This window comes from Rutidosis leptorrhynchoides, chromosome 1 (genome assembly GCF_046630445.1).
Source record: "Rutidosis leptorrhynchoides isolate AG116_Rl617_1_P2 chromosome 1, CSIRO_AGI_Rlap_v1, whole genome shotgun sequence".
Classification (NCBI taxonomy): Eukaryota; Viridiplantae; Streptophyta; class Magnoliopsida; order Asterales; family Asteraceae; genus Rutidosis; species Rutidosis leptorrhynchoides.
Window position 1 is genome coordinate 81,697,955 of NC_092333.1, and position 72,089 is coordinate 81,770,043.

General features: G+C 34.1%; 6 protein-coding genes across 6 annotated transcripts; 3 read left to right on the forward strand and 3 right to left on the reverse strand.

The window, feature by feature from the left end:
* Positions 1–5,112: 5,112 nt before the first annotated feature.
* LOC139862070 (hydroxyproline O-galactosyltransferase GALT3) lies at positions 5,113–8,984 on the reverse strand. The gene is made up of 7 exons (XM_071850623.1): positions 8,125–8,984; positions 7,263–7,504; positions 6,900–7,184; positions 6,517–6,645; positions 6,056–6,232; positions 5,805–5,912; positions 5,113–5,397 (listed from the first exon to the last, which is right to left on the reverse strand). Exons 1-7 carry the CDS (start codon positions 8,888–8,890, stop codon positions 5,191–5,193), a joined length of 1,914 nt encoding a protein of 637 aa, XP_071706724.1. The 5' UTR covers positions 8,891–8,984; the 3' UTR covers positions 5,113–5,190.
* A 9,601-nt stretch (positions 8,985–18,585) lies between these two features.
* On the forward strand, positions 18,586–21,057 carry LOC139862079 (ADP-ribosylation factor). The gene is made up of 7 exons (XM_071850629.1): positions 18,586–18,690; positions 19,238–19,393; positions 19,685–19,755; positions 20,161–20,280; positions 20,422–20,540; positions 20,634–20,715; positions 20,847–21,057. Exons 2-7 carry the CDS (start codon positions 19,246–19,248, stop codon positions 20,850–20,852), a joined length of 546 nt encoding a protein of 181 aa, XP_071706730.1. The 5' UTR covers positions 18,586–18,690; positions 19,238–19,245; the 3' UTR covers positions 20,853–21,057.
* Positions 21,058–23,189: 2,132 nt separating this feature from the next.
* Positions 23,190–25,438, forward strand: LOC139862086 (transcription termination factor MTEF18, mitochondrial). Its single transcript, XM_071850638.1, has 2 exons — positions 23,190–23,251; positions 23,678–25,438. Exon 2 carries the CDS (start codon positions 23,762–23,764, stop codon positions 25,436–25,438), a length of 1,677 nt encoding a protein of 558 aa, XP_071706739.1. The 5' UTR covers positions 23,190–23,251; positions 23,678–23,761.
* Positions 25,439–33,706: 8,268 nt separating this feature from the next.
* Positions 33,707–35,774, forward strand: LOC139862092 (ADP-ribosylation factor 1-like). The gene is made up of 5 exons (XM_071850645.1): positions 33,707–33,854; positions 34,348–34,418; positions 35,122–35,241; positions 35,338–35,456; positions 35,681–35,774. The coding sequence occupies exons 1-5, from the start codon at positions 33,707–33,709 to the stop codon at positions 35,772–35,774; spliced, it is 552 nt and encodes a 183-aa protein (XP_071706746.1).
* An 862-nt stretch (positions 35,775–36,636) lies between these two features.
* Positions 36,637–39,259, reverse strand: LOC139886076 (cysteine-rich receptor-like protein kinase 2). The gene is made up of 8 exons (XM_071869822.1): positions 38,870–39,259; positions 38,331–38,731; positions 38,127–38,246; positions 37,889–38,004; positions 37,550–37,760; positions 37,246–37,477; positions 37,006–37,159; positions 36,637–36,918 (listed from the first exon to the last, which is right to left on the reverse strand). Exons 1-8 carry the CDS (start codon positions 39,205–39,207, stop codon positions 36,637–36,639), a joined length of 1,854 nt encoding a protein of 617 aa, XP_071725923.1. The 5' UTR covers positions 39,208–39,259.
* An 801-nt stretch (positions 39,260–40,060) lies between these two features.
* Positions 40,061–49,082, reverse strand: LOC139862101 (importin beta SMX1). The gene is made up of 20 exons (XM_071850655.1): positions 48,843–49,082; positions 48,112–48,284; positions 47,877–48,047; positions 47,495–47,680; positions 46,927–47,114; positions 46,786–46,846; positions 46,551–46,625; positions 46,390–46,467; positions 46,200–46,262; positions 46,042–46,125; positions 45,811–45,971; positions 45,308–45,347; positions 45,019–45,162; positions 44,581–44,700; positions 44,287–44,502; positions 43,741–43,914; positions 42,256–42,913; positions 41,551–41,753; positions 40,705–40,840; positions 40,061–40,400 (listed from the first exon to the last, which is right to left on the reverse strand). Exons 1-20 carry the CDS (start codon positions 48,982–48,984, stop codon positions 40,225–40,227), a joined length of 3,249 nt encoding a protein of 1,082 aa, XP_071706756.1. The 5' UTR covers positions 48,985–49,082; the 3' UTR covers positions 40,061–40,224.
* Between the last annotated feature and the right edge of the window lie 23,007 nt (positions 49,083–72,089).

Genomic DNA, 72,089 nt, shown 5'->3' on the forward strand with positions numbered 1-72,089 from the left:
TGTTATGTACTCACCTATTAGTTATGATGGTATGTATGTTTGTATGTATTAATGTGTTGTTCTTTATGTGCAGTTTTCATGTATCATCTTACATTGTGTTTATCTATAATTATATGTATTTTTCTTTATTTATTAAGAATGTCTCCGTGTTATCGTGCTTTGGGAGGTTGCGACCAATCGGCCATGTTTTTGTTCAATGTAATGCTCATTTTTGGTTTGAAGAGAAGTGTTATTCCTGTCGATTATCCACATTTAACACATGATGATCGTGTTGACAGTGTTCCAACATTTCAACAAAAAAAGAATCAACCTTTTGGGTACGTAAAAACAGGTACTTTTATGAGTAAATATTCTTTTTAATTTATGTTTTTACATACACTTGGTGGTAATGTTTAGTTTATATACTTTATTATATGTAATGCATAATTTCAACTAACACTGACCTACACTTCTAATGATCCTTCTTTTGTGTTTTACTTATGTAATTTGAATGTTGTTTCAGTATTTTAAAGTTTGTGAGTACCTAACTGCTTCATATGTTGTTCAGTAATAAGTTAAAATAGTGAGGTTTTAATACATTTGTTATGGAAAACCCAGAATTTATCTTCTTACGACACTCCCCACTAGCTACAACAACTGAAACGAAACCTAAAGAGCAACTAACAAACTGGACAAGTAAACAAAACAGAGAAAGTACACAAAAACAAAACAGATAAAGACACCAACACATACCAGAAAATTCAACTTTATGTTTAACCGACAAAACCCGCCACATTGCGCGGGCCGAATCGAGACTTGTTATTAACAAAATAGTTTAGTATCTCTGTGTTATTTTATGTTTGTGGATGGGAAAAGCGGCTGCCTCATTTTTTAGTTTGGTTGTAGAACCATAAATGGAAGAAAGCACAACTTTCAAACCAAAACCAACGATAAACAGAGGTATTGTTATTGATGATTAGTAAAACCATATTCTTGCAAGTATAACTTGGAGAACTGAATAAAACCAATTTGGGTAACTTTCAAAATCATTTTGACTAGGTACCCAATCAATCTAATAAAATGGAATCATTGAAATATAAGAAATGATAAGGTTTCATTCAATCTAATAAAATGGAATCATTGACAAAAGAACTAATAAGGGCCTATTCAGCCGTCTATTTTTTCAATGGCATTTCAACAAATCAGTAGTTCTTAAGAACAATTTAAATTGATAATATCGTATTCAAATTAATAATTAGAGGTGAAAATGCTTGGTCAGAGATCAAGAAGATACTCACCACAAGACAACAAGATATGACATTATTCACAACTAATGACCAGCAAACTACACTGAAGAATTGAGAAAAACATCAGAAGTTACTTTATCGACGCCTGCAATGGTTATACGACGGACCTATTAGCAGATACAAAGTGTTGATTACTACTATTTTCGAATATAAGTCCGTTACTTTATTTTGAACCAGATTTTTTATTTATATATTTTTAAAAATTTTACCATCAACCATAATTTTTTATTTTTTTGGTTTTATAATTGTAGATTGCATTTATAATATATCAAAGTGGGGGAAGCCTCTACAAAAAGGGTATGCTTCAGGATAATCTCATTGTTGCTTTAGTTGTCTAGATATGCTATGATAATGTTGCAAATTTGTCACGTCTAAGCTCGGACTACTATTTAGGTTTTCGATTCAATCAATCGGTACAAAAAAATTGCGTTCGATAAGGTCATTTTGATGAATATGAGTAGAGTATTTCTACGCTGATTGATATCTTGGTGATGATAACCTCAAGTCAATAAGGAATCACTCCACTTAGGTTTGTCATGAATCCTATTTATTTCTTACAATTGCTTTTATTTCTTTAATAATTAAGAAAGTGTTATACTGGAATTCTCAGATGTGTGAGTGTAATTGTCGATAATGGATTTAGTAAGGTCATCATACTGTAAAAGATATGCTTTTACATGTAGTATTAATTTGGTTCCAGAGATTTTACATGCATTCAAGGATTACGTTAAAATTCTCATTATAGGTGTCAATATGGACGACTTTTATAATTAGTCAGGTGGGTAATATATTATGTTAAGATTCTTATTATATGTGTTAATATGGGTGATTTTTTTATTTATATTTTTAAACATTTGAAATGTTATATTATTTATTTGTGTTATCATTGAAAGTAATTTATTACATATATCCTGTAATACATATATTTACCATCTACAAGCAATTTTATAAAAGTATTGGTTTTGTTTACCCTTACTACAACTTTAATGTCAAGTAATTTGTGTTATTAACCTATTAGAAATTGATAACAAAATACCAGTGCAACGCACTGTTGGTGATTTGTGTCACCAATATGATTTAAGTGTAATGAGATTAATTTGTTAACCAAAATAATCTTGATAAATATCGAACAAGTTTGGGAAAGTGTGGAGTGCACACTTGTTTGAACTTATCTTGATTATGACGGGGGTTCGGGGCGGGTCCAAGGGGTGGCAACCCCTGGCGGGGTCCAAGGGGCAGAGCCCCTGGCTGGGCAGCTTGGAAATTTTTTATTTGGGCTAACATTGCTTTATTAAAAGTGTCTTAAAATTTTATTTTGACCCGTTTTGACCCAAAATAAAAGCCCGGTTTTTGAGCCTCTTTTTGCAGTTATGAAACTGCATCGGCAGTTGGAGATGGAACTGCCATTCGACAGTTATAAACCCCACCCCGTTTTTGGTTATTTAATTCATTGGTACGTTTAATTAATTCATACACAAAAACATATTCTCTGTTCTATATTTTCTGAGTTTTATCCGATTGAAGATTTCGATTGTACCATCGAAATACTTTGATCTGAAAGTGATTACACGACTCTCAGAAATCCGAAATCGAAACCCTGATTTATAACACGCACGACCCATCAATAATATTTTGTAAATTTCGTAGTAGTACAGTATGTTGATAAAAGTATTTGTTGTTGGTAAAAGTATTTGTTGCCACTTACTGTATGCATGTACCTGGTATGCAAGACGTCACATGACACCCAAACAAAAGATATGTTTGAAGTGTATCATATTCTTTTTCATGTATATCGCATATCATACACTCCGAAATCAAAGAAAAGATACGAGTACATGAAACCTTATATTTTACTTTATGACAACAATTTTTTTAACCAATCCCGCGAATTCGCATGTCTTTTCCTGGCGAAATGGATGTTAGCCTTTTTTACAGTGTTAGACTTTCAATTTTATTTTATATGTATTGTTTTTAGGTTCAAAAAACCTACATTGATTATAAGTCGGGTAACACTAATATTGCAACTGAATCAATTTATTATAAACCTAATAAATACTATACAGGATATAGTGATTCATACAAGTCAATGGTGATTCAACCCTCAAAAATCTACGCGAATTTATGGGTCTATATAATGGGTCAATTCTTGTGATGCTCATGCTAATGAAATAGTTGTATATGTATCTATTTATTATTTCCATTCATGATAAAAAAAAATCGTTTAATTTCAGCTTTGTATGTACTTTTACTCATAAGCATTTCTTATTACAACCCTTTGCTGGTTAGATATGTGCAATGTATTTTGAGGTCTATTTATGTTATTGAATATATCACAATCCTTTGTGGTTTATCTAATATTGTTTGTTTTTTAATCAACCTAACAAATACTCTATCAAATTCTATCATTTCATAAAACCCGCGAAATCGCGGGTCTTTAACTAGTTCATATTCAATTTTTAATTTTCAATTTTCAATTTTCAATTTACAATATAAAGTATAAAACAGATATTAAGAATAGTTTAATAATGTCAATGGGAACTTTGCTTCATCATCAATCACGGTTGAATGATGACGAAAGCCATATCCATTATTAAATTATACATCTCACAATAACTATGCTTTTGACTCGAAGATGATACGGAGTATAAATTATATACATAATAATTACACGGATCATCTACAAGGTTTGCTTAAATTGCGCAGATTGTCCCTAAAATTCTTTTAGCTTTGTTAGTCCTTTGAATTGTATTTTTTAACGTGAATCGTCCCGCTGGCTAATGATCGTTAAAAAGTTTGTTAAATCAGTTACGCGAGTTGTGCTTCAGAGATAAATGGTCTTTTTACGTTTATTCTTACTTATCCTCTTTCTCCATCTCTGTTTATTCTCCAAACCCTTCTTTCAAAAACCCTAACATATCTAAACTTTAAAGGGAAATGCTAATGACAATCTTAAGTGATGTCTTTAACAAATAAAATCATGCAAAGTTTGATTGTACATTTGAAATAACCAATAACTCCCTGCAAATAACTACCCATAACTTACAAAAAGTACCAAAATTTTCAACACAAATCATTTGTTAAAGACAACCCTAAAGACTGTCATTAGCATTTTCCAACTTTAAATTAACGCGAAACTAACCACCAAGCCACACCATGAATAAATCCTAATTATACTTCATAAAATATTTTGAAACTTGAAATAGAGGATATTACAGGAAAAAAAAATCTCAATTAATTGATTACAATCACAATCACATCTTAAACCATTTGTGAAGCCGATTACAGAATCTAACGAAATTATTTAACGTCTATTAAGGATAGTTTTGAAATCAAAAATCAAAATTGAAATAGATTTTATGGTTATGTTTATTAAATTATGAGTTTTTTAGTTTTTCAGTTTTAACATATAGTGAATCTAATTCGAAATCCGTCTTTCATTTGTTTTCTTTTTTGAAATTTGAACTCGGTCATAGTCGGTTTTCACTTTAGCTTAGAAAAGTGTCAAAACCGAACCGAATGAACTGTCCTGTAAACCGAATAAATAAATACATATTTTTATATATACTAATTATAATTATATCGTAAGAGATCAAGATTGTAATTGAAGCTTTTGGCGATGAGGTGGCACTATTAAAACTAAACATTACCTTCATACATTTAAAAACTCTTGATTAATCATCACTGGATAAACCGGTGGTTGGACCCCTAGTTACTTGTATAAGGTCTCATGTTCGAATTATGTTTGGGACGAATATTTAGTGGTAGTCAGAGATGGGTTGGATAAACCAATGGTTGGACCCCGAGTTCCTTTTATAGTTTTCATCAATTTTAATAAATCCACCATATCTATCATGTAATACTGAAATGCTACAACAAAATTGTACACAGGGAGTTGTTAAAAATCTCAATCACAACAATGAGGCTTATGTTCATTCTGCAGTTTCTCCCACAAACACAAAACCATTCTCGGGTTTTGGTAATGGGCAAGTATGTAATTTGGCTCACACCCCGCATTGTAAAACCGTTCATCGTTGATGTATTGGACTTCTCGAACATGTTTCTTAAACTGTTCGATCCAAATGCCCATAGCAACGTCTTCTAGTTTAAAAAGCTGAAGACGAAAGAATAGTTAAAGTCTTGCAGATATTTTCAATTAATTTCCAGGCAGGATTTAAAATCCATGGAAATTTGATTCTACCATTTTCATGACGTCTATTATTATTTTTGTTTTAGTAATTTTTTTTTTAAACTTTTTCCTACTTAAAGGCCGGAGGTCCTCTCGGAAGCAATCTCTTTATCCGTTGAATAAAGAGAGGGATGACTTTCTCTACTTTTGAGAGTGTTTCACTCTGGGTGGAGAAATGACTTGTCTTTATTCTCGGATAGGGGAATGATTGTCTACATATCACCTCCCCCATACACCACTCATGTGGTATTGGGTTTTGTTGTTGTTGTTGTTTGCAGATATTTTCAAATTACAATACTCTGTCAGAATTCAATGAAACTGGAAAATCTCACCTTTAGGTTTCGTTGTTGGTGGCCATGGACGATGAATTTTGCTATATCTCTGGAAATAACGTAGCCTGGACCGTGGGCCCATGGTGGGTATGAATCATGTGGCCATTCCTGCCCAAAGAAAAATCAAACTGTACTCACTCATACGGACGCGCAAGCTTCAATTAAGGAATTGTACCAAAAAAAAAAAAAAAAAATTATTAAAAAAACGAAAACTATACAAAAACGAAAATCTTTTATCTAAGAGCTAATACCTCAGTACTAATATACCACTTGTTATCTTTATCCCTTTGCGGTTTAGATTCAAGAGATACCATACCGTACAAGAGGCCATCAGGAGTTTTGGTCTTGAGACTTGCAAGAATTTCGTCGACTCTTACAAAAGCATCGTCGTCTGTTTTCATTATATATTTTGCAGGCAAAATTTTCGTCTGAAAAGTTACCAGAAAAAGGGTGTCAGAATTTGTTCAACTGATGCAGTACACAATAACAATATTATTGTTTTTTTGACACGAAGAAAGCAATAATATTTTCTTCAGGGTATGCACGTGCATATCCAGCCGAACCACATTGGTCAACTCGTTGAGTCACCAAAACAGTCAATGACTCCATACTATTAGTATAATAACATCATAAATATAAGCATTTAGTCTTTTACCAACACAGTAAAGTTCAATGAACGGATATTGTGCAATTTGCATATGAAGTTACGTACCCCCATAATGCAAATAGCAATCGTTTTTAAAGTTAGCAGGCTGTAATAATCAACAAAAGGCATCAACTGAACATCTTGATAGGCTTGAGCTTCTTTCCACAGCTCAAGATTAACTTGTCCGTTCTTGTGCTGCAGTAAAAAAAAAAAAAAAAATTCAATGAGTAATGGTTGAGAACAAGCGAAAAATAACCCGTAGTTAAACGCTAATTATATATCAAAAAACTAGATAGGAAGTGTTTACTTGACTCGTTTGGACCAGTAAAATGGACCATTTTGACCAATTACCTACCCAACCCATTTTGCCACCTCTAACATCTTATGAATTCTTGATATTATATTTATAATTTATTTATTTAATAAAAGGTGTATAATGTATGACTTACAAGACCGATAAAAAAACGAACAGCAACCACCCCAGAACGAACAGCTTCATATTTCATCCAAGATCTCCTTAATGCCATACGACGCTCAAAATTATTTCCAGAAGAGAAAACACCAATCAGTAGTACAAGCCTCTTGCTTTTGTTAGATATGAATGGCGCTTTCAAATCTTCGAGATCCATTGCCATGTCAGCATCTTCAGACACCGGCAAGCCTTTAGCCAACGCAGATATAATACGCAAACCACCTTTCACTCTAACCCCACTCACTAACCATGGTTCAAGTTTCTGCAACAATAATGATACTTATGGTTAATCCAATATAAAAACATTCTATAATTAGAATTAGAAAGGTTAAGGTCGTACCTCTCTATATGCAAAAGATGTTTCATGCCTTCCGTTTACTGTGGTATGAAAGCCCTCTTCACCTGCCCATATTGTGGCAGTAAACAAACTTCCATCCAAAAATGGAAAGTTTGAACCCGCGTGATTATGGTCATTTACGTCTAAAGCATTGGTTGATTTGTTAACGCTGAGATGTTTAGAACTCGAGTTCTCTTCCATCGAGCTTCCAGTAAGTTGCTCGTTACACTTCACAAGCCCATCAACTGAGATACAGGGAAGGATTTTACTACAGTTCTATAATGATGAAATTAAACTACAAAATGCAGATGTATAGAACATTTCAAGAAAAGATCAAAAAACGACATCACACTAGTTTTCACGTCGTATTGAAGAAGTAAAAGTGGCAGATTCAATCCAGTTACTTATGAATGGGTGAACTCTAACAGTATGAAAAACTATAAAGGGAGCATGTGTCAAAAGCCGCCCAAAAAAGCTCGGGAATGTATGAATCAACCTGACCCATTTTTTACTTTTTTTTTTAACAGCAGACGCGCACACCCTTTTGTCCACAACGGGACGAGCACTTACAACCTCAAGGTTGACGAGTTCCTTCGATACCGCTAGGCCAGAAGGCCTTCAGTTCAACCTGACCCATTTTAGTATGCACAAAAATTACCCGTTACACAACTTTTCCAACCCGTCCATTTTGCCACCCTTAACCAAAACTAGTAGCATAGTTGGTGGTACTCTTGACGATGACCAGGATAATTTCACTCCAAAATGGTTTTTGAGAAGTAAAGCGGTAAATGTCGTGATTTTCACAGGCAAAAAAGACGGAAAAAAATCCCCAATAATAATTTCGAGTACATGATAATAAAAGTACCTTTTGCAGTGTTTGGAGAACCATGATTAGGACATTTTTCCTCCCTACCCCATCCAAATTCATTGGTCCACGAATTTTGAACGATAACTGGCTCCTTTGTGAAGTTATCTCCCGGTAAAACAACGTTGTAATGCAAAATCACCGGTGGGTTTGGGTCATCTTTCCCTTCGGGCCCCACAAATTCAATTCCAAACCCATCTTGATTCCCATCAGGAATAGCAATAACCGTAATGGAAGAATCCTCAATAAGCCCACATGGTATTCCAAGAATAATTGAGCCGTTATTAGATAACGAAGTACTACTATTTACTGAACTAACCGAATAACTACAATTTCTCTCATCCTTGTTATGAACCAACTTAGATGCTTGATTTTCATCAATTTTAGATTTTAATTCTTTCAATGCCACAGCAGCTTCTTTAATACCTTGTGCTGTTTCGGGTAAAGAATCTGATCTAGAAAGCAAATCATGCATTTTACCCCATGCCAAAAATGGTGTTGCTTTCTCTTGTTTAGGCATGTAAGTCAAGTTAAATAGATAATCAAGTCCAGCAACGGTAACGAGGTGTGGTCTTCTAACTGATGTTTGTATTGTTCCATCTTTTGCTTGTACAGTATTACTTATAGTTATATTGAGGATTTTTTCATTTGGATGAAAGAATTCATATGAAGATTGCTTTTGTGGTTGTTTTTCGATAAAGCTATAGCTAACTAGCAATATACAAGCAAGGCCTATAATTAATACACCCCCTGTCCACTTCTTCATTCCCTAATTTCTTCAAATGTAGCATAAATCACATCAAATTTCTAAATAAAACATCATTTTTGAAGTTATCTTGAATTTATAACACGAGCAGCTGCGCACCATGCAACAAAGAGGCCTAAATCTTGAAACTTTTAAGAGCAGATAGTAAATAGCAAATAGCAGATATAGTATAGCTCTAACAAGGGATGTTAATATTATATATTTTTATATATATACTAAATCAGAGTAAAACCATAGATAAACAGCTTATATAACTTGAATCTTTTGGCAAAAATGATGAAACTTGATGGAGATGTCATGACTTGTTGTAAAATGTACAAAATAGCACCAATTAAAACTAAAGATTATGATTGTTGCAGACCTAAATTGCATACAATCATACCTCAGTGTCAATAACAACTTAACAAAGTATCTGCTTAAATAGCTAGTTAAACAGAATCACACAGTAGGTTACAGTTAGCTGAAAAGATCTATAAAGAAACAAATGCTGCAATTAACATAATTACACACACGAATCAATTCAAGTTGTAAGCTGAACATGATTGTATATAATGTGGGGATTCAACATGAGATACAAACACACAAGAAACATCAAGATGCAAACTTTATGAAATTTCCAGCTTCTTATGAACAAAATGGGAACAAAATTATAGGGTTTTCTTAAGAGAAGAAAAGGTACCCTGGAATCTTGGATCTGGGTTAGGTTTCAAATGAATCTTTGAAGTTGAAAGGAGGATTTCAGGTTCTTTTCAGCTGAACTTGCTACCTGTTTACTTACTTCTACTCTTTTGTGTCTGAACTCTGAAGAGGATCGCGCGGCCCCTTTGGCTTTGAGATAGTTACACTTCCAACCTCTTCACTTTTGCATGAATTGACTTAATTGGCTATTATGACGTCACAACCTTAAAGTGGATGATTAGTATTTTTATTTTATTTTTATAAGCTTGTATCTTGCACGACAATTATATAAATTAGTATTGATAGTATTGATACTTATTACATGTATAATACAATTAGAATAAAAAACACTTTTTTTATTAATGATAGCATTTGTATTGAATGCATTAAGTTTCAATTTAATGCATAGATTCTGAATCCGTCCGTTAAAATTATTTTAACTTGAATTAACAGATAATTGATAAAATACCAATCACAACTCGTAAAAAAGTTTTTAAACTGTGTGTATTTGGTGTGAAGGCAATAGATTTGAAACGGTTGGAGTAATAATTAGTAAATATTTTAATAGATAAGACGTTTATCAATTTATACTCTATATTTATTATGAGGGTTCGTAGGCATAAAAGCTAAATATAAAAATCATTTTCCTATTTAATTATACATAATTCGGATCTAGATGATGAGACTTTGTAGGGATTAAAAAAATAACTTTTAACTAAATTTTAGCAATTCGAACAATAGACACCTATTTGAAGTAAGTATACAACAACAAAAACCAATCTCACATGTGTGGTCAAGGTTGCAAAATTCGCTATTCGGGGATTAATCGGTTGGGATTTTGGAAGGGTTAATCGGCAATTCGAGGATTAATCGGATTGTACTGTATACATTTAAATATTAAATTTTAAATATTATATGCGTAACTATAGAAAAAAATCATAAATATAAAGATAATTTTTAACATAATTGTCTAAAATTGTTCATTTTGCTTCAAACTATAAAATTCTAGTTTAAATTCATGTTAAAATGTTAATCATATTTGACTTTGACTGACTTTGATTACCAAATTCGATTTTGATCCATCAATTGACGTTGACCGTTTAATTAAACGGATTTTTAGAAATCGTAACGGATTGCTCATAAAAATGATTAATCGGGGATTAATCGGCAAGTAATCGGGTTTTTTACAACACTGTGTATGGTTATAAGGAGGTGAGATGTAAACAATTTTTCCTCTATCCGAGAATAAAGATAAGTTATTTACCCACCCGAAGTGAAACACTACTAAAAGTAGAGAAAGTCGTCTCTATAAGTAACTAACAGGGTGTGAATAGTTACTTAGTCGATTTTCTAAAAATTTCTTTACGTTTTCTTGAACTTGAACTTGATATAGTGTGACTTGAAATATTTGTTCTCAAACAATACGTATAAAATATATATATATGTATATGTAATCAAAGAGATAAAGGAAGAGAGAACAAACACAACTATATATAGTGGTTCGGGAAGATGTTAACTAATCTTCCTTAATCTACTCCTCAATTCTTCACTATGATACTCCAAACTCGGTGGAGTGTTCGGATACAACACTAGTACTTCGATAAGCTGCAACTTGTGAACCCTTACGTCCCTTTGAAGATTTCACAAACACCTAAAGCTCTTACCACAAGATTCTAATGCACTATCCTAGTGAAAACACAACTACCTTCTAGATCCCTTTAAGAAGATAGTTTACAAGTAAACTTACAACTTAAGCTTACAAGTACTTTTGCTAGAATCACTCCAAAAGATTACAATGAATTATAAGAATGATATCAGAAAGTATAAGAAAATGTAAATGCAAGAGGTGAGTCTTCAAATGCTTCAAGGCTTGGCTTTTATATGAAAGAGAAATCTGCCTGGAAGCTGTACGGCTCACTGCACGGTCGACCGTGGTTCGACCGTGTACCTCTGACAAATGATTCTTATAGCCGTTTTTGTCATTTGAAAATTATCATTTTTCCTTGTTGAATAGCTACAACTAAAAGCCAATTATCTCTGAAATTATCCCTATTACCCTTTTTGTTTTGGACATAAGTGTGGAAGTTGACATGTCCATAAAAGAAGAAAGTCTTCAAGCTTTGACCATTTGTCATTGATTACTTGATAGGGTAATTGCATAATTTTGTCTCTTGACAAAACACTATCTTTCAAAACTTCATCAACCTTACTTAATTACTTGTCACTTTGCTAATGGAAGTATCTTGTCCTTTGGAATATTGTTGCATCTCAAATGAACTAGTTTGAATCTAGTTGAAACTTACTTGGAGATTATTACATCAACAGCTTACTAGTTCATAATAACACATACATAAAAATGATACATAAGAGTTATGGGAGAGCAACTCATTTGTTAGGACTTTTAATGACCATCATTAGTATGTAGTTGAATGACATTTTGTAACAAGTAAAAAGTAAAACATTTTTGTGTTTAATCTTATTTGAGCTTAAAATGTCATTAAAATGTCATTAACGTACAGGGCATCTACGGCCAGACTCACGGTCGACCGTAGTGCAGCCGCATAGCAGTTTTACCAAGTTAATAATTTATGTATTGGTCTTTTGCTAGAGAAAGTGTAGGCTTATGAACTCATGTCGTCTTACATATGATCAATCCTTATTTCTTTTGTGTCATCATCAAAACAAAGTGATTAACTTTTGAATATTATAATTGTATTCTTAACCAATAGTCTCTCTCAATGTTCTATGAATAGAGAGATTGCTCTCGAGATGACCTCTGGCCAATAAGTAGGATATATATATATATATATATATATATATATATATATATATATATATATATATATATATATATATATATATATATATATATATATATATAAAATTAAAATATGAGACGCTATGAAAACGGTAGAATAAAATTTACATAAGTTTTGACAATTTATTTTATTTTTTTCGTCTTCTCATGTTATCTTGCTCGTTTGATCCTTGAACTTGCTGAATTCATCCACAAAGCCAACACTAAGACTTCTCGAGCTCGATTTATCATTTTCTTTAAAATCACGAACTAAAGTCTTCAATCTTCAATAAATTATAACCGAAAGAACAGATATCACGAAATTCATTTGAAGTATATATAGAGAATATTCTATTATTTAATATTACTATAATAGTTTATGTATTTATATTATAAAAAATTAATACGTAGCTTTTATAAGATATTACTAATAGTGTATGTATATTTTGTTATTATATATTATCAAATTTTTAGCAATATAACGCTTTTTAAAAAAGTGATAGAACATGATTTTATTTAAATATTTGATGGTTATGATATTTGAAAATAATATCTTTAATATTATAAGATTTAAAATTACATATCTTTTAATGATTATTTGATTCAGTTTAATTGAAAAAATGATAGACTTGCAAATTAGTGATTGTACGATTAGATATAAGGTTTGTCTTTCAAAATTTCAATCACAATCATCGTTATTTTATATTACTAACATTTTAAATTTTATATCACATATTAACTTTACACATCCATTGAAATTATTATGCTTAACATCATAAGATGATAATCTTATATTAATTTAACATTAACGTATAAAAAATAATTAAATAACTAATACTACTAATTAATAGAAATTATACTTAAAAGCTAGTAAGGACCACTACAAGAAAAATGAGCTTTAGTGACGAAAGCTATTGGTCACTAATAACACTAAAATGGTCACTAAATCAAGTTAGTGACCAAAATAGCTTGGTCATTTCTCGTCACTATAGATCCGTCACAAAATATTTTTAGAGACCAAAATACCAAAATTGGTCACTATAGTGACCATTTGTTTGGTCACTAATATCGTTCAGTGACCAAAATTTAGTGATCACTTTTTAATGGTAACTAAATAGCATTATTAGTGATCAAATATTGAGTCGTCACTAAAAGATCGTCACAAATTGGCATTTTTCTTGTAGTGGACTATGTAGTAAAAATATTTGCCAAGTCTTATGGAAAACTACAAAAAATTACTGTATGTAGTAAGGACTATCGTTGTTTACTTTCTTTCATCAAAATAATATATTACTCTATATATTGATTAATATCGATAAAAGATCCAAAAATATTACTTGTAGTCAACCTAAATGCAAACTTAATATTCTAAAAACAAAATTAGGTTCACTAAATACACATTACCGTTTGGAAGGAAAATTTTAAGTAACAATTACAAATTACAAATTGCGTAATTATATTAGAAATGAAAAAGTAATACAACCTCTCACCATTCTATATGATATGTTGTGGCCCTGAATCACTGCCCACTTTAGGTAGATAGTTAATTAAGGAGACAAATTAGGAAATTTGTTGTGGTTATGGAGCTTGTGTAGATTTTGACATTTTCACAAGCATAGCTTTGTTCGCAGCAACAAATGTACAACTACTCTTAAGCATAAATAATATATTTCCACAATATTAATTAAAGTTTCTACATATTAGATCCGTCCTATTGATCACAAAACAAACATTTTTTCAAATATCTTTCAAGAACCTATTCATTCACCTCCATTTGGTGAGTGTCATCCTGATTTATGTTTATGAAACTTGCCCTTTGTTTAACGTTAATCATAACATTTACCTTTCTAATAGAAAAGGTGTAATGAATATATGAAAACACGTACAATGATTTGTGTTTTAATGGTTTCAATTTCAGTTGTTTTGGAACAAGTATGTCGAAGATTATTGTTGCATGTTTATCAGCTACTGCATTTGGGTTCGCAATGGACCATATCATTTCCAGCAACAAATTATTTGGAGGCATGTTTTTGTTGTTTTTGTGTAAATTTTAAAAAATCTATATATAATTTGAATTACAATCTATTAACTCTCTATTTGTTAGATAGTTCTTAAGTCTCTATCATTTTTCTGATTCTTACTATTATAACATTAATTTCACATGTTTTTTAGAAAATTGGAATCTATTTAATGTCTTTTATAATTGAAATCTAAAATATGCAAATAAAAATAAAGGTTTGCAAATGATCAATCTTTGTCGTTTTTTCAATAGGTACGACTCCGAAGACAATGAGCAAGGAATGGGCAGATGAAACTGAGAAAATGAAAAACGCATGGCCTCGCGTTGCTGGACCTCCAGTCGTTCTAAACCCTCTAACTCGTCAGAATTTTATCGTCAAGTCTCGTGATTCTTGAACCTTTAATAAGACAAATAAGGGGTACATCAAATGTTAGCATTCATTTTGATCACTAACTATTAATGTGTAATGATAGATAGGGTATGTTCGTGTCTGTCATCTTAATGAAATAAAAGTTTTATGTTATTTGGAATGAAACTATGAGACACGGCTTATATGATTAGAAAACCAACTGAAAAACTAGCAATAAGTTACTGAATTTAATCCATCGGAAATAATATGGTTGTATCAAAACCTCATATAAATAACATCAAAATTGTCGTTGTAGTATAGTGGTAAGTATTCCCGCCTGTCACGCGGGTGACCTGCGTTCGATCCCCGGCAGCGGCGCTTATTTTTTTTTGCTTTATACGTAGAACAAGACAACTTTTTTAATATAAAGATATTAAATATTAATATCGTTAGTATTTTGTTTGTGCTCATTCTATATTACTTCAAAAAAATCACTGGAAAGTGTTTTGAAAACCTTAAATGATTACGTAGGGCATGTCAACCTTTTTAATACTATGATAAAAATATTAATATTGTTAATATTTTGTTTGTGCTCATTCTATATATATTATTATTTTCACTAAAAAAACGTTCGTGAATATTTTTTCTGTCCAATATTGTTCATATATGGGACACTACGTTCAGTGGCGGAACTTGACCCCGACTCGAGAGGAGGCGAAACAAATCGAAAGGGAGTAAATAATAAAAAAAATCTTATTTTTTCGTAATTTTTTTTTCTTTCTGAAATCGAGAGGGGGGGAGGGGGGGGGGGGATACCCCTTTTGTCTCTATAATGTTCCACCCCTGACTACATTGTTCACTTGTTCTCCAATGCCACATAACATTTTTCAAAATCTGATGGTTCAAATTCTTTTTTAGTTTGTTCCAACTACGAATGAAATGATGAAATATTATTTCACGTCGTATCTTTAAGACATCTTGTTGGGCCAACCTATTAATATTTTAGCTTTTTGATCCTTTTGTCCGATAAAGTGTAGAAAATGATAGATAGGTAATTTCAATTATGTCATATGGTTATACGTATAAAAAATGTTATGGGTATCTCGTCATTTGATACTGCAAAGTGCAAACTACTCCCTCTCAAAATAATTCCCATTTAACTTTTCAAAATTTTTCTTCTTAATTTTGACCTAAAATATTTTTATTTATACAATATAATATTTAATGATATATTTATATAATGGATTCAGTTTGGAAATATGTTTTCATTTATATAACTTTTAACAAATATTATATAACACAAATAAAAATATTTAAAGTCAAAGTAGTGAAAAACTCAAAAGAGAAAAGTGAAAAGCTAATTTTGGAACGAGGCAGTAATAAAGTATTAAATCTAAACATCAATATCATTTAATAAAAAATATTGGCAGAATAGTCAAATATATAAATAAGAAATGTAAATAATAAATATTAAATCAGATATTAAATATATATCTTTGAGTTAGGCCTCGGTTCGTTTCGATTACCGGGTCGCATGTTATGCGAATTCTTCGGATTACTCTCTTTCTGGTGTAATATCGTTTTGATTTTCCCTATTTGGCTAGGATTTGAGTATTCATAGTCGTGATTTTGTTTTGTTTCGAGTTAGTTGACTGGATCGGGTCTATTTTGTGTAGGCTATATTTTTTTTGTAACTGTTTTCGCTAGCATCTTACTAGATTTTTGACATATAATATACGGAATACTACATTACATGCTTTTTGAAAAAAATTAATTAAATATTACTGTAATTAAATTAAATATTCAATATACGTACAAAACAAATAGAAATGATAAACTCAGTGGCGACTTTACATGTATACCCTGAGGTCACGGGACACCACTAGTTCGAAATTTTTTAATAAAAAATACTCTTTAAGTTGTATAGGATACCATTAAATTTAACTGTAGGTCCTCATATATTTTTCAAATTTATAGTTTTCTTTTAAATTGTACAAGAAATCACTAAATTTGACGACTCGGACACTATTAAAATAGCATGCAAATATAATTATATTATACATATATCTAAAAGACATAGGGTAAATGAATAGTACCCACTTATACATATATCTAACAGACATAGGGTAAATGAATAGTATACAGAGGTACTTTGGACTTTTTGCGGTTTTTTTTTTCCTTTTTTCCCAAATTGAACAACAAAACCATCACACTTTATCTAAAAAATCAAACCCACCTCCCAAACAGGGGGATAAAGTGTCAAATACTCATTCTCATAAAAAATCTTAAACAAACTCCACTCAAATATTCAACGGGCCATATCTTCGCGCTCGCAACGAGTTAAATTTTTCCGCCACCATCGTTAAACTTTAAATAATTTTAGGAACACAATGTCACTAGCTATACGCAAAACGGACGCTTTTTAAAAAACGCTAAATATTTGGGGTACTTTTCATACACGTTAATTCTTCGTTAAATTTTTAAGTCTACAATTCCATAGCGAAACGCGAAGATGCACATATATTGTTAATTTAAAATAACATTTAAATCTTTCACGTGTTTTACCTTTTAATTCGACTCGAGTTGCGCTTCAACGACATCATCGTTAACCACAAAATGATTTTACAAACTAAACGCAATAAAATAAATTGAAAACCGAACGCCGCCGCGAAGCGAGGGCTCGATCACTAGTTAGTACTGAAAAAAAAAATCAGGACCCCATTAACATTTAATCCTGAAATCGCCACCGGATAAACTAAAAAGTATATGTACAAAAATGCAATGTCTCTAGAAGGGCATCATAGACACCACCTATCCTAGACAATTGAAAGCTTTGCATCTACGCGTACTAACTAAATGGCGAATCGTTAGTCTTTAACATGCATGTTTGCCTACGGAATATTTCATCTTTAGTCCTTCAGTATTTAAATATAATCTATCACTAACCTCTCATTACACTGTTTTGTTAAATAGTTTCATTTGTTCACCAATTATTATTTATGTATGAACTAACAAAGGGAATGTTCAAGACATATACTTGCCGCTACTCGTATTGATTGAGGCCTTGCTCTTGCGCTAAGAGCATTCTTTTTTGTTTTATATCAAACAAAATGAATTGGATTAAAATTCATCGAGTATGTTCAACGTGAAAGGTCATATTCTTTTTTAAAAATGTATTGTTAGATAAAACCTTCCTCTAAAGTTAAGTTAGGGCTAATCTATTACGCTATAGTATTTGGTGATAAATCACGACTCTTTAACTTTATGGTTCTTGTATTTGAATTCTTTTACATTATGTATGATAAAATCTAATTATTATCATTTGATAAATGAAAGTTATAGATTAAAGGAAATCAAACATGTTCGTACAACGATAATCATTAACTTGGATTAATGTTAAATCAATTAGTTGGAAGAAACTATGAAATGTATGTCGTGACGTCGTGTGTTTGTATAACTATAGAGACCTATAAGTTGAAGCAATTGGATGCATAACATACCCTTAAATTGACTTATGCGTACTTATATAACTTGACATATGTGTTAATACAAATATTATGATAGGAAATTAGACTCGCAATTGACTTACACGTACTTATATAAATTGACTAGCACATATTGTTTGTTAAATTATCATTTATCTCGTAGAAAAACTACTAGCATAATGTTGTAAAACATGTAACCTATATTTAGACAATTCCTTTTAAGATGTCATGGAGAAAATATGGTAACATGGAAAAACTAGTGGTGGTTAATAGTGATAGCTGATAACTTTAGGGACTAAATATGTAACTTACTTGAAGAATTCCAGTTTTAAAATTTAACGATCGTTAAACATCCGTCAAATGTCGATCTGAAGCCCTTAAATACTTACTCTGCTTCATCTCCCTCATTCCTATAATTCACTCGTCTTTCTTCGGGTGATCTCCGTCACTACTTTTATTCTCTAACAGCAGGTAACTATTCGTTCAATTTTCTTATATTTTAATGCATATCTATATATGTATATATATGTTGGTTGAATATTGAAATTACCTAGTTTAAATCGTGATTTATATATGTAAGATTAGATCTTATACTGATCGAATTGTTTGATTCTCGTTATATATTAATTAATTAAATGTAGGATCGTTTTTTGTACTCTTTAGATCTTTATGATCTGCTTTGTGTGTGTAATTGAGGTTCATCTGTGATGATTCGATATCAGCGTCTAGCTAGGGTTATATCGTGTTCAAGAAATTATATAATAAAAAAATATTTGTTTCATTTATTGGTGGTCACTAATTTTGTTGAATTTCAAGGTGTAACTTGTTTTGTGAAATTTGTTAAGAAGGGAGTGCTTGCTCACTAGTATGGTCTTTCTTGAGTATATATTAAAGAGAATTATGCTAAAAAAATGTCGTAACATATTTTAAGTTCGATAACGTGCTCTATTTTGAGAGGAATCGGTTGAGTGGCTAATGAGTACATCTTTGTGAAGTAATGATATCTTTTAATCACCAGATATCAAGATGGGGCTGTCGTTCACCAAGCTTTTTAGCCGTTTGTTTGCTAAGAAAGAGATGCGTATTTTAATGGTTGGTCTCGATGCAGCTGGTAAAACAACAATCTTGTACAAGCTCAAGTTGGGAGAGATTGTAACCACAATTCCTACTATTGGTATGTTACCGTATCCACTCTTATGCCACTGCAATATACTTTTGTTTAGAAGTCTTATTAGCATGATGTATAACCTGACATGTTAATACCTGTATTTGCTTGCGCAATGGATGAAATGTAGTGAAACTTGTAATTTCTGTTTGAACAGCAGAGATTAGCACATATATTAAGGCTAAGGTCCACCAATGTAGTAGACCGTCCTGTTTTCATTGAATCGTGTCGTATTGAAGTATTAAAGTCGCACTTTTTATTAGTCGGAGGTCTAAATATAATGAACTCGTATTTGGGCAGGTTTTAATGTTGAGACTGTAGAGTACAAGAACATCAGCTTTACTGTATGGGATGTTGGAGGTCAGGACAAGGTAAGATCATATTCAGTTGGTAAAAGGACAATTATATGCGCCTAAAGGAGTAATTAAAACACATATTTGGATGCCTAATTACATCACCTAGCTTGTATTCTTGTTGTAGATTATATATTGCTCTTAAGTCCTATTATGACTGCTGATTACATTAACTTCAATCATCCTAGTTGTCTGAGGATAGATAGTCATGGATACTTGTATAGATTTTCAGAATTTTTAACAGCCAAGAGACAATAGTGACCAATCATTTGTATCATGTATCAGTCTGTTAAGTAATAAAATTTAAAATTTGGATGCCGGTTACAGTGTTGTTTGGAAATAGTACAAAATTTAGGCAGCATACAGTGTGATGGAATATTATTTAACAATTACTTATTAGGACTTGTTTTTAACTCTTTTCAGATCCGGCCTTTGTGGAGGCACTATTTCCAGAACACGCAAGGGCTTATCTTTGTGGTTGATAGCAACGATCGTGATCGTGTGGTTGAGGCTAGAGACGAGTTGCACAGGATGCTTAATGAGGTACTGTTTCTATTTGTTTATTTTACAAATTAATATCTTTTATAAGATCAGTTCCTTAAATATATAAATATCTGTTACACGTCCAGCATTAAGTTAGTTAGAAATTGTTGTTTCTAATAATTTTTTTTTGGGGTATTATAGGATGAACTACGAGATGCGGTGTTACTTGTGTTTGCTAACAAACAAGATCTTCCAAATGCTATGAACGCTGCTGAGATCACTGATAAGCTTGGTTTACATTCTCTTCGACAGCGGCACTGGTAATTTACGAGTCAATAAAACATGTTAATGAACCAACCAAGTAAACATTAAACATTACTAATATAATATTATACATACATTGTATGTGATAGGTACATCCAGAGCACATGTGCCACCTCTGGAGAAGGTCTATATGAGGGGCTCGATTGGCTTTCCAACAATATCGCTAATAAGGTAATTTCTGTTGTCATATTATGTTTTTCATTTCTTAATCTCTTTGTATATACTTTGTTGAAAAAAATAAAAAAAAATAAATATTAAATCTCAATTAATGTCTCTGATTTATTGTCCGGTTTGGTAATCAGGCATAAACAGGAGTTGGATCATCCCGACTGTTAGTTGTTAATGATTCGAGACTTCTATTTTCTTCAATTTTATATTTGGGATTAATAGATGTTGACTTCTGTTAACGTTTTAATTCTCGCCAATATACAATGAATGGTTGGACGTTTGAATTTGTGTAACCTAAATTGCCCTTCAGGCTGGCTGTGTAATCGTATAGTATACCTCTACTCATATTCCTTGTTGATGTATTTCATCTCTCTTTGCAATTGTGCCACAATTGACGTTTAGATAATCAACTATCATTAAACCAAAACTGCGCATGAAATGGGTCAAGAATACACATTACAGTTTCCATACTAACAAACGAACACGAAATGTTCACCTTAAAGTAACTGAATGGGGCTGTTTGAGCTGTGATGGATATCATTTAAGCAAAGCAAAATGTGTCATTACAAGCTTGATGAACGACAATACGTTTTAGCCTCGAAACGTTTGAAATGTTGAAGACTCTGACCACTGTAGTCTTACTATTTGCGAACGAGTGTATATGATCACCCACTTCCGTAGTTGTAGGCTTTTAGCCAAAACCAGTAGGCCAAATGAGAAGTAGTTAACCTGAAACGGTTAAGGGTACAGGTAACGGGTTGAAGATGGCATGAACCAGAAGAGGGTGTGCGAACTGATTGACACTGAAATGTAGGACAAGACTAGTGCTAATATGTTATGTCGTCTTTCCTCTCCCTTTCCATAAGACCGTAATATTAACGATGGAATTTCACCAAATGCAGCGTTGACAAAGTCATTTTTAGTGATATAAAACCTGAGTTGATTGTTTTTTTTTTTTTTTTTTTTCCTTTGGGGCCCGAGTTAATTGATATAAACTTGTTGTTTTATTAATTAAATAGGAAAACAAAATATGTATAATCGTACAATTTAAATAATCACTACGGATATTCGTAAACATTCAAATCTAAAAATTGTTTGAAAAGAATCTAAAATAGTTTTACAGATAAATAAACATAAAAATTAGATATAAAGAAAATATGAAGAAAAAAAAAGAGTTCTCAAGCCGAAAGAAAAAAAAAAAAAATTATTAGATTAGAATGATAAAGTATAGAGCGTAAAATTCTACGAGATTTTATAATGGTTGTATTAGTCATTATATTATAGACACACTCTTTTTTTAATAATCTACTCACTTTGAAATTCTAAAAAAAAAAAAAACTTTTTCATTTTTTTCCACTACTCTCATTTCATTTCACCTCAAAATAAATATCAAGAACGAATTAATTTTTTTTTCTATAATTTCGACCATTGGTTCGTGAGTTTTTTTTTTTCTTCCCATAAGATAAGGTGCCATCACATGTGGCCAAAACAAACGCCCATTGACACTTCTAACGGAGTGTCATTTTTAGCGGAATATGGGCGTCAGTCACGAAAGTGACTGAAGAAAATGTCACTTTTTTTTACCAACAGATTTCACTAAAGTATTTTATATATTACTAATTTATTTATTTTATACCCAACTTCTAATTATATTTTACTACATCACTCACCATAAAAGCGACACTAAAAAAGTGACGCCGCACTATTGTCTTTATTTTGATGACATTGTCGCATTACCCAAAAAGTACACCAACGGCCTCTTATATCGATGAATAACACGGTTAAAAAAACTGGTCTTAGAAAAACACATTAGAAAAACGCATTGATCTCAACTTGGTCCGTTGCCCCATTTGTAAATTTGTAATGATGATATTGAGACGGTTGATCATTCTATCATTTTTTGTATCAAATCTTTCGATATTTGGACGAAGGTTTTCGATTGGTGGGGTCTTAATGGTTTCACAACTACTAACATCATGGAATTATTTAGTGACGGTTTTGGTACACAAGTTTCGGGCAATAGTGCGAAGATATTGCAAGCGGTAATTTGGACGAGTGGTTATTTCATATGGAAGAACCGAAATCAAAAGGTGTTTAAGAATAAGTGTTGGACCTCTCCGAATGCCCTTTGCGAAATTCAAGTTACCTCTTACGATTGGAGTTCAAAGAGGTGCAATGGAAATGTGATCGATTGGCATAATTGGCAAAATAACCCGCTAAGTGTTTCTTACGTGACCCTTTCGTGCATATTTAGCTATTTTTGTTAGCATACTAGTGTAGCTAACTTATTTTTCGTTCGTGTTATTGGGTTGCTTTGTACTGGCATACCTATCGTTGTACTTTTATCAAGTTATTAATAAAATTCTGTTGCCTTTAAAAAAGAAAAAAAGAACCGGACTAAAATCCGATAACGAGTATTTAATATTTAAATTTAAGCCCAATAACTTTTCCCCTTTTCTTGTTGACGCCATTATCGCTGTCCTCTCAAGTTCACACCCTTCGTAGCTTTAACTCACATCATCTCTGGTCAATAAAGAAGGTATCTTGTTTCTTGCTAACACATTCAACCAAGTTAAGAGTCATCAAACAAAATGTATGCTTTTTTCCTATTGAAATTAGGTTATCGGTCACTTGGATATTACCTCTGTCTAATGATGCCTACAATGTGTTTGTGTTAATGTCTGTGAGAAACTAGGGTTTAAAAAATTGATATGACGCATAGATGTGAAGTAATATAGTTGTCTATTGTGTTAGTGCTGGAGTTCAAGTTTTTTTCTGCTCACCTAAAAAGCCATAAACTGTAACTATTGATGTTTATATTATTGATGAATATTTTGATTATAACTTTTTTCATCTTATGAGATATCATGAAACTTACATTTTTTCCAACATATACAAGGTTTAAATGGTATTTTCTGTCTTTCAATTCATGCTGTTCATAACTGTATGTATATTATCATTCCAGACCAGGTGCATACATCGCTTTTGAATGAATTATTCTGGCTGCTAACTCATTCAGTCTCTAATCATAGAGTCAACAACAAGAATCATGCTTCTACGGCGTACAATCCTATTCTACACCACCATTCGCTACCATTCATCTAACACTCACAACCTTCAATCCCTCGCAAAAATACCTTGCAAATATAGAGCCAAAGCCATCGAACAAGCTCAAGAAGCCTTGACAGACTATCTTCACACTGTCAGAATTATACCTTACACATTTGCAGAAAACATCAGCAAATACTCTGTTGTCTCTTTATCTGCTGCAATATCTAAAGTAAAATTCTCCACACCCGACTTTTCAAAATCCCTTCAAAGATTCCTCAGGTACCACCCAGTTAATGAATTCGAGTTATTCTATGAAAGCATTGGGATTGATGTTAATGAACTTGATGGTGTTTTGCCTGCACGTAAGTTCTTTTTATCAGAAGATGTTAATCCCTTTAATGTTGCTTGTGCCCTTTATGGTTTTGGGGTTCCTTGGAACATGTTAGGAATGTTATATAAACAAGATAAAACAATATTTGATAAGGACCCTAGTGATATAAAGGATATTTGGAGCAAGTATATAGAGGATTATGGGTTTACTAGTTCATCCTTAATTGGGATTTGCTTGGTTTTTCCTCATGTATTAAGTAATGGGGATAGTTCATTGTTTAACGATTTGAAGAGGGTTATTATAAATTCTGATTTGATTAATGATGTGGATGGAAATGTGGATTCATGGATTGATATATGTAGAAAGATTCAGTTGTTTTACAATTTGGGATGCAAGAATTCTGATTTGTTTGAAAGTATTGGTAGAAATAAAACTATTTTGTTGGAATTTTCAGAAGAAATTTTGACTGAAAAAGTCGAGTACTTTTGTAGATTTGATGTTACAAACGAGGAGGTCATGTCATTACTTCTTACGAAATGTGAATTCTTTGAAATTGATTTAAAGACTCCAACTTTTTGTGTCATGGGTCTTTTAAGACACTTTGGGATGGATGAACAGCATCTTAATTCTATCTCTGACGAGTATCCGTATGTATTTGGTAAAAACCGATTCATTAATCTGCCCCATGTGATGAGAGCATTAAATCTTAATAAGTGGTTCTTCGATAAATTAAAACACGGGGGTCATCATCTTTTAAAAAGTTATCCAAGCATCAATCTTGATCAAGATAATGATAATGACTTTGCTGAAAGCTTAGCAAGAATTGAGTCTTCTAGGGTGCCTATTCACACTTTAAGTAAGTTGCAATTCTTGCACGGAATTGGCTATGGAGAAAATGGTTTGACTATGAAGGTACTTAAACACGTGCACGGTACAAGTACTCAGTTAAAACAGCGTTTTGACTGCTTAATTCATAATGGAATTGAATTTTCAAAGCTTTGTAAACTAATTAGTGTGTCCCCCAAGATATTAAATCAGCAATCTGAAATTCTTGAAAAGAAAATGAAGTTTCTTAGTGAAGGCATTGGTTGTTCTTTGGATTATCTTGACGTGTTCCCAGCTTATTTATGCTTTGACTTGGAGAAAAGAATAAAGCCTAGATACAAATTTCATACGTGGCTTATGGAAAACGGTTTATGTAAAAGAGAATATTCACTTGCTAGTATTATTGCAACTAGTGAGAAAAGCTTTATTGCTAGAGTTTATAGAATTCATCCCGCTGCTTTAAAAAGGTATCTTGAAATCTTTATGAATCAAGATTACAATACGTTTCAAGAAACTTGATAGCACAACCACTTACAGCTTGCCAGCACCAATTGCTTGGTAAATGGATTCAAGTTTTTCAGGCCTGGGTATGCACCAGTTTAACAATCTATAAGCAACATTTTTTTTTTTTTTTTTTTTTTTTTTTTTTTTTTAAGTTTTTACTTTTATGATACAATTCTATTCTAAGTATGCATGTGCATACCATGGCATCCATGCAGGAAATCTACCGCTTAAGGGTGGAGACCCGTGACAGTGGACCTGTTGTAAATACTAAGTGCTACACTCACAATGTAAGTACACAATTTTAGTTGGTTTTAGCAGTATGAAATATGGTACATAATCCTCTTGTTTTCTCTCCCTTTTCATGTTTTTAGGATTTTGATTTATAGTTCTTGTAGTATATGCACTTTGAACCATGCTCCTTATGTGTTGTGACTGATGTATGATGTTGCTGTGGTTTCTACATTCTGATTTTCGTTTAAAAACCTGGCACTAGGCTCCTGTTATTAATAGTTAAAAAATTGGAATGTATTTTAATTTATTATATATACCTTTATTTTTTGGAGGAACAAATGTATCTCTTTTGGTTAGGGTATGGACCATAGATACTGTCTCTACCGGAAGACTATTTGGAATTGAAAGCGTAACAAAACGTGAGTCAGAGTCTCAGACATACGCACTCTTAGATACTATTACTATATGAACTCAGTATATTTTATTGGACATTTTCCTCATCCTTTTGCTTTCCTTAATTGGTCTTTTGGGCACGATTCGTTATCCATATTTTGTTGACATGCATCATGCCTTCATCTATGGTGTCATGTCATCTAACAATCATTCATTATTATAACAACATGCCTAAAATTAGTTTTCACTATATCATGTCATTGGCTGCAGGGTGTACAAAGCTATTTTGGACACAGTAATAAAATCTCCAAATGAACATCAAGATTCGCATACTGGTGTTTGCTTTTTTCACTTTGGTGAATTGCTTGTTGAAATGTCTGAGTTTTCGTTAAACCAGGTTTGTTGTCTACAGTGTGGTCTACGAATGTTAGACAAGCAGAGGCCGGAAACTTAGCGAGAATTACCGCTCCAGTATTTAGGCTAACCTAACCAATTCAATTGTCATTTTTTCATGATTGTAGAGTCCAACAGAAAGAAGGAAGTTTTAAAACATTCTTACTAGTCAATTAGTAACTAGATTTAGAGCTCAACTCTATAGGATTTATTTTATTTTTGTATGTTTGTAAGTTTAAGCTCACGCATGGGTTAATTATTTTTTGTCATTTTCATTTTACTTGTTACCTCAATTTCAAAGCTGTTTGTATTTTTAACATCTCATCTACTTCTGGTTTATAAAATTCAGACTGAAGAGTTTAATTGCAAGTTCTTCTTAATTCTACTTTAAACAATTAATCATGTAACCGAAATGAAGAACAGAAGTACACAAAGTTTAGTGTTAACCTGTTTCTAGGGGTAACTTTCGTTGAAGACTTGAAGTATATATAAAAAGGGTCGCATTTGTATATGTCATGTTTTTAACAAATGTTGAAGTATTTAAATAAATTAAGTATTAATTAATTTACTGATTTTTTTTCCCGGTAAAAAAACTATTGAACTTCTATAACAAAATAGAAGGTTCGTCAAAAATGAAACCTTCTACGAAACTTACAAACCAAGAGAACCGAGCTAACTAAACTAACCACTAAAACTGAGCTCACAACAATAAACAATATTAAATCAAGGCAAAAGAGACGGCATAGACAAAAATAAAAGATGGAAATCAAAAGAACTTGATAGAAACGCAATAAAAGCACTCAGGCGTCTTTGATAAAAATGCCAAAACTTTTCTTCTCCGCACCTTGAATAAGTTTCTTCTTTCTCTCCTTTCTCGTCTTTTTAACACGATCCGAAACGGAAGGCGGCTCAATAGAGTTAATATCGCCCTTTTGAACGCCTTCCATGTTATCCATAACCGCACTGAAGGCCGCTATAGATTCGTCCTCGGTAAGAACCTTAGACTTCGATAGGAAAGGCGAATTACCATTGAACTTGTCAATGATACCACTTGAGTCCGAAACAATATTCTTTTTACCGTGCGATTTATCAAGATTGGACGCCACCGAATCAAAACAATTTGGGCTGTGAACCCCATTTAACATTGAACCATCAAGATACTCATTAATGGGCCCTGCATCCTTACTCGACCCCGCCTCAGATGAGCCCAAAGAAGTAGACTTTAAAAGATCCGGCTCACCATCGTTCCCTATAATTGTTTCTGCAGAACCAGTTGAGATGCGCCCATGTTTTTTATTAGATTCCAAACGATGATCGCGGTCTTCCAAATCATCCACCAGTTCAGCTACAGAATCAAAAATGGGTAGGTTAGGATCCACCGGTGATACTACAACATGATTAGTCTCCGGTGAATCCGACCTGACTACGACCTGGGTAGGAATTCGAACGCTACCAACATACAAGTCACGATCCACAGGCAACCAGGAGGAACGAAACTGTTCAAACCATTGTTCTCTTCATCAACACGATTGGGAGATTTGTGAGCCAAGCATTTAAATGGTAATTTGTTTCTTTGACAAAAATTCCAAGACTTGAAACACTTCTTCACACAAGGCTTATCAAGGCAGGGGCATTCCAATTCAATAACAGGATCAATAGTAGAAGAGGAAGGTAGTTTTGCATCCTTCATAGCATTTTTAACCTTCACAGAAACATCGTCTAGATAAAAAAAAAAAAAAAAATGAATTGTTACCCATGATTACCGACTGTAGACCTTCATCCACGGAGTGAATACCCTCACCCACAGGAATAACGTCGCCGTCACAAACAGCTCGGTTAGAATTAGCCAATTGCATCGAGGGGAAATCGTCACTAAGGACACGATCAATCTCACACGTATTTAATTCGTTTATACGAATAAAAAACGATTCCCGACCCAGGTTGTTTTTAACCTCCTTAAGCGTATTGACGATCAATGACGGACTATCCAACTCGATGAACACAAAGGCAGATCCAATTTGCTTGAGTTCGGATGAAGTTCTTGCAACAAAAATAGCTTTTCCAAAGCCCGCAACGATTTCCTTTACATTTTCCTCCGAATAGAACTTGGCCGGTATACCCGATAACTCAATCTAATTAAAACGGAAGAATCGGTCAGCACGAGGAGTGAAGGGTTGGATGAGGATTAAACCATCCTTGCTTGGGTGATCGGCACACAACCTTTCCAGATTCGAATTATCAATGCATATGACCATAAAACCGAAAGCACCCCACTTGAAGACTCGATTAACTAAAACTCCCCTGCGAGTTAGACAACTGACCAGTTTTTGATTCGAAAATGGGCGATGGTCCACCAACAATGCACAAGCACTTAACTTATTCAGAATATCAAAATTAGTATTCAGATTCACTCTCAAAACGCTTGCACTAACCCGACCCGACGAAGCAAAATGGGGTCCAAAGGAGAGTTTACGAAAAGCCTTAACAACAAAAATCTTCCTACCGAATAAAGTGATACCATTCAACTTGCAGATAGCATCTTCAGCAGCCGAGCTAGATCCATAAGTAACGAAGGCGTATTTACGGTCAGGCCATGTTTTAATTTCAGAAATAACACCACAAGACCCGAAAGTTTCTTGAAGACCCAATCTATCAAACCCAAAAGGTAATCTGCCGATGAAAATAGCCCCTCCAATAACGTCGCCATTATGATTCTGATCACGGAGGTGGTTATACGCTGGAAGGTCATCGGAAGCTGGAACATCCCCGATATTGTTAAGGAGAGATTCAAACGAGACCGTGTCGTTGAAAGGACGAGTAATCGGGGAAGGAGGTGGCACAAGACGACTCACTGGAGTGGTTGTGGATTGTGCAAGAGGTGAGGTTGGAGGTGGTGGTGGTGGGGTTGATGAAAGTGGTGGGAAGGTGGTTGCATTTTGAAATTCAAAATGTTGTTGAGGGGGAAAGGGTTTGTTTGGGAGCATTTGAAAAAATTGGGTTGAAAACAATTAATTTACTGATTAAAAATAAATATTAAAGTAACATTTATAAACATGGCATTTGAATTTGTGTTTTAAAAATTGATTATGCATTTTAGATAATTACAATAAAAAATCAGTTGTAGATACCGTTTGATAACACAATAATTTAATACTAGTTAAATGACCCGTGGAATCACGGGTTTATTTAAATGAAACAATTTAATGATATGTTTTAGGTATTAAGTGAACATAAATGCTAAAGTCATTTAGTTTAATGGCCCGTAGAACCACAGATTCCGACTAAGAAACTTGTCGTTGTTTTTACAAACATATTTATATACTTAACTTGGTTAGAATAAATGAACTACATTTATTCTCACACCACTTTCTTCCAATTTTCATCACAATTTTTTATTTAGTTTGCATTAAAAGTTACATTACAATATTTTATTAAGACATGTATAACAAATACAGAGGTAAGAAAACCTTTGCAAAAATGACAAAGGTAAGAAAACCTTTGAAAGTATGACAAATACAGACAATAAAACTAATGAGGTTGAAGAAAACTATCATGGGTCAAGATAGCCCCTTAAAAGCCATTGGACATATAAAATACATAAACTAAGCTACATAAATGAAAAAGGTAAGCAGTATCCAATTATCTCAAAATATAGTATATAAAAATGAGATTAAAAGCCTAATATAAACTTATCAGAAGAAGTTAACTGAGATTAAAACCAAGATGTATATAATCCAAGATAAGATTTATATGTGAAGTCTTATTTACAAATTCACGGATTTGAACCCCAAAATTAATGTATATAATAAAAATAATTGTTAACAAAGAAAGGAAGAAACATTTGATAGAAACTGAAATTTTGAAATACTATAAGCACTGCCTGTAGAATTTGAAACAATCTCGATTTACCTTGAACTAAAGTGAAGGTCCAAATTCTCTAAAAAAATAAATGGGTCAAACATGCATATTGGTTATCACAAGATAGTAATCGCAATGGTCCACAATCACTAAATGAAGGCCATAGCACACACATCCTCAACTATGTACCATTATCACTAATAGCATGCATAACATCAAATCACATTTAACAAAAATGGTATCACAGTTTCTAAAATATGTCCAGCAATATAAGACAAACAACACATATTAATATGTTATTTTAGAAGAATTAAAATCATAACCTAACATACAAACTTGATTTTTACAATCAATTGTGATTCCCATACACAAAGATAAATGAAAAGATAATCAAAATTTCGAAACTAACACTTCCTAACCTTTATCATGCCTTTTAGTCTTCAGATTTATTGTTGCTTGGATCCAAGAAAATCCCTCATCATGCTCTCAATAGCGTAGTTGTGGCATGCTTTCCTTCAAAGTTAGAAAAAGTCACACTTTCTCAGTCACTCGTTTCAATTTCAAAATTGTAAAAAGAAACTTCAAAGTCAATAGTTAACTCAATTACCAAACCTTCAAATTATATTTTACTAACCCCTGATTTAAGAATTATAGAAAAATCTTTGACAAAGTATGATTACTGTGAGCGAAAGTCACTTGACATATATCAGTCTTTGCAAAAGCATCATCTCCACATGTAATGTCACTTCTTTTAGGTTCTGTAAAACTCACAACAAAGCTACCAATCTGAAATTCAACCAAACACAATCCTATCAAAATTCAGTTTTATTTCAAGCATTTCGTCAAAAGATAATATGCAAGAATATAAAAGTAAATGAATACTAAATCTCAGTTGACCATTCAATATTTCAATCTTATTCTATGAAGGATGATGTAAAATATATAGAAGAAAACTCATAAACAATAATTATCTGTTTTTAAAGCTTCCCAAGATGCAAAGTCGACAAAGAATGATTTATTTCATTCAACACAGCCAAAAATAAGTTATTCACATTTAATATGCAGATTGTTCCTATAAGCTCTATGAAATAAACAAATTAAAGTTAATATCTCAAGCTCTATGAAATAAACAAATTAAAGTTAAAATCTTATCAAATGAGTCTATCATCATCTATAGTTTAAAATTTCACGCACATTCACATTGAAAGTAAATGTTACAGTGTGAATTATCATAAAATAAGTATTGGTTTTATACATAAAATCAAATTGAAAACTATGAAACTGCGACACAATCAAAATTACAACTAAATGCAACACGTAACACAATCAAACTCAGTTAATCATAAATGAATATACATACTGCGTTTCTTAATAAAGTGAACAGAGACGAAAGTAAAAGTTAACCTTTTTAGGCTTTTAACAAACAGAAAAGCATACCACCATCATGGGACCTTACCATGATACATACTTAATCAACCAAGAAAAATGCAAGTGAAGACATATCATATACGAAAATTATTGAGTTCATTGAGACATAACCACAAACACCTAGTGTGCAAAACCAGCTTAAGAAATTTTCAAACTACCAACACAATCATCATCATAAATATCACTCTACAAATTTAAATCATCTCTTTAAACCTCATGTTAATATAAAAAATAACACCTAATCAACATCTACCTATAGATTTCCTGGGAAAAGAAATTTGAAAACCAAAAACATGAAATACTAACCTTTATTAAGCGAGAACCTGTTGATGCGAAAGATCCCTAATACACATATATAGACACGGAATCAAGAAGAGAAATACAGAGCGGTATAATAGAATGGAGAAGATGGAACACTATACAGTCTAGATTTGAAAGATTTAGGGTTTTTTGAGATTTGAAAGCATGCTTACATAGGGTTTATCTAATTTGATTTTAGTTTTTTTTTTTTTTTCCTTTTTTTTTTTTTTACTGATTTTGATTTATTTGATAATTAATGTTTTTTTTTATTGACATCACCAATTTTTTTTTTTTTTTCTTTTTTAATTTTTTTCAAAGAAGGAAAAAAGTTATTTATGATGTTATCATTTTATAAATTTCTATTTAATAGAAACTATAGATACATAGATTCTGGTAGGTAAATATTTGGAAAATCAATTTATTTGATGAATTAACAAACAATTAGAAAGAAGATAGATGGAAATTGAAAGAATCAAATATTTATCATGTTTTGTTGTTATATAATACGGAGTAGTGACTTGTTTTTTCATTTGAACGCTTTAAGTTGGATTTTCCGAACATTATTAATTAATAATTACGATCAGGGGCGGCCCAATAGGGGTACAAGGTGGACATATGTCCAGGGCCCAACCTTTTAAGGGGCCCAAAAAAAATTTCCTTATACCAGTCCATGTAATTTTGGACCTTTTTACTTGTATTATCCTTGGGCCCACAAAAATATTATCCATGTACGGGTCTTGGGGCCCTTTTACTTCGCATCGTCCCGGCACTCATATTCTCGGGACCGGCCCTGATTACGATTTTAATAATTGAAATCTATTGTTAAGCCAAACACCCTTAAATATAAATTGCCCCAAAAGTAAATGAACATCATCAATCAACCAAATGTTCATAGTAATTAAATTAAATTAATAATAAATAAATAAATAATACGAGTAATAAAATTTCATTTTTGTATAATCTTCTGAATCAGCATTCATCTTCTCTCTCGTCAATTCTCCAACAAATAATAAATTCAGGTCAATCCAAACCGCAATCATTCTTCGTCAACTTATTAAATCTTCGGCAGATCGTGAGTACCATACGCATCATTCTAACATAATTATCATGCATGTTCTTGTTCTTGTTGTTTTTTTTAATCCTTAATTAAATTATGCCTGAATATATTCCTTTTTTAAATACGTGCTTACGCACATAAAGATGGATCAATAACGTTTTGCCATTATTTATTTCTTTCATTAAAAATCATGATTTTGTGTATTATTTGATTATTCCATTGTTTCTGTTTATTAATACATCATGTTGCATCACTTTTTTTTCTTTCTTTTCCAAATTGTTGTTGTTGTTGTTAAGACGTTCAATTTGTATAATTAAGTTATCCTCTTTGTATGGGTTAATTAGCACCTGTACTCCCCAATTAGATATATAATCTTCAATGTTAAAAGTTGCCAATTAAATAATGTACCAACTTCAGTGTGATATCACTTCAAACATGTCTATATAATCTAGTAAGTAACATTATATATAGAACGTAATGTTGCCATGTCATCAATATCCGGTGATGTCAGGACATTTACATACATTGGCTATGATATTTTGTTTGAATGTTTTGGTGTCAATTGTTAACTATTTCATGGTGAATGTATGATTAAGAATATGTTTTTTTGGTTAGATCTTAAGATGGGTCTGTCGTTCAGCAAGCTCTTTAAGCGATTGTTCGCTAAGAAAGAGATGCGCATTCTGATGGTTGGTCTTGATGCGGCCGGTAAAACCACAATTTTGTACAAGCTCAAATTGGGAGAAGTTGTCACTACTATTCCTACTATTGGTACACTCCATTTCAATACAACTAAGCCTAAACTTTGAGTTTGCATATTTTCTATATTGATGCTTGTAACGTACAGAGTATAAAGATGTTTTTGTCTGAAGATCTGCGGACCATGTCTGTTAAGAAAATGTGGTCTGAAGGTCTATATGCTGAATAATGAAGACTGTTTGTTTTTATGTCTGCAACATAACTTAATTCTGTTTGCAGCACTTAGAAGCACATTTCTAAGTCTGCGAGGCTGCAGACATAATAAGACATTATTTTATCTTATGTCTTCAGAAAAACAAACTGTCTGCAGTGAAAACGTCTGCGAGCGCGCAGACATAATACATAATAAGGTCTGCAGACAGGAAAACAAACAACACCTAAGTTTAGATAAAAACTAATAGGTGATGAATTCAAGTCTCATATGTTTCTTGTTTTTTTTTTTTCCTTCTCGAAAAGTGGAAATAGATGGAATATATTGGAATCATATGCATGCATATTGTGGCAGGATTTAATGTGGAGACGGTTGAGTATAAGAACATCAGCTTCACTGTATGGGATGTTGGTGGTCAAGACAAGGTAAGTTTGTATTTTAACTACTAAAATTGATATTTATTCAAGGAGAACTATTAATTCGTCTTCCTGAGTCATTAAAAACGTTTATTTTCCAATAAATGGCGAATAACAATCAAATCTTGAGGTCATGGGTTCAAATCTCATGAGAGGTAGTTGTACGCAGGGGCGGACCTTTGGGGGGTATGGGTGGGCCAAGGCCCTCCCAAAAAAATTGAACTGTTACCATAATTATATATAAAAATTGGGTTTATACGGTAAATTTTATTAGTAGGGATTAAAAATTTTATATATGGGCCCTTCTAATATTTTAGGAAACGATTTTAACCCTCTTGGTAATTTCGTTCAAGATCCGCCACTGGTTGTAGGTATAACTGGAAAATGTCAAATGAGAAGAACATGTTGAAGGGCATCTAATGAGTATTATAAGCAGATGCAGCCTGTGTTATTCAAGGACTGAATACTATTGTACTACTATGGTTTTCTTAGTCTTAATTTATAATTTATATATTATAATTGTAATTATAATTATTCATTTACAAAATGAAAACAGATAAAAAGAAAGTGTTTTCACGTCAACCCATACCCATTTTGACCCAATAGCCAACCCGCCCATCTTCCCGCATTTGAACTTATAAAAAAAAATTAGCTGCTTGTTGTTGGCAACTATAGAATATGTTCAATCAAATGCGTGTTTCAACTTTTGCAGATTCGACCTTTGTGGAGGCACTACTTTCAGAACACACAAGGTCTCATTTTTGTGATTGATAGTAATGATCGTGACCGTATCATTGAGGCTAAAGATGAGCTACAACGAATGCTTAGTGAGGTATTACTTCTTAGCTTATTCTCTGTTTAACTTTGAAATTAAACTCAAATTTGAAAACGGTTGCTTTTGGTAATTTTGAATGGGCTTGTGAAATAGGATGAACTGAAAGATGCAGTATTGCTTGTTTTTGCCAATAAACAAGATCTGCCAAACGCTATGAATGCTGCTGAAATCACAGATAAGCTCGGCTTGCAATCTCTTCAACAGCGACACTGGTAAATTATCCAGCACATTGACAATTGAAACGTTACATGTCGCTTTGGACCAACTTACTTATGAACGGGTCAAACGGGTTATTTTCTGAAATAAAGTATTAGCCCAAACGGAGATGCATCAAATGGGTCAAAAAATGGAAGTGCAACATAATTCATATGTATGTTAAGCATGGTAAATAAATTAAGTTATAAAATGAATAATGGTATAAATTGATGTGAATCAGGTATATTCAGAGCACATGTGCAACTTCAGGGGAAGGTCTATATGAGGGACTGGATTGGCTTTCCAACAACATTGCTAGTAAAGGAAAACATTAATTTTGTTCTATAGAGGCAACTCAATGTTTATTTTTTTGACTATATATATTTATCTTTACTTCTTTATTCATTATAAATAATAATCTGAGGGCTGATATTGTGAATTATATATTATATAAATTTGTTACATCTTGTGAACAAGCTGTCTACTGAATTAGTGTTTTTATGTTTGTGGTAGTAATTAACATATAAGTATCCGTTCTCTTATTCGTATCTTGTTTTGGTTCATATATATGCTAAACTGCACCATTTACTACATACATATTTTGTCTAACATGTTTAACTAGTCATTTTCTTTTTGCACGTCTGGTTTGATACGATGGATTCAAATCCAGTTTGTAACATGATAAAACACCTTTTGTAAGTTGGACAATGAAATAAGGAACTAAAGAGAGGGTAGTAGTCATTGATCACCCTACAAGCCTCTCAATTTGATGTTAGACATCATAAAATGCATATTAAAGTTGTACATTCATATAATAAATCTGTACACATGAAAAAGAAATATTAATGTATTTGTAAACTTAATTTGAGAGTTTTCAAACCTATTAATTTTTAACATAAATTTAAGTCAATATTTACATGAGGTTGAATATATATAATAAGATGTGAAAGATCTTAAAATCTATTAGTTTTCTCAGTTATGTACCTATTTGTGATTCTCATTTGAACTTTTATTTAGCTAAAGAAGAGTTTCCTAACAAAAATATATATCGTAATTCAGATGTTACAATAGATTCTAAAAATATATGAGGTCCTACAGTTAAATTTAGTGGTGTCTATCCTGAAGTTTTTGTGTTTAACATATGCACAATCTTAATCATAATAGACGATTCTTCGCTTCTAACTCCTTTAGCATTTGTTAAACATTACAAATGCCAATTGAATTCTGCAAAGATCTTATATCTATCTTCCTATTGTGATTAATAAAAATAGGTTTAGATATCTGTATTTCTCCCAGTGATGGAACATTGTGAAGCATCAAAACAACTTGAGACATGGTTGGTCTTTTAGAAGCTGGTGATTGAGTGCACAACATAGCAATCTCAATGATCTGCATCACATGTACGTCTTCGTATTCATTTTCATCGATTGTCTTATCAACTAAGTTGATATGTTCCTTATGTTCATACAACTTCCATGCCTGTCGATATTGCAGGTTTTATATCAAAACAATTTAAAGATTATATTAACAAATTAAAAATACAAAAGTATAAAACTCATAACTTACATGTTCCAAGAGGCATTCGGTATATGATCCATCATACTTCATGGAAGTGCATTTTTGGCCGCTTATGATTTCAAGAATTACAATACCAAAGCTGAAAATGTCAACTTTATCTGATAAAGCGCCATAAAGTGCATATTCGGGCGCTGTGTAGCCCCTAGTATAATAGCAGATTACAAAATATTCTGATTATATGATAGTATGAGAAAATGTATGGAAAAAAGTTTCGTATATCAAACTTACAACGTCCCGGCAAACTTGGTGGTAACATGAGTTTGGTTCGGTTGTTGAAACCTTGCCAGCCCAAAATCGGCTATTTTGGGTTGAAAATTGTCATCAAGAAGAATGTTGCTTGATTTAACATCTCTATGCACAATTTTAAATAGAAATTCTTGGTGTAGATGAGCGAGACCCCTAGCGATACCTAAGATAATTTCATATCGTTGTTTCCAATTTAGGGCTCCCCTTTTTGCACCTATATTTAATACCAAAATCTTTTTAATTATGATGTTTTATTTATGTGAATTGCAGTGTATAATGTACTTACCCCATAAGAAGGTGTCAAGGCTTCCATTCGGCATATATTCAAGAACAAGTAAAAGGTCTGATTCTTTACAGGACCATCCTAGGAGACAAAGAAGATTTCGATGGCGAATGTGACTTGTAAGTAATATTTCATTTTCAAATCCTATTTTTTCTTTTCCATGTCCAACTTTAAGCTTCTTAACTGCCACAACTGTATCATCATCAAGAAGTGCCTATCACGACATAGGTCACGAATATCAGTCAATCTAAATTTAGATATATATAAAAATTCAACTTGCATCCAAATTAATCAGTTAGTTGACAAAGTAAATTGTTTTTCGAATAAATAGTTGTATATTACCTTGAATACCTCACCGAAACCACCTTTCCCTATGAGATTTTCTTTGCTGAAATTATTGGTAGCCAACTGCAATTGCTTATAACTGTAGGTACCTGTTTCTTTCGTTTCTGATGCGTCTAAGGTAACACATTGTCCACATAGACATGTACACATCAGATATCAATATCAAAAATGCACAAGCTGACTGTACATAACTAGATATATTCTATAGCTTGTTAGTGCTCTTGTGTTTGGTTACCTTGTTTGTCTCTACCTCTGTATTTCAATCTTCCATACCATAAGAAAAGTGCAAGTACAACAAGTAGAAAGCTTACACCTCCAACTACCACCAAAATAATGGATGTCTTCTTGAACGAATCTGCCATATTATTCGTCGTTAAAGTAGTTATTAGCTAGTACTATAGTAGATAAGCATCATTTGAAGATAAAGTGAAGGTCTCACTATTCGAAATGAGAGATGTAATATCAGTTGTCTGGTTTTGTCCGAAAAATGGAGTCGTAGAGTATCTCATGAAGCATCCATATTCCCATGCCCGTCCCGAAATAGAAGGAAGACATTTATCTAGATCTCTTGATTTCAGTTTTAGGCATTCTGAACAAACACTTTGGGTTATGTTTAGATCACATTGGGCAATGGCGTATACGGTTGCATTACTATCAGCAGCTACTTGCCTTGTAGAAAGTGCATAGAAATCGGGGGTTCTTGGTGCAGAAATCTGAAGATCTGATAATAAATTTCCTGCTTTCTTTCGGGACCTTGTTAGCCAAGGCAAAGTTAAGTTGTTACATAATACCACACCATCCCGTTTATTAATCTCGGTGTAGAAATCGTAGCTTTCATACCTAGTTTAAAACAAAAAATTCTAATCATAAATCTTAACTATTTCCGGTATCTAGAAAGTGATTGTAAAAAGTTATTGTGTCAAATCTGAAAGTGTTAAATAGAGTGTATACAGTTTGCATCATGATTAATATTTGCACCTGACTTCGCAGTCGCTGTAAATAGCTGAAGCACCGTTGACGGCCCCACATACCTTCATCTGATCGACAGCATAGTCGAAACAATCCAGACAGTTTGATAAAGAAAGATATCCCCTGCACTGAGCACGTCCCCATACGGGTTGACTATTGACCAAAGTGCGTGCTTTGGCATAGAGACGGGTGGTTAACTGCTGACGGAGACCAGTAAGGGTGGCGTTGAGGTTTTGAAAGAAATAGATTTCGTTCACTCCTTTGTACGCACTACAATAATATCTCATCAGGGTGCTGTTTATATTGGTCGGTTGCTGCGATGTTACTTGTTCTGCCATGGTTATCATCGTTACTACCACCACCAGCAACAGCAACAGCAATCGTCCATTTTTCACTTGTTTCATGTTTAGCATCTTTTGGCCGTTTCTCTAGTCTACACTAATTGAATTTTATGTACTAGATTTGTTTAGCCAATTGGATTGTTTGACTTATTCTTATACTCTCCTCCGTCCCAGTCCACAGACAAAAGGCACACAGCTTTAGGAAATCTCACTAACTTCATTTATCTACCAATGAAATATTTTTTCTCTCCAAATCCACCAATCAAATATCCTCTTTCCTTTCTATTTATGAAAGTAGACTATTAATTTGAGACATTTCAAAATAGAAAAACAAGACTATCTAATTGAGACGGAGGTAGTATGTTTAATAATCCTTGTATATCACACATTTTGATTTGTTATTACAGATTAAATAAATTAATAATACCAACCAACTCATTTTCACAAGAGAAAAAAATTAATAAAAGCCACCTCACAACCATTGACTTAGTGAATATACTATGCATACAGCCCTTTTTCCACATACCGACAATCAATCAATATTCCTTTATAAAAAATTTAAAATGAAAAAGAGGTTACAATAGGGTCCACTTGTAACTTCTAAGTTGTGACATGCCTTCTTATACTCTAAGTGTCAATATAAATAAATAAATATGAATGAGAATTTTGATGAAAGCCAAATACTTTTGACAAGAATGTAAATTTGTAAGTTTAGTTAATCAAGGTTCACTTGCTAACGAATCAACTAGCTACTCGCAACCTTTATATGCATATATAAGTAAATCTGTTGGATCTATAAAGTTTTTGACTCGGGCCGAGAACATGTATGTATATATCAAAGCACATACGAACATTAAAGTAATACAAACACTACTCTCATATTCTCACAAAAAGAATCACAGGCCACTTAAAAAAAATCCTCACCAGTCATCTCAAATAAACAGCAATCATGCAATCCGTGCTCGTTTTAAATACAAATATGGTACAATAATAAGAAAAGCAGTATAGAAAAACCATCATCAGTTATTGTGGATTACTAAACGGCTGATTATGCTTAAAGAACACAGCACTTTCAGGGAAGGTGTCAACAAAGCTTGAAACTAGTTGTTGCGGTAATTTTGGTCCTTGCAAAAGTAGTTGGTGATTACTTTCTATCAAGGATTGCACAATGCTTAGCGCATCAACTTCATCCAACTCGCCTGCAAACATTTTATTATTTAAGCCGCAAATATAATTAAAATAATAATCTTCTTCACCACAATGCAAAAAATGGCATGAATACTGAAAAGCTAATAAAATTGCTCCTATGTCAAAAAAATTATCCATTTGGACTTGTGTCTCAACTTAACCCAGCCCATTTTGCCACCTCCAAGTTGAAACCTTTTGTTGTTTGTATTTGGTACTCCATCAATGGTCTTTTTTTGTGACTGAAAAGGATTTTTTGGGCAGAAACTATGGCTAAGGTGGTTTAAATAACAGAAATGATCAAGTGGAGGGGGTTACCCAATTCTATTTCTTGTTCCTCATCTTCCTCGGCTACTTCATCCACACCAGTCCCGTTCTCTAACTCAATGGCTGCTTGTGCACACCTCTCCAGAAACTCTTCTTCAGTTTCTTCATGCACATCATCATCCGAATCCTAACAAAGAAAATACTGTACTTAATAAAATGAATAACATGCTACCCAATTCCATCAAAACAAATTGCACAAAATATCATTTCATGTGCAATTTGGCAACTTTTTCAAACATATATTCCCATTATATATAGAAGCACCAAAGGGTGGACAATCATGAATAATGAGTTTGCAATTCCACTGTTTTAAGCGTTTTGTTTTCTGATCATGGGTGACAGCTCGAAGTAGCAATTTCAACCCATTTAATTAAGAATGGGTCAATTTGACATGTGTTTCATCTCCAGGCCGAGTAATTTCCTTTTTAAGTAGAAAAAGGGGGTGGGGGTTTAATGGGTCGAAATGGTTATAATTTGCCAAAACTCTACTAACACATACAGCGACTAATACATTTTGTTATCTTTGTAGTAATAATTAATAAAATAATTATTTTAAATAAACAAATTAATAAATAGTGGCAAACAGTGTTGGTTGGTCAATTCAACAGAACCATCCTATTTGGATATGTACCTAAAATAACCTGTTCCAAGTTCCAACCTGACCCATTTTGATCCATTACCCTGATTCATTTTCAATTCAACAGAACCAGTCGATGTTGCCAATTCTAACTATAGCTGTCCAACATTTATCATACTTCAAGCTATACGATACCAGAAAATTTAGCTGCTGACAGGTACAAGAGAGTTATATGAAGACTAAGGGTCAAAAAGTCAAACCTCATCATCGTCATCATCATCTGCGTCGTCACTGTCATCATCAGTAGTATTCTCATCTTCATTTCCGTTAACATCTTCATCCTCTTCTTGAATTTCTTTCAACCGTACAGATGCTTCCAAAACTGCACCAAAGCACTCCCACAACAAGCCACTACTCTGATTCCTCATAAGCAGCCGCGTAATAAGTTTTGCCAACGTCATCACTGAAAGTTGAAAAATTGTTGATTGGTAAGCAAGAGAAATTAACCAAATTAGCATGTGAACTAGTTGTAGATATTACATTTAGCAAGATATAGTAATGCAGCTTAGATCATTAGACTAGGAGTGGCAATTTTGACCCATAAACATAAGAAATGGGTTAATTCAAAGCATGTTTATCTCTAACTAGTCAAATGGGTAAAATTAAAGACCAAGAGCCTCATGAAGGGGAAAGTTGCTAAAAGTCTCAATGTAGTTATAATGCACAAATCCTCGTACAAATGGTTTATTTAAAAACAAAAGGTTTTGTTTTTGAACAATATTATACAAGTAAATGTTATCCGGCACTATACATATGAAGAAAGTGTTTCCCGTCAAGCCGTACCAAACCTGTTACCAACCTACTCATTTTTCCTCCTCTAAGGGAGACAATAACTGAAAGATGACACTTTGGAGTGCACACAAAAGATAAAGACAGAAACGCAAAAAGTGATTAGAGATGATTACCGGTTAACTTAATTTCAGACTCCGTTGATAATCCATGTTCAAACTTGCTTGAAGAAATGGAGAAAAGAGCCAAGGCCCATGTTCTGAAACCTTCATGCTGATCCTCCTCCAATGTGCGCTCAACGATATCAGGATAACATAAATAACACGAAGAAATAGCAAGCAGTAATGGCTTCCAAAGAGGAGAAGGTTTTTCTTGTCTTAGTTTAAAACAAGCAAAGGCTGAGCGGCTGAAAGCAGTGGTCACTGCATGCATTATATGCTCTTCTTCAGGTGAATAAACTGAAAGATGTAAGAGTAGATGAACGGATGAAGAGGCTCTATATATTGCAGATGGATACTGTGAAAATGCGTTGCTGACAAACCCAGAAATTCCTTCGATAATGGAACGTTGACTTGTTGACCCGATAATGAAGTTTGTTAAAGAGACTCTTTTGTGGAGATAAGCAGCTTCTTTGATGCAATTGAAGATGGATAAATCCTCCTCTTCTTCCCAATCAGACCAGTTTGAAATCAGATCAGACCAAATTAGTAAGAGCTGTGAGACATTTTGCTTTTGAACATCATCATTTTCATTAACATCAGACATGATGTATTTGAGTAATGTTGATGAATCATCTATGCAGCAAGAAGGGGCCAATTCTGTAACTTCGCCCATCTGACAATTCACATTGCAAACAAGTCAAATGACGACTAAAGTGAAGGATGGTTATAGATACACTAATTCCTCATGGCACCTACTATTAATATAGAAACTAAAAGACTAATTCCTCATGGCACCTACTATTAATATAGAAACTAAAAGTGGCTTTGTTACCCATTTAAACATTAATGACATGGTCAAAAAAAAAAAAAAAAAAAAAAATCATAAATGACATTCTGTTTATGACTTTATGGTCATCTCCAACAGGTTAAATGGGTAATACGAATGTACGGGGTGCTTGAGATTGTGTAAGACATATTCTTTGTTAACAAACGGCGCTTTTAAACAGCGGGTTTTGACAAAGTGCGCTTTCTCTCCAAGAAAACGAAAATAATTACTGTTCCTTATAATCTTCCAAACACTACTTTCTGAATATGTGTTTTTCAAGCATTGTGATTAAATAACCTTCACTAAGTAGCAAGTCTAAACACCCTAATATAAGAGAAACAACCAAATGGTTTTAACGGATCAATAGGCACCCCCTAGACTATAGTTTTGTTGCAATTGAACCTCATACATCAATTATCTTTAATAAAAATTATTCTTGAAAATATATTATATTTTGTAATCATATGCAACATGTTAACTAATCATAAAACATAAACTAAAATTCAAGAGAAGTGTTTGTTGCCAGCACTATCGGCCCAACCCACTTCGACCCATACAAGAAATCACCTGCTCTGACTCAAACTTCTTGACCCATTACCCATCCTGTCGGACCACCAGGTTTTTTCTTCTCTAAAAGAAGTATTATAAATTACAATGAAATTAATAAAACCAACCATTTCTGCAGGTGTGACCCAAGCCCTTTGCAAGAGATCTGTAAAAGCTTTGGCAATGGTGGCTCGACCAACAACGGCAACATTATTAGTTACAACATTCTCCTCCTCCTCAGGCAAAGATTCTTCCCAACACTGTGAAATAACCGATAATGTTGCAAAACCTCGTTCAACCACCTGCAGTGGAGCCAGAATCAGTATCTTTTAACGGCATATCTTAGGGCAATATATCTTAGGGTGGCCCAGGGAAAAGGGTCACAAACGGTCACAGAATAACCCGGTTAGGCCGTGTACATATGAGTAAAAATACTCCTCTTACCCAGACTGCCTTACCCAAGTTGCAAAGTCTAATATATGTGGTTGCAGCATTCAAGCTGGTAAAAACTAGCAGCACGTGATTATAATCTTTTAATTAACAAAGCATGCAACAGAAGTGCAAACAATATAAATGCATGTGCATTATATGATCCTCAAATAATGACATCACAGGGTGTATTTCTACCGATAACAAAGTATTTCAGAGGTATGTTGAATAAACAATATGCTTACTTGTGGCCATGGCTCAGGACTAGAAGGGATATGCTTCAGAATATCTTCAGCCAGCAGTGCAATTATATGTGGTATATGAGGAGCAACAGTATCACCTCCAGCCTCCACCAAAGTTTTAAGAAGCTCAAACATAATGGATGTTTCTTCATCGTTATCTTTGATTTTACCAACAACAATTTGAAGAACTGGTAGCCACTCAGGTGGAAAGAATTCATTCTGCAAAAAGAAAGTTAAAGTGAGAATCTTATTCATAAGGGACCCACAATGACATGACTGCGAATCAAAGCTACACACCTCAGCAAGTTGAGCAATTGCACCAGCAGCAGATACTCGTACAGGGTAGCATGATATATCCTCTGTATCTACCATTGTCAGAGCTTTTAACAAGGAGGTATAGACATCCGAACTCATTTCCTGAAATTCATATAAGGAAGAACCTCATTAATAGGCAGGTCGGAAAAAATATAAGATAATTATTGGTAATGATTGGATTGATCTGAAACACCTTTTTGTTATTTGAATTTTAGTTCTTTAAAAATTAATTACTTTCTTCACCCATCAGAGATTAATAATAAATCAAATCAACCCATTCATGAGAATATAATTTAAACTTGCCATCTGTATTTAAGAGATTTAATAAAAGCTTCAGTAGACTCAATCAGGTAAATATATATCATATGAAACAAGGAATTAGGAATACATGATTATAGTGGAGTTATTAAAATTACTAACTTCGGGAATACATGAAACAAGCTCTCCAAGTATCCAGTTAGCAGAAGCAACCAAATAAGGATGACAGAAAGATGCATTGTACAATGGAAGCACCCGGGATTTTATAAGTGTGGTTGTGTATGCAGGTTTCTGCTCCCTTAGAAACTGAGAACAAAAATAAGTTAAAAACTGTAACGGTATTCAAGAAGGTATGCATTATAATGAATTGGCGCCACAAAAGTGATGCTTTTGTGATGCCTACGAATTTTCATAAATAATAATACACCAGATCTGACAGAAATATCCTTACATCTACGAGGCTTCCATATGCCATCAGAACGCCATAATAACTGTCACAAGTGAAATAACTAGAAAGTTATAAGCGATATTTTATAAAGGTAGAATAAGAATCTCGGAAAATACCCATTTTATGAAACAAACATTAAAGTAAATTAACATAATATCAATCTTAAACAATTTTCCATATTTCAAATACTAGCTACATTGAAAAAGGTACAAATATACAAGCATCAAGCATGTATATGTATGAATTTCTGAAAACATCATCCCTTCGTTGCTAATCAGTGTTGCATATATATAGAGTGAAACAGTAAAATATAATAAAGTGTGTAATTGATGGAGGAAAATGTTGTTGCTCTACCAGCTTAAAACTGTTAACAAGTTCACAGTTTAACATGGATAGCTTTTTTATACTAAAGTATGCACATTTTGAACAATATCAAAAGTTAAGATGCACGGTTTTCTACTAAAGATCACAATTACAGCTAGAACTAGTGAAGGACTTGAACTTACTCATCTGTAGTCTTCGTTGATGTTGCATTGACATCAATTGGAATAGGAAACTTGGACAAAAACGGGAGCACCAACAACTCTCCCATAGAACTGCGACCTTTTTGTTTGTTTTTTTCACCTTTTTTACGCTTAGATGTCACTGAAGCCACAACTGGAGGGCCCTGCAAGCATAATTTAATGCCATTCAAAAATTTATTAATATGAAGGTGAGCACATACAAATATAACTGACCTTTGATATTGAAATAACACCAAGTAAGTTCAATGCACTTTTTCTTGGAGTGAATAAGTCCTCTCTCAATCCAGAAATTTCTTCCTGCCATACAAAAAAAGGTCAAAGAAGCTGACTCATTTACAAAAGATAATATAAAAGATAAAATAAGTAAATACCAATTCAGAAGGAAGATTCTTTCTTATGTACTCATCTGAATCTTCTTCCCATTCTGTAATATCCTACATACAAATGTTCCCACAAGAAGAATACAACTATTTTTGAATATTCTTACTTGCATCTAACATATTGATTCATAAAGCAGTGCCCAAACTATTTAGCATGTGAAATCAAAATGAGACACCATACCTTTTCATTCATTACAATTGCTGGAAAAATTGCAGACTCCAATAAAGATGAAAAGTGTGGTGAAACAAGCCTCCATCCCTATTTCAAAATAGTGGTGATTCAGATGTCAGAAAAAGATATATGGACATAATTTGACAGCTGATGTTCTCAGTTAAACTTACTGGGCCTGTTTCTAGTAGGCGAGATATAACATCAAAAGCTAAAGACACAACCCTCTCTGCCAAAGTATCCAGTTGCTGTATATAACAGATCAAATTAACAAGCTACCATATCAAAGACTAAAATGCTGCTAAAAGTAAGCCCAAATCAAATTCTCCAGATGTTACTATATCTAGTGAAATTGTAACTTGAGTTACATGTTCAATCTTGTACAAAATGTATGAAGTAAATTCTTACACTGAAGTCAGTTTTCAGCTTGACTAGTTTCACAACTGAATTTAGAATGTCTGGCATGAGTCTGTGAAACAAGGTTGAACAAAGTGAGTAGTGATGGACACATTAACAACATCTTAGTAGAGATTAATGTTAATGCATTACTTATCAGTAAACTTCCTATGTCGGGTGATAAGAGCACTGAAAATAAGCAAACTTCTCTTTGCATTCTTCAATCTCAGCGTGTATTCATCTTCACAAATATCAAATCTTACAGAGTGTAGGATGCGAATTAAATCCCGACAAAGAGAAGGGAGCAAAGGGACCAAGGCAGATGGCATATGCGACCTCACCTACAGAATTAAATCCCGACAAAGTAAAGAAAGCATGATATAAATATACAAATGCAGTTTATTTCAAGCTATGATAACTATATGTCTATATTCTATACATAACATGGCAATCGAGATACGCATGAGTCATAGTTGAATCTCATACCATACCAGTAGCTGCCTATGTATCTTAACATAGCGTTATTTTTATGATTATAAAGAATAGAATAACATAACAGAGATATCTGCAAAATGTATTTCTAATGCATGAATTTGCACAATATAGCCTACTCTAAGCATCAATTATTAGTTCTATTTTGAATACCTTGTTAAAATTTCCAAAATTTAGTCAATGATAAACGAATATTCTGTCTTAGTTAGCTGCTAAATTGTATACTTACAGCATAATAGATGCACTTGGTCATTATGATAAGACTCTTTTCAGCATCCATTGCAGTTTTATTTTGAATACACAGATCTTCAACAAATTGATGAAACACTGAAATCAAAGGTACTATAATTTCTTGGGCAATTAGTTCAAGTTGCGAAGGAACTGGCTCCTTTGCCAATCTCGGATTCAAAAAGTACTGCCAGATAGAAGACATAATTAGACCGTTAGACATAGTTATAGATAGCTACATAAAACTAGTACCATTTTCAGGTTCAAAATAATTAGGAAATTTTCACCACTAGTTTCTATGAACATGTTAATTGTACCTAATAGGATACAATGCATGAGATATTTAACAATATAGTAGTCAGTATAAAGATTTTTAAGAGAACCTGAAATGGTCTGATCACTGACTGGAGAACTGTAAGCGCGTTGATGGTCTTCCATGTAGAATTCCCATTTCTATTAACCAGATCACTATCTTGAATTACTGATCTCAGCTCAGGTACCAGTTCAGGCCACACATTTTGCTTCACAAACTCAGCATCAACAATTGGACGAAACTGCACCAGAAAATATCAGCAACTGCCCACAACGAAATATAATGACAACAGGAAATAGACCTACCGCTTCAATTAGAATTTTCAAGATTGCAGGTTCTGCTTGAAGCAAAGAGCGCACAAGCACGTCTTTAAACTCCTTACTCACTCTTGAAGCTGCCCCACTTTCAATCGTATTCCGCCTTGTGAAGTTCTTTAAATATGTTGCAGCAGCAATACTTTGACTTTGATTCTCCCCACCTACATATGTTATGAAATTCACTTACTTGTACTAATTATCATACTAATTACTTGCTATTATTACCTGCCCCAATTTCTATATATAAATAATCTCAATGTATGATACATATTAGATTCTAACTTGTATGCAAAAACCAATACAATTGAATATGTGCAATCCGGTGGTAGATTTACTGAGAATTAATTTAACAAAATCCAACAACAACAAAAAAACTTTTGGTTTTCCTACAAAAAATTATAATATTAATTGAAAGTATATATAAATCCACAAACAATTTTTAGTTTTTCCGACCTTTAATTATTTTATTACCGCAAGTTTTTAAATACAGTCAACTGTAGGACTACTAGTGTAAACAATAATTATATTAAACATACGTTATTACACCTATATATCCACTTCCTAACATAATAAGTCGATAATTTTACATAGCATGAGTAAAAAACTGCACGTCTATAAGTAGCTACAGCAAAAGACACAATAAAATTGATATATAAATATATATACACATATGTACGTATATATGGTGAAGTTAGCTACTCAATTAAAGTAATACAGACCGACGGCGATGGAGATCAAAGCGAACGAGAAATCGGGGTTTTGAGAGAGGCGGTCGAGAGCATCGGTGGCGGAACAGCGAACTTCACCGTCAGCGCTGAGCGTGTTGTTGAGCAGATGAGCTACTTGCGCAGCGGAATTCATGTTGATCGAATTGATTTGATGATCAATTCACGGTGGTGCTACGGCTGAACCCTAGGTCAGTAGATGTGTTTTCAATTGCGAAAGGAAATTGGGGCAAGTAGTGGCGCCAAGAAATGTACACAATGGCGGGAACTTTTGACCTACAATCTTAATTTTGTATTATCTATTAGTAGAGTACTAATTATTTGGTACTAGTAAAGAGCCGGCCGCGCGATGTTGCGGCTAGCAACACCTTTTTTTTTTTAATGTAGCTTTATGTATTTATAGAATTAAAAACGCGTTACTACGGGGTTGTTTGGAGACATGTGGTTAGTATTTAGTGTACCTAATGGAATGCGCGTTTTTAACGAAAAGAAAATTTCATGTACACAATGTGGTTAGTATTAGTAGTTTTTTTTTTTGGGATATAAATACAAATGTGTTGAATAAATAATAATAGAGTAATCAACAGTTTTTAGGACATAGAGAGTAATTAATATAAAGAGTAGTGTGTTCAATTCATCCTTTTGATGATCTTAGGTAGCTTAATGTGTTTGTGTTCTAGTTGTAAGCGTTTATGTTTGAGTTATGTACGCTCGATAACTTTCTCGGTTAGATGTTTTGAATTTTCATTTTACTTTTGCTAGGTCGTTAGCTCGGTCTAGTGGGGTTTAGTTTTATTGGTGATTTCCTTATGCTTCGTCCTAGTTGTTTTTCTTATTTATCTTGTAGTGATTTTAAGTTCTATTATTTTTAAATGAAAGTTTTTCGACTTTCTATTTATTAAAGTTTTTAAATGATAGATTGTTATAATTTAGGAGTTTATAACTACCTTTAATGGTCAGATAATTGACAATATATTACTAATAAAGAGAAAATGGAGTATATATTTTATATATATATGAAATTGGTGCACATCTTACACTTCCATTTTATGCATATTTATAGTGCATAAGATATATTGTACAATACCCATATTTTCAATACATAAATAGTAAAGAGATAAAGCAACACAAATTGTCAGCCACTTTACTTGACTTCTTAGTTTCATAACACTCTCCCTTGGATAACAATTTTATTTGTGAACAACTAATATTGCCTCGTTAAAAACCTTGCTAAAGAAAACCCAGTGGAAAAAAAAACTTTAGCTAAGGAAAAAAGAGTGCAGCATAGAGTTGACTCCCCCTCAAGTAGTCATCGCCTCAGCTTTTACATCTTATGAACATGTCTCATGCCAATGTTATGAACGTGTGTTATGAAAATAGCAGTTGGTAGTGCTTTGGTAAAAAGATCAGCAGAGTTTTTACTGGACTGAACATATCTCATTTCAATCTGGTTGTCCTTAATAAGATCTTGAGTATATGAGAAGAACCTTGGAGGTATATGTTTTGTTTGATCACTTTTGATATATCCTTCATTAATCTATGATATGCAAGCGACATTATCTTCATGAATAATTGTTGGACTTTTATCATGTTCTAGTCCACAATAATCAGTAATGAGTTGTGTCATTGATCTCAACCAAACACATTCCCGAGTAGTTTCATGTAATGCTATGACTTCAGCGTGATTTGAGGATGTAGCAACAAGTGTTTGTTTCTAGGAACGCCATGAAATTGCGGTATCTCCATGTAGGAATACATATCCATTTTGAGACTTAGCTTATGAGGATCAGATAAATAACATGCATCTACATAACCAACCAAATCTTGTTTTGAATTGTTAGAATAAAATAATCCTAAGTCAGTAGTTCCTCGAAGGTATCGAAATATATGTTTGATCCCACTCCAGTGTCTTTTGGTGGGAGCTAAGTTGAACCTTGCCAACAATTAACTGCAAAATAAATGGAAGGTCTTGTACAATTTTTAAGATACATAAGAGCTCCAATTGCACTAAGATATTGTACTTCTGGTCCAAGAATATCTTCATGATCTTCACACGGACAAAATGGACCAGCTTCAACATTGAGTAATCTAACAACCATAGGAGTACTTAATGGTTTTGCCTTGTCCATATTGAAACGTTTCAAAATATTTTCAGTATATGTTGTTTGATGTACAAGTAAACCATTAGGCATATGCTCAATTTGTAAATCAAGGCAATACTTAGTTTTTCTGAGATCTTTCATTTCAAATTTTTTCTTTAAAAGTTAAATTGCTTCATGGATCTCTTTATTTGTTCCTCTGATGTTAAGATCATCAACATACACAACAATGATTACATATCCAGATGTTGTTTCCTTAATGAAAACACATGGGCATATAATGTTATTTGTATACCCTTTGCTAATCAAGTAATTAGTTGTACCACATACGTCCCGATTATTTCAACCCATATAAAGATCTTTGTAATTTAATCGAATACATTTCCTTGGGTTTTGCATTGAATGCGTCTGATACCTTAAATCCTTCAGTTATCTTCATATATATATCATTATCAAGTTATCCATATAAATAAGCAGTAACAACATCCATGAAGTGCATTTATAAATTTTTAGAAACTGTCAGACTGATTAAGTATCTAAAAGTAATTGCATCCATAACAGTAGAATAAGTTTCCTCATAATCAATACCTGGTCTTTGAGAAAAACCTTGAGCTAAAAGTCTAGCTTTGTACCTTGTAATTTATTTTCTCATTTCTTTTTCGTACAAAAATCCATCTATAACCCACGGGTTTCACATTTTTAGGTGTGAGAATGATAGGTCCGAAAACTTTTCTTTTATTGAGCAATTCAAATTCAGCTCGTATTGCTCCTTTCTTTTTGACCAAATTGAAACACCATTTTCACCCTCAGTTCCCGAATACCTCGCCACGATTAAATCATATTTAAAATTCTAAACCTTACTCATCTGCTCATTCCGACCGACAATCATCCCGGAATAATAGAAGAAGTCAACGAGCTTCGTGCTCGAATAATCAATTTGGAGAATATGGTTCAAAACTTATCAGCTTCAGCAACATTACCGACATTAACAGAACCACCAGCAACAACACCCGTACCATCAACAACACACGTCTCAACATCACAATCCATACCTCGAACTTAATCATCGTTCTACAAATTGTTCTACATCATTTATCTTCGTTCTGCATAACGATTATGTAATTTCTAATGTTTTAGAGATTATATATTCTAATTCTAATGGTAAATCAAATGAGATCAATATCATATTAACTCATTAAATCCATGATTACATCTGAAGAAAATATATATGCAAGTATATTTTCATAAAGATTGTAATTAAAAATTCTTTTGTACAAACTGTTAATGGTAAAAATATTTTAACGGGTAGGTAATACCCGAGGAATATTTAGATTGTACATTAATCAGTTACACTGTACATTCTTCGATTATGATTCAACAGTCATTTACTATCCTACTTACATCCACAGATATACGTATCCGTTCACCGCAGAATAACCATTTTCATTCAATTTCATATTTGGATTTTGACCTATCAGAATCCAACAAGTGGCATAATGAAGAAAACATTGGACAAATAAAATTTGTTAGAAACAAACAAATTAACTATGAGAAATTTTGTTAAGAATCCACGCTAACAAAGTCCTAGCTAACTGTTCCTAGCTAACTGTTAATTCCTTATTATATTTATTTATCGCAATTTTAATTCTCGCAATTTTATTTAGCGTCATTTAATTTATGTTATTTATTTTACGCACTTTAAATATCGGGACACGTATACAAGGTTTTGACATATCATATCGACGCATCTATATATATTATTTGGAATAACCATAGACACTCTATATGCAGTAATGTTCGAATTAGCTATACAGGGTTGAGGTTGATTCTACAATAATATATATACTTTGAGTTGTGATCGAGTTTGAGACATGTATACAATGGGTCACGAATATGTATTAATTAATTCGAATATTATATATTAAACTATATATGAATTATTGGATTACCAATTGTGGACTGCTAACTGTGGACTGCCAACATTGGACAATTAAAATGAATTAAAATATTGATTATAACATATGAAACTAAACAATTCTTCAAGTTTGCCACTTGATTTCATCTTAAACCTCATTTGTATCTTGACGATTACAAACTACATTCAAACCTTTCATGATTCTTGAAAACACCTCAATCGAGAGGATGAACCAACCGCACTTCATCTACGGAAGAAAAGATTGATGCATATAGTTATGCACCTGAAAAACTCTCGGAAACTAAGTAAATGTTTAATAAGTATCTGTGCTAGCTCCTTTGGCATTGTTATTACCGAAAATAACACTGAAATTCTTTTTCAAATTAGCCAATTTTGTCACAGCTTCAGCAAGTCAACTTCGAATTTTCGTTCGAAACAACCTTATTATAACTTTGATATATATGCGTGCTATTTTTATTGTTACCGGGGAACCTTTTATATTCCAACATATTACCAACAGACGTACCAGCAACCTCGTTGCTCCTTGACTTAAATCCCTCCGACAAATCACTATATTTATCTATTGAAGTTTTATCATGAACTCATCCGCATCTTGTAACGAGAATTTCCATACAAAATACTGAGAAGCATTAATCATTAATTATCGATTTTCGCAGCGTTCCTACATCAATAGTTATATATCTATATATAACGTATATCTTCTGGACTGATGAATTTCAATTCGAAATCTCTGAATTCCTGAAAAGCACTCTAGCTTACAAATCAGATCTCTGAGTTCTGAAAAAGCTGATGAAACAGTGAAAACTAAAGACTGCCTTAACAGTCAAAAGTTTAATGATAAAGATTGGAGTGTTGAAAAAGCTCACAAATTTTGATAAACAAATTGAGCAAACCATGAAAGAGACTCTGAACAGATCACAAGGACTAAACTTGTACATAAAGAATCCAAATGATTCAGTGTCTGCCGAAATTATTATCGAATACCTTGCTCTTGATTCTAAACCTTTACGGACAAATCTTCATCATCATCCATCGATGTTAGAAATTCTATGATATCATCGTATCTTTCATTATAAATATCCTTGATATTTCTGAAGATATCTTCATAACTATTCTTATCTTGAATCAATTATCTTTTCGCGCTATCTGCATCACATCAGAAAGGAAACCATTTTAGTTTCTAAATTCTGGAAAATGCGAACTTAAAATATGAATGTTTTTGAAGTGGTGTTGGGAACTGAAGCATGAGTTAGTATAATATAATGACAATTGATCAACGTGATTATATTACAGTAAGTCATGCTGAGTTTCTAATGGAACGTGATGATTCACAGACTATAATGTCATCATGTGCCATGTTACACAACTTTTACATTCTGTCTAATCTATAAACATATCAAGAACATTTTTCTTGATAGTTCTATCTTTCTCTTGAATTTTGGTAATTTAACCAATCAAGATCATGCGATTACAATCTCTCTTAGAACATTAATCATGTTCATTTGAAACTTCATACCTACGAATTCTGGACCATTATTCGCTTGACTTAAAGTCGGGAATAGAAAACAAGGGTATGGAACTCCAAAATACAAAGTAAACGAAGAGGGTGAATTTATAGTGAAATATCAGACAAAGCAATCGAGACAGATCACCGCATTTAACCAAACAGGATTCTAATTTCCTTAAGAATCAAATCTTATTACGAAGATTTCCTTTAAATTCCTTGAATTTCGGAAATTCACTGTGATTACGTTAAAAGTTAAATCTCTACCTCAATCTTTTGTGATAGCTTCACTCATACTCTCCAAGTAATCGAATTACTTTATCCACATTAGTCAATGATGATAAAATTCTATTTATCGACTCATATTCGTCATGAAAACATTTTTATCGTTAGCCATGACGACCTCGATCAAATTTCGGGACGAAATTTCTTTAACGGGTAGGTACTGTGACGACCCGAAATTTTTTAACCAAATTTAAACTTGATCTTAATATGAAATCGGCACGATAAGCAAAGTCTGTAATGTTGAATATCAAAATTTTTGAACTGTTTTAATATATCCAGTTAACCATTGACCATTCTCGACGATTCACGAACCACCATTTGTAAATAGAAATGTATATGTAAATAATTATATATTATAAATTAAGTTATTGTGTGATTTAGTTATAATGAAAGATAACTTAAGATAATTTAAAATTTATTAATTAAAACTGTTTAGTTAATTACAGAGAGTATATTGAAAGTAGATAAATTTGAACATAATTATCAACGTTAACAAAGTAGTAAATGTATACTTTGAGTTTATTTGCTTCAATATATATAATTAATATACTTAGTTATGTAATAAAATTTGATATGTATAAGTTGTTATATTATTATTATTAATATTATTATCATTAATAATATTAATATTATTATAACTAGTAATATTGTTAATAAGATTATTATTATCATTATTATTAATTAAATTTATCATTTATCATATTATTATTTATCCTGTGTTATTACTAGTCTTTTTATTAATAATATTATTATTATAAGTAATATTAGTAATAGTATTATTAAAAATATTAATATATTTATTAATTATATAAAAATTTATGAATTATATAAATGTATAGACATATATATTAACAGATTTAGAAAAACAGAATTTTATACATACTTATATAGTTATATATAGTTTATATACATATAATTATATAAATAAACAGTATATACAAATAATTATACATATATATATATGTATGTGTGTAAATACTGTTAAATACGTATATACTCCGTATACAACACAGAAAAATACGTAAAATAATTGCATATCGTTTTCAGTCTTTTGGGAATCGATTTTCAATCTTCCATGTCGTACCAATCAGGAATAAAACCAATTGAATTAATCCAATTCTGTTAACAATCTCCATCATCTTTATTTTTTTTATTTATTTTTTTGTACCCGATGATTCTTCTTGTCGAGTGTATGTGCTGTAAAACAATCAAATTACTCAATGTCATTCTTTAAGTCATTCGTTTCTCCATTCTCTGTATCACTTTTTCACATTCATGTTTTGATTACTTTGTCTGGCTCATATACCGAAGCTCTATCATGATATACATAAACATATTACATATGTTTATGGAGAGACATGCACACCACTTTAAACTCTTCGTTCATCACCATTTACTCCATCACCACACCCGTACACAGTTGGTAACCGAGGCCACCATGACACCAAGAGACCGGAAACCACCCTATGATCACCATTAACAAACCCGCTTATGTTTCTACTCCATCAACCCATGACAACTCCATAACCACCATCATTAACCTATCATTAACTTGATTATATTTTTCTCGTTTTCCTATTTCTTCTTGAATCACAAACTCGCCAACCCCATCATGAACAACACGCCACCACTTGAGAACACCACCCATATTACCACCATGAAGTATCTTCATCGCCCATCAAAGACTGCAACTGCTACTACAATCTTCTATGTCTTGAATCGAAAGTAAAACAAACACAATCAAACCATGGTTAAATAGCTGCAAGGGTTATGCATCTGTATCGGTAAACTCAACCAAACCACAAACCATCGACCATGTTTTTGTCCGAACAGCCCCAAGTTGATCCACCCTTCATCTATCACCATCGAATCATTCTCCTTATGTATTGCTCAAACCATTCTTGAAGATGTTTGTGCAGTTTTGTCCGTCAATCGGATGAGAAGAGTGGTTAATAATAAAGGCTACAATTATTGGATTATTTGTTTAATTGTTGTGAACCACACCACACATAATTGCTTTTTAAAAGGTGATACTTATGAATTGTTAAAAGTAATATCAATTAGTTGCCATTAATTTGTCCATTATAAATATGATAATGGAATGTGACATGATGATGAGCTGTAAAGGAGGAGACACCAAATTGCAACCCTTTTTCTTTTCCATTCGGTCTGTTTCAATTGACAGGAAACCCCAGCTATCTATCTAGATCAAAACATGTAGTGGGCTTATGTAGATTGGGCTTAAGAAATTACTGTTAGGCCGATTAAATCACAGGCTTATCGAAACGGGTTGAAACAGAAAATTTTAGAAGAAGATGATATTTTTTTCCCGATGATACAGTGGGTTGATGATAGTGAATGATACTTAAAACTTCGATGATAAGGATCATAAAGATAGATGAAGATAATAATATGATTAATATTATGATTTAAGATTATGATTATAATTTTTGATTTTATGTGATAGATAATGGATTGATTAGATGATGAGATGCTTAAGATCAGGAAAATATAATAATAATGATGTTGTAGAATGATGACGATAATGAAATTGATGTTGATGATGATTAATATTTCGGATCTGTTTGGAATTTTAGAAGAAGAAGAGGCAGACAGAAAGAAATAGGTTAAAAGAACTAGTTTACGAAATAAAACAGAAAAGCAATAGATAGATCAATGGTTAGTAGTGCGCTTGTTATACGAGAGGTCATGAGTTCGAAACTATGCCTAGGCGACTGCTTATGTATTTTTTTTTTGAATAAAAGTTGGGCTGTTGCAAACCTGAGCCTGTTGGGCCAAAGTAAATCATGGGCTGCTTTGGAGAATCCATTTAACAACACAAATGGGCTACCTTACTTGGACTCCTTTTAATAGTAATGGATTTGTGATTTAAGGTATAATTACTTCTAGTTATTATTATTATTATTATTATTATTATTATTATTATTATTATTATTATTATTATTATTATTATTATTATTATTATTATTATTATTATTATTATTATTATTATTATGAACATAAGTATTATTATTATTAAAAATTATTATCATTATTATTATTATTATTTTTATTACTAGTATTATTATTATTATTATTATTATTTTTACAACAAATAAATATTATGTATATAGAATTATACTTATAATAATATTACATATTATACACATATTTTTTATATATGTATTATTATTATTAAAAATTATTATTATTATTATTATTATTATTATTATTATTATTTTTATTACTAGTATTATCATTATTATTATTTTTACAACAAATAAATATTATTTATATATAATTATACTTATAATAATATTACATATTATACACATATTTTTTATATAAATATTCATATATAACAAATGATGTATTTTTAATATAATATTAATCATATATAAATATTAATATAACTATATAAATATTAGTCATCTTTAAAGATACATACAAATTAAATATATATATAATATATAATTTAAGATAAAATAAATTTGTTCAATTACAAATATATGTGTTAATATATATAAATGATATGGGTTCGTGAATCAGAGGCAACCCTGCATTGTTCAATGTCGTCATATGTATTTTTACTACAAAATACAGTTTAGTGAGTTTCATTACTCCCTTTTTAAATGCTTTTGCAATATATATTTTTGGGACTGAGAATACATGCGCTGCTTTTATAAATGTTTGACGAAATAGACACAAGTACTTAAAACTACATTCTATGGCTGGATTATTAAACCGAATATGCCCCTTTTTAGTCTGGTAATCTAAGAATTAGGGAACAGACACCCTAATTGACGCGAATCCTAAAGATAGATCTATCTGGCCCAACATGCCCCATTCTGAAATTTGGAATGCTTTAGTACTTCGAAATTATCATGTCTGATGGGTGTCCCGGAATGGTGGGGATATTCTATATGCATCTTGTTAAGGTCGGTTACCAGTTGTTCACCATATGAATGATTTTTATCTCTATGCAGTTTGCGAAATGCCTGATATGACATGTATATTTATGGAAAAATTGAAATCTTGTGGTCTATTAAAATGATGAAAATGAATGATTATGATAAACTAATGAACTCACCAAGCTTTTGGTTGACACTTGAAAGCATGTTTATTCTCAGGTATGAAAGAAATCTTTCGCTGTGCATTTGCTCATTTTAGAGACATTACTTGGAGTCATTCATGACATATTTCAAAAGACGTTGCATTCGAGTCGTTGAGTTCATCAAGATTATTATTAAGTCAATTATAGTTGGATATATTATGAAATGGTATGCATGCCGTCAACTTTCGATGTAAAGAAAGTTTATCTTTTAAAAACGAATGCAATGTTTGTAAAATGTATCATATAGAGGTCAAGTACCTCGTGATGTAACCAAATGTAATGACTTCATCCAGATGGATTAGGACGGGGTATTAGACCGTCCAGCCCTTTTGGACGCCGTCCAGATGAACTAGAGAATTCTGTTTCGTTTGGTCGTTTACCGTTTAATTCTAACTATGCTACGCAACTCCGATTAACATGAAACTTGGCCAACGTGCTCATATATGATTATGTAACTTAGAAAAATTGTCGGATACCCGACCCGACCCCATTGACTTTGACTTTGACCAAGTTTGACTTTTAGTCAAACTTAACCAAATATTTATGCAATCGTTCTCACATGGTTTCATACTTGTATCTCGCATGAAAATTGACAACGTGATTCACGTGCTATATTAATCGAGTCGTAATGAGCCATAGGACTAATTAAACAAATTTCGCTCAACCTTGTGTCATAACCGTTAATTGATACAACTTATTTGTTTAGGTCAAGACTAAACAACTTTCATTTGCACAACGTTTAATTTCAAATACTTTGGCGTGCTACTACAGTGAGATCATAGTCCCACTTTTACTCTTTTAAACTTACATTTGGGATGAGAAAAACATAAACGTTTCGATTAACAAAGTGAACACAAGTACGAAAACAAACATTCTACGTACGAGTTAGAACAAAAATGCCTCAATTCGATTATCATTAGTTACACTTGCCGGGTGTAAGCGAGAACTTATGTTGTATGGCCATATGGGTTTGACAAACCCTCATTCGAATGGTTCGCTACCGTTATGCGGATGAAATATATTTTCGAGAAACCGTGTATGTTCTAACACTATTTTTGATGGGGTAACGTTAGTTACGCATTGATAATTGGGTGCTCATGATAACAACTTTTAGAATGTTCTTACTATTACTTCAACGTTATAAATCTTGTGGTTCAACTTACTTACGTACTCACTTACTAAACCTATGATTTCACCAACGTTTTTGTTGACAGATTTTCTATGTTTTTCTCAGGTCCTTGAACGATATGTGTTACATGCTTCCGCTCACTATTTTGTTACTTACTTGGATGTCGAGTATACATGCATACATGAAGCATCTTTTGACTTTACATTTAAACTGTGTCGCATAGGTTTCATTTGAACGTAAAATGTTGTAACGTCACTAGTTGTTGAACTACTTTTGTAAACTTGAAACATCTTTACAATTGAAATGAATGCGGCATATTTTGGTCAAACGTCATTTTAAAGACTTATGATCACGTAATGGGACATAAGTAGACGGCGCCGTCAATGACGATTTTGTCGGGTCGCTACAACAAGCAGAGCGGGTGTGCGAATACGTTGTGGTTAAGCGTGGTCGGGCGAGAGCACTACCAGGATGGGTGACCTCCCAGTAAAGTGCTTCTCGTGTGTGGTCGCCAAGAAAAAGGTGGACTTGCGGGCAAAGCGGACAGCTTAACATGACCACAATATTGTCCGCTTTGCCCGCAGGCGCACGGCACTTTCTCAGGAGGTCACCCATCCTGGTAGTGCTCTCGCTCGAGCACACTTAACCACAATATACTCGCACACCCGCTCTGCCTGTGGGCCTAAAACGCGTTGTGTCATTTAAGCCTGGGTATTACCTTATAATCTCATGATCACTCATGTCCGTGAGCGATGTGGGATTTGCCTATGGTGTTACATTCATCCCCCCAAGGGACTCATCATCCTCGATGAGGTTTGCCTACCACCCTCAACGGCACATGAGTGGCTCTGATACCATTCTGTAACACCCAGCTTAACATGACCACAATATTGTCCGCTTTGCCCGCATGCGCACGACTTTTTCTTGGCGACCACACAAGAGAAGCACTTTCTTAGGAGGTCACCCATCCTGGTAGTGTCCTCACCCGAGCACGCTTAACCACAACGTACTCACACTTCTACTCAACCTATGGTCCCAAAACGCATTGTGTCATTTAAGCGTGAGTATTACCTTATAATCCCATGATCACTCATGTCCGTGGGTGATGTGGGATTTGCCTAGGGTGGTACATTCACCCCCTCGGAGGGACTCATAATCCTCGATGAGGTTTGCCCCACCATTCTCAACGGCACATGAGTGGGTCTGATACTATTCTATAATCCCCCAGCTTAACATGACCACAATATTGTCCGCTTTACCCGCAGGTGCACGGTTTTTTCTTGGTGATCACACACAAGAAACAGAGGTCACTCATCCTATTAGTGTTCTCACCTGAGCACGCTTAACCATAATGTAGACATACACTCGCTCTGCCTGTGGTCCCAAAAAGCGTTGTGTCATTTAAGCGTGAGTATTACCTTATAATCCCATGATCACTCATGTACATGTGCGATGTGGGATTTTCCAAGGGTGTTACACTAATCACCATAGAGTTGGAAACGATAACTTTCTAAGTGTTGTCTTTATTAGAATTAAATTTGACCCACCACTTGGCCAATAATGTTAGATTTTTTTAATCCTAATGGAATGATGCCAAGTCCAGCACATTATTTCGGGAGACACACTTTACTCCATTTGACTATAGCCATTTTTCTAACTTCTGAATCTACACCCCAAATGAAATTCCTTCTTAAACTTTCCAATTTATTCAACATGTAAGATCCTGTTTTCCCAGATGGTTGGGATGCCGTCCAAACGGTGGGACGTCGTCCTGTTGTAAAGGGCTCGACGCTGTCCAGATGAACTAGCGAGCCAGCTGTCTTGTTTTTAATTATTACAAATGGGTATTTTGATAATTTCACTTTGTGGACGATTTAAGGCTCTAGATCAGTTGGGGGAGCCTCATTTACACCATTTTCAACCACCGCTTCTTATCCACTTAAATTCTAGAGAGAGAAAAGGGTTTTAGTGTGAGAAAGCTCAATCCAAAGAGGAAGAAGCTAGTTTCGGGTCAAAGTGCGTGTTTTAAAGTTGTTCATCTACTCCCTAACTACGTTTTGATTGTGGTGGTAAGTCTTAACCTTGTTTTTTCTTATTTTAATTAGTTTAAGGGTTAGGGTTTGGGTAGTGTTGAAAATAAAACCCATTTTGTTAGTAATTTGGGGTTTTGGGTAAGTTTGGGTCATGAGGACTCAAAGATGATTAACCTAGGGTTTTGAAATGTTAAATGTGTTTATGGGTCTTAAATTGATTAGTTAACTACTAGCACACCTAGATGTTATGTAAGTAGGTATTAATTGGGTATGTGGTGACCCAAATGGGTGTGTAAACTTTGAAATGGGTCAAGGGAGTCTTTGATGGCCCAAGTTGTCTTATGAGTGTGAAAATATTATAAACTTGTGTTAAAAAGTGTACTAAGACCATATTTGGCTAGTGTTAGGGTTTTTGGCGAAGTTAACCCAAAATTAGGGTTAAAAGTGCAAATGGGTCGAAATTGCACTAAGGGTCAAAATGACACTAGGATGGTAAGTGAGTTGATTGACTAACTTGAGTTTGTGATTGATTATATGTATAATGTAATAGGTACGTTATATTGAAGGTTGTAAGCTCGTTTATCTTCCACAAAAGACTTTAAGGTGAGTGGAATAATTATATGCGTAAGTATATAATGTATTTATTTGTTGTAGCGTGAGATGTGAAATGTCGAAGTGTTAAGACACCACGTTTCACGTGACGAGTGAAGTGTCGAGGTGTTAAGACACCACTCGGGGTGAAGTATTGAGGTGTTAAGCTGCCACCTAGGAGTAAAGTGCCGAGGTGTCAAGGCACCGCTCCATAAGGTAAAGGGTGAAGCGTCGAGGTGTTAAGATGCCACCCGAGGGTTTAGTGATAAGAGGTGTTAAGTACACTAACGGATGTTATGAACACCGATGACCTTTCGCGAGTGCTATTCCCTTGTACGATTGGTTAACCATGGTTATTGTGTTGTAGCGTAAGCATATTACATTATTCAAGTTATATATATGCTATTGTTGTGCTAGCTTGTGGTATTGGAGGTTAATAGCTTTGTATTTGAGATGATAAGCTAATTGTGTTGCTAGCATGTATGCGGTATATGTGTAAGTGTTTGCAAGTAGGTGTATTATATATGTATGTGTATAATTATTGTATTCACTAAGCGTTTTGCTTACCCTCTCGTTGTTTACCTTTTTAGGCTCCGGCGTGGATAAGGGCAAAGGTATCCGTTTGGATTAGTAGTGGCTCACGGGGGTTTAGCTTTTGGAAGTTCAACCAAGATGTAGGTAGTTTAACCCCAAACACCATGCTATAGGTGTCGTTTGGAATTTAAAATCTTGTGGTCGAAACTTGTATTTTTGAACGAAATTCTTAAAACAGTCGATGTGGGCCCGATGTTGTAAACTCGATCTTATGGTGGAAATCTCTTAGTTTTACTTATATTGTTATGTTGTGAAAAGGGTTTCGTTTAAAAATTTCGGGAAGTGGGTTTTTCGCTCGCGTAAGTTGGACCCCTAGATCAGAATCTGGCAGTTCATTGGGACGCGTTCCCAAATGATTGGACGCCGTCCTGGCCTTCAGTACTGGACGTCGTCCAGATAACTGGACGCCATCCAGATAACTGGACGCCGTCCAGAGGTACTGTCTAATTTTTTTTTGGTCGTATTTTTTGGTATAACGAGGTTTGGGTCATTACAAGTGGTATCAGAGCATGGTCTAAGGGATTTAGGCGACTTGAGATACTAGACTTAGACTTTATTGTGAGTGCGCTTTATGCGGGACTTGTAGGAGACGGGTCGGACCGGGGATTTGTTAGTGCCTAGGTTTAGGTGAACTAGCTATGCGCTAATTGTTTTGTGTTGTATTTGCAATCATCAAGCGAGATAGACGTTGTACTAGCAAGTTAATGCAACGTGCTCGTGTAATAATGATTAGCTACCATTGTTACGGGTTCAAAACGTGTCAGGTACGACGATTGTTGAGCAAGATGGGGCGGTGTGAGATGTACATATATGCTTTTATGTTATATCCTTTCGTTTCATTGTTTAACCTATTTCCGTTTTATAGTATGAAGACGAGAAACGGACCCGAGAACAATGAAGGGGGCACGAGTGAAGATGTTGAGTTCACGGCCAAGGTTGAGGCCATCATTAAGAAGCAAAGAGCGGAATTTCTTGAGGATGTCCGAAAGGTTTTCCAAGAATCGGTTGATGGGCAAGTAATTGAGTTAATAAACGAGCGAATGAATGCCGCAATCAAAGAGGCACTCGATGCTAGAAACATCCATCTTCGTGGCGAAGGGGGTGATGGTAATGGGGTACATGGAAGGCGGGACTTCCATTACAAAAATTTCAAGGATGCTCAACCTCCTACGTTCAATGGGGTGAGAGATCCGTTGAAAAGCACATGTTGGATCTCCGACATTGAGGGAGCTTTCCGTACCGCCGAATGTCCTCCCGAGAAGAAAACGAGATATGGTTCTAGTATGTTGCTCGAAGAGGCTAAGTTGTGGTGGGACGATAAGATTAAGTTGTATGGTGAAGAGCAATGTATGAGCTTGACATGGGATGAGTTTAAAAAGGAGTTCTTTGATTAATATCGTACTCCATCCGACCTTAACAAAATCTGGGACGAGTTGCGCGATTTGCGACAAGGTTCGATGGACTTGGTTACTCTCAAGTGTACCTTCTTGTCAAAGACTCGTTTTTGTCCGAAGTATGTAGGTGATGACCGAATGTTGATGCTATATTTTTATCGTACACTAAGCGATGAGTTGAAGAGTAAGATTAGTCGGAGAATGGCTAAGTCTTTTGATGAATTGTTTGAGTTAGACCGGGGTTTCAAGGCGGAGGTTCCAAAAAGAAGTGATTTCTCTTTTTCTAAGAGAAAATTTGAAGGTTCGAGTCATTCGAGCTTTTCAAGCAAAAAGAGCAAGAGCAAGAGCAAGAGCAAGAAGGGTTCTGGAAGTGTCAATAGCGTGAAGAAGAGTGCTTCCGGGGTTTTTTCCTATACATGCTACAATTGTGAACAAATGGGTCATATGGCTCGTGATTGCCCGAACCCATCTTCCGGAAATAAACTCACATGTTTCAATTGCCAAAAGCAAGGACACCGAAAGTCGGAGTGTCCCGATTTGAACACAGATCATGTTAAACGGTTAGAGAAGGCGGTGGGTACGACTATAGGACGAAATTATTTGATGACGAATGATGAAGCCAAGCAATCCAATGAAGTTGTCTCAGGTACTTTCATGGTTAACTCTAATCTGGCAAGGATCCTATTTGATAGCGGTGCTAATTTATCGTTTGTTTCTCCAAGATTTGTGTCTAAGCTTGATAAACTGCTAGCTAAGTCAAGTCATCCGGTAGAAGTTGAAATAGCGGATGGTAAAATGGTGCTAGGGGTTGATGTTTGTAATGATTGTGATATTGTGTTTGGTACCGAAACGTTTAAAATTGATCTTATCCTGATGACGTTGGGTGAATTTGATATCGTCGTTGGTATGGATTAGCTCGATCGTTATAGAGCTGATATTACATGCCATGAAAAATCTATTCGTGTGAAGACCCCAAGTTGGGGAGAGTTAATTATTCTTGGCGAAAAACGAAGAAGACTTGTGCCATTATGCACTTATGCACGGGCACGTCATTTTCTTGTTAGTGGTGGCATGGCTTTTCTTGCTCATGTAGTTGATACTCGTGAAGACCCACTATCCATTCGTAAAATTCCGGTGGTTAGTGAATTCGAAGACGTTTTTTCGGATGAATTACCGGGTGTTCCGGCGGAAAGACAAGTTGAATTTCGCATTGAGTTGGTTCCGGGTGCTACTCCCATTGCTAAAACACCTTATCGTTTAGCACCAACGAAAATGCAAGAGTTGTTAAATCAAACCCAAGAGTTGCTTGAAAAGGGTTTCATTCAACTGAGTGCTTCGCCATGGGGCGCTCCGGTTTTATTCGTGAAGAAGAAAGATGGTAGTATGCGAATGTGCATCGATTATCTGGAGTTGAATAAAGTAACGATCAAGTTACTATCCATTGCCTCGGATTGACGATTTGTTTGATCAACTTCAAGGCGCGACTTATTTTTCTAAAATTGACTTACGGTCCGGCTATCACCAAATGCGGGTCCGTGAGGAAGATATTGAGAAAACGGCCTTTCGAACGCGCTATGGGCATTTTGAGTTTGTAGTTATGCCTTTTGGCCTTACGAATGCACCGGCGGCATTCATGGATCTTATGAACTGAGTGTGCCAACCTATGTTGGACAAGTCGGTGATTGTGTTCATTGACGACATACTTGTCTATTCGAAGAGTATGAAGGAACATGAACATCATTTGCGTGGTGTGTTGAAGACGTTGCGGAAGGAGAAGATGTATGCAAAATTCTCCAAATGTGAATTTTGGCTAAGGGAAGTTCAATTCCTTGGCCATATTGTGAACAAAGATGGTATTCAAGTATATCCGGGGAAGATTGAGACGGTAAAAAGTTGGGGACGACCGACTACACCTACGAAAATCTGAAGTTTTCTCGGATTGGCCGGTTATTATCGTCGGTTTATCCAAGACTTTTCTAAAATCGCTTCTCCTTTGACGAAGTTGACGAGAAAGAACGTGAGATTTAATTAGGAGAACGAGCAAGAAATTGCTTTTCAATTGTTAAAAGAGAAGTTATGTCAAGCTCCGGTGTTAGTATTGCTGGAAGGGGTAGAAGACATGACGGTTTATTGTGAGGCGTCTTTAAATGGGCTCGGGTGTGTTCTAATGCAAAGAGGTAAAGTCATAGCTTAAGCCTCTCGACAATTTATGGAACACGAAACAAGATATCCGACTCATGATCTTGAGTTGGCGGCGGTTGTTCATGCGTTGAAAATTTAGCGCCATTATTTGTACGGTGTCAAATGTACGATATATTCGGACCACAAGATCTTAAAACATCTTTTTGACCACCGAGATTTGAATTATCGTCAACGTAGATGGATGGATGTGGTAAAAGATTATGATTGTGAAATACTTTATCATCCGGGTAATGCGAATGTGGTCGCGGATGCGTTAAGTCTGAATAGTCAACATCTGGCGATACGAGTAGGATCGTTACGCATGATTATTACTAACGATTTTCTTGTAAAGCTCGATGAGATTCAAATTGAAGCTTTTGTTAACAATAAGCATGATGAACGAATTGTGGGCCAAACGGAGTCTATTACCTTGGGCCCGCATGGTTTATTGTCCTTTCAAGGACGAGTGTGGGTACCGAGAATGGGAGATTTTCGACGAGTGCTACTTGATGAAGCACATAAGTCAAAGTATTCCATTCATCCGGGCGCGGTGAAAATATATCTTGATTTGAAGAAAGAGTATTGGTGGCCGGGCATGAAACGTGATGTTTTAAAGTATGTTGAACAATGTGTCACGTGTTTGCAAGTTAAGGCCGAACACCAAAATCCGTATGGTAAATTACAACCGTTGGAAGTCCCGAAATGGAAATGGGAGCACATCACCATGGACTTCATTACAAAGTTACCAAAGATGGCGAGAACCCAATTTGATTCGATTTGGGTGATAGTTGATCGGTTGACAAAAAGTGCTTTGTTTCTTCCCATTCGGGAAATGATATCGTCGGAGACTTTGGCTAAATTATTTATCAAGGAGGTGATATCGAGGCATGGGGTTCCTATATCTATTATTTTGGATCGAGACACTCGTTTCACATCTCGGTTTTGGAATAAGTTTTATGAAGATATGGGTACACAATTGAGAATGAGCACGGCGTATCTGTAACATCCCGCCTTTTTTCCATTTACTTTTCCGTTATACTAATATAAAGTCCGTTATATGTTTATAACATCTCCCATTGATACGCGTTTTTAAATTATCTCGTTTAGGTAATTCACGCACCCGAACGAAAGTTGAGGGACTAAACTTGACAAGGGATCAAACCCTTGACTAGGTCAAAGGGTCAAACCCCTTTCACCCATTCATTATCATCTCCATCTCTCTCTTTCTCTCTAGCAAGAACACACACACCATTACCAAATTCATTCAATCATCATCTAAATCCGATCTAGGAGGCTTACAACAAAATAAATTACATATTCGTAATCCTCTCTTCATCCTCTTCATTTTGGTACCAACTTCATCTCGTTTGGGTAACATTTCTAAAACTCTAGATTTCTCTAAATTCGTATTTTTGACTTGAAATGGTGTTAGTTAGTGTCTATGGCTCATTTGTGATGTAGTGTGTGCAATTTATATGCTCGATCTCGTTGTTTTAGTGTAACTAGCATGAACTTGAATTTTGGTGTGTTGTCCTTGAATTTTGGATGATCATATGTTGTTAGATGTTAAAAGTTCATGTTCTAATTGTGTTCCTAGTATCACTAGCTTCAATTTGATGTGTAGGTTGCTTTAGAAAAGTTCATGAACTTGATTTATGATTTTGGTGAATTTGGGTTAGGGTTGATGAACTTGAAATGGACTTTTGATGCATTGAATGCCATGGATTATTATTGGTAAGTGTTTAGTTGGATTGTATGCTTGATTACCTTCGAAACGGCATATCATTCATGTAAATTGGTTGCCCGAATCATTGAATTGCATTTATGAACTTGTATGCGGTTAATGTTAAGCATTAGATGCGGTTTTGGTTGTTGTATTAGGTAGATTGATTGATGAAATGTGTTTAGTTGTTTTCCTCGTCAAATTACCTTCCCAATGGTATAAGATACTTGTCTTGATTGTTTGCGGATCATAAATGGTGATTGTTTGAAGTTAGGTTCGTGCATAAAACTTAAAAACTGCCAGAACTCTCTGCACAGGTAATGGCGCGGCGCGCCATTATGGTCTGTCCAACTTTGTCAATTTTCGAATAATGTTTGCTATGCTACGCACCTCCGATTCACATGTAACTTGTCCTAACATGCTCATACATGATTAAAAACCTCAGAAAAATAGTTCGGGACCCGACCCGAACGTGTTGACTTTTTCGTTGACCTTGACCGACCAAAGTTTGACTTTTTGTCAAACTTAACCAAATGATTATGCAACCTTCCTAACTTGTTTATATACTTGTACCTTGCATGAAACTTGACAATTTGATATCACATGCTACATAATCGAGTCGTAACGAGCCATAGGACTAATTGAACATCTTTGACCTATCGTGTTTACCGTTATTGATACGACCTATTTGTTTAGGTCAAGACTAGCACTATCCTTCGCACACGTTATTTTGTGAAGTACTTTTCGTACGTGCACTCAAGGTGAGATCATAGTCCCACTTTTACTCTTTTTGAACTTACATTTGGGATGAGAAAACATAAACATTTCTTTACTAAGTGAACACAAGTACAGGAAAACAAACATTCTACATACGAGTTTAGAACAAAATCCTCAATTCGATTATCATTAGTTACACTTGCCGGGTGTAAGCGAGAACTTATGTTGTATGGATCCATATGGGTTTGACAAACCCTCATTCAAACGGTTTGCTACCGTTTACGAATGAAATATATTTTCGAGAAACAGTGTATGTTCTAGCACTAAGTGATGGGGTTCTATGGAAGGAATGTTAAGCATTGATAATTGGGTGCTCGTGAAACAAACTTTTGGAATGTATTACTATTATTTCATTGATGCAAATCTTGTGGTTCACTTGTACTTACTTACTTAAACCTATGATTTCACCAACGTTTTCGTTGACAGATTTTTATGTTTTTCTCAGGTCCTTGAATGATACATGATACATGCTTCCGCTCATTGTTTGATACTTGCATTGGATGTCGAGTATATGTGCATACATGGAGCGTCTTTTGACTTTATTTAAAACTGTGTCGCATAGGATGTCGTTTGTACTTAACTTTGTGACGTAACTTTTGGATGAACAATTCTTGTAAACTGGGGAACAATCTTTACTTTTGAAATGAATGCGACATCTTTTGGTCAAACGTTGTTTTAAAGACTTATGACCACGTAACGGGACCTAAGTAGACGGCGCCGTCAAACATGATTTGGTCGGGTCGCTACAGATGGTATCAGAGCTGGTTTAACCTTAGCCGTAAAGGTAGTCACGCGCGCCGGCTGTCAGGCCGGGCACCCATACGGACTATGCTTTTTGGCGGGTTAATCGTAGAGGGGGTTCTCACAGTGTTACCTGTGACGAAGCATTGGCTCTTACCCCTTGCGATCCCTTGGAATTTGAGGGTTGGCAGTTTGGCAGAAATGCGGGCCGTAAAATCAGTGTCTGAGGTACACTCAGTGGTCACCAAGCGGTTAGCTGGAAAGGCACTGGGTGGGTTTCTACCCCATCTGTAGCTACTTGCAGGGTCGCTACAGATGGTATCAGAGCGTTGGTTGTAGGGATTTAGAGTTCATTGGTGTCAACCTCGAGTCATAGGGTACATTGGTGAGTCTAGACTACAACCGGCATATAGACTTGAAGTAGGAATTACTTGACTACTTGTGCATTTATACTCGAACGCTTCTACTCATATCTACTCTTAGTTCATCTTAATCTCACGTTGTTTAATTTGATTGACACGCCACCTTGACTTTATAGAATAATGTCGAATGCACATATGAATCAGGGTAATATAATTGCCGGGATTATATTACGGTGACTCATATGAACGTTCCGACATTATGGCATAAAGAATTTAAGGCGAGTCGAGGAAAAACTTCTCTTTATCTTTATTCTATATCACGGTTAGTATTATTGAGAATACTAATCAATGATATTCTTGTGTCTTGAAGGAACAATGGCTCCTCGTCGTGTACGCCGCAATGAAACTCCAGAACAAGCTCTCGAACGGATGATAGCCACCGCCGTAGATGCGGCCATGGCCGGTCACTCATCCAACAACAATAATAATAACAACCACAACAACAACAACAATGGAGCCGGAAACTCAAACGAGGGATGCTCCTATAAAGCTTTCATGGGGTGCAAACCTCACACTTTTGATGGAACCGGGGGACCGGTCGTGCTCACCCGATGGTTTGAGCAAACGGAAGCCGTCTTTAGCATAAGCGGTTGTCGGGACCAAGACAAGGTCAAATACTCCACTCATACCTTCGCCGGTGTTGCTCTTACATGGTGGAATACTTATGTACAATCGGTGGGTACCGATGAAGCTCACGCCCTCTCTTGGGCCGACTTGAGGGAAAAGATGATTGTCGAATATTTCCCTCGTGAAGAAACCCGAAGGCTCGAACAAGAGCTAAGAACTTTAAAGGCGATCGGAAATGATCTCAAGGCTTACAATCAACGATTTTTCGAACTAGCCTTGATGTGCCCAAATCTTGTGAACCCCGAAGCTTTAAGGGTTGAACTTTACATGGATGGTCTTCCAAAGAGTATCAAACACGGAGTAATGTCATCCAAACCCACTAATCATCAAGAAGCTTTGAACATGGCCCGCAAATTGATAGAAACGGTTGACGAAATCATAGTTCCGGCACCTAAGGCCGAGGATAAATCGGGCGGCAACAAAAGAAAGTGGGAACCCTCCCAATCAAACAACAACAACTTTGCTAAGAAGCCTTACACCTCCGACGGCAAGAAGGGTTATGCCGGGAACCTACCTCTTTGCAACAAATGCAACAAACATCACTTTGGCGAATGTAGTAAGTTAATTTGCCACCGGTGCCAAGGAGTTGGTCATAAGGCCAACGATTGTAAAAGTGCCACTCCCGTTGCTCGAAAGTGGCCCAATGCACCAAAGACGGGCACTTGTTATGAATGTGGCCAAACGGGCCATTATAGAAATGCATGCACGAAGAGGAAAGATAACACCAATACGCGCGGCCGAGCTTTCAACATCAACACCGAGGAAGCCCGAGATGATAATGAATTAGTCACGGGTACGTTTCTTCTCAACAATTCTTATGTCTCTTGCTTATTCGATTCGGGTGCCGATAAATGCTTTGTATCCAAGACTTTGACTCATTCTTTTAGCACTCCACCTCTTCCATTAGATACCACTTATACCATTGAAGTGGCTAACGGGAAACTATTAAGTGCCGACACATATTACCGGGGGTGTACGTTAAACATTTTGGGTAAGGAATTTGAAATTGACTTGATACCCATGGAACTAGGAAGCTTTGATGTAATAATCGGTATGAATTGGTTAGTCAAAACGAAATCTCACATCCTTTG

Coding starts and splice junctions, on each gene's coding strand:
- LOC139862070 (XM_071850623.1), bottom strand. CDS start 8,890: ATGAAGAAGTGGACAGGGGGTGTATTAATTATAGGCCTTGCTTGTATA. Junction 7,505..8,124: donor TTCTCCAAACACTGCAAAAG/GTACTTTTATTA, acceptor CCTGTATCTCAG/TTGATGGGCTTGTGAAGTGT. Junction 5,913..6,055: donor AGTGGTATATTAGTACTGAG/GTATTAGCTCTT, acceptor TTCTTTGGGCAG/GAATGGCCACATGATTCATA.
- LOC139862079 (XM_071850629.1), top strand. CDS start 19,246: ATGGGGCTGTCGTTCACCAAGCTTTTTAGCCGTTTGTTTGCTAAGAAA. Junction 19,394..19,684: donor AACCACAATTCCTACTATTG/GTATGTTACCGT, acceptor GTATTTGGGCAG/GTTTTAATGTTGAGACTGTA. Junction 20,281..20,421: donor TGCACAGGATGCTTAATGAG/GTACTGTTTCTA, acceptor GGGGTATTATAG/GATGAACTACGAGATGCGGT.
- LOC139862086 (XM_071850638.1), top strand. CDS start 23,762: ATGCTTCTACGGCGTACAATCCTATTCTACACCACCATTCGCTACCAT.
- LOC139862092 (XM_071850645.1), top strand. CDS start 33,707: ATGGGTCTGTCGTTCAGCAAGCTCTTTAAGCGATTGTTCGCTAAGAAA. Junction 33,855..34,347: donor CACTACTATTCCTACTATTG/GTACACTCCATT, acceptor ATATTGTGGCAG/GATTTAATGTGGAGACGGTT. Junction 35,457..35,680: donor TCTCTTCAACAGCGACACTG/GTAAATTATCCA, acceptor GATGTGAATCAG/GTATATTCAGAGCACATGTG.
- LOC139886076 (XM_071869822.1), bottom strand. CDS start 39,207: ATGATAACCATGGCAGAACAAGTAACATCGCAGCAACCGACCAATATA. Junction 38,247..38,330: donor TACATCTCTCATTTCGAATA/GTGAGACCTTCA, acceptor ATAATATGGCAG/ATTCGTTCAAGAAGACATCC. Junction 36,919..37,005: donor CCGAATGCCTCTTGGAACAT/GTAAGTTATGAG, acceptor CAATATCGACAG/GCATGGAAGTTGTATGAACA.
- LOC139862101 (XM_071850655.1), bottom strand. CDS start 48,984: ATGAATTCCGCTGCGCAAGTAGCTCATCTGCTCAACAACACGCTCAGC. Junction 44,701..45,018: donor TTGTTTCATGTATTCCCGAA/GTTAGTAATTTT, acceptor TATGAATTTCAG/GAAATGAGTTCGGATGTCTA. Junction 44,503..44,580: donor CAATTGCTCAACTTGCTGAG/GTGTGTAGCTTT, acceptor TTCTTTTTGCAG/AATGAATTCTTTCCACCTGA.